We start from the raw sequence: 71,205 nt of genomic DNA on the forward strand, positions 1-71,205 counted from the left end.
GAAAGCATTTTTTACTATTCTATTCCTTCTCCTGTCTTATTTGAAAATTTCCAATCATCTAATGATATGAGCTATAATCATAGTTATCATCATGTCAATCTCAATTAATATCAAAATAATATCATCATAAATTAAAATTAAAATTAAATCATGTTAATATCCAAATCAAAATAAAACAAAGTCTGGATCAAGTTTTAATTCACTGGGTTAAAATATCGATTATGAATCTTATGATTAGTTTCACGGTCTAATAATTGATTTTTTTTAAATGACTTTAAATAATCTGTTGAGCATGGATTCAAATTAATCTAATCTGATTAATCTAGGTGCATTTTGCGTCGCATTCTGAGAGAGGGGGGATTGTGGGAAATTTTATATCCATGGCGATTAGTTTTCAAATACTTGATAAGTGCAGTCAATGGCGAAGGATGATCGGAGATGTAGAGCCACTCTTTGGAAGGAAGTCGGAAACTTAGAGGTGCAAACGGAAATCTGCGATGCCACGGTGTTCAATAATTCAAGAAACTTGGCATTTCAAACCTGATGTAACTTAGATTTCTAATGAACTGTACAAGATCTTGACTCGATAGAACGAGATCGCCAACACCGGATTATGGTGATTTCAATGACTGAGCACAGCTCGCGAGTCATAACTGCATGCAACAGCACATGCATTCATCTGAGAAACAGGGTCCATGGATGTACTTTGACAGGCTTTAAACATTTTCGCAGAAATGGCCTGAAAGCTTCAAGACGATTTGCGGGAAAGCTTGGGAAAGCCTTTGGATCGGTGACGTTACGAGATTAGAAAGAGAAAATAAAAGGCAGATCGGTTCAGAAAGGAACAAACAGATCACGTGCTCTCCCTCTCTCTGCCAATAAGTTTCAGTGGACTGATGGGAAGCAGGAGCACAGATGTTGGCGATGCCTTTTGTTGTCATGTTGTGCATTTTTAATTCAGGAATTCCTGTCAAGATTGAGCCATGGCCTGGAGGGTCTCTGACCTCTCTCTCCCAATATTTCAGCCATCTGCAGGTTCCGAGGAAGTCCTTCACTTTTTAAAGAAAAAAAAAGAAAAAAGAAAAGGAAAGTCGTCGTCGTCCGCTCCCAAGTCACATCATCTAATGTCACCTCGAATATTAATTTCCCACCGTGTAATTCTTCAGCTAATTAATATTTTTTTAAGCATGCGTGGGAGTCGCGGTGTAAGTTCTTTTTTAAAAAAAAAAATTATTATGTTTTAGATTATTTTAATGATATTACTGTTACAAATACTTTTTTTTTTTAAAAATAAAATATTTTATTTTAATATATTTTTAAATAAAAATTACTTTTAAGCCATAAATCCACGATTAATAGCTGATTTAACCACCCAACCGCTTCCATGCCTCCCCTGGAGTCCTGGACAGATTGTAAAGCCTGAATTAAAGCTTGGAAGGTACAGACGCGACGTTTTTCATTAGTATTGGAGAGGAGGTAAATGTAACCCGGTCTGGTTTTGCAGGTTAATTATGAGATTTGGTTTGGTTAAGATAAATTAAAAACAATGCCGTTCTATTTTATTTGTTTTTAACCTTGAGCAACATATAAAAAAAAAAGCTAAAATAATATTGTTTTATATATATTTTTTTAAAATAAAATATAAAGTAAATCCATTAACCCACAAATCCACTCGATCCAGTAACCAGATCGCGCTCGTGTCATGTCCTATAACAATGAAGAAAAAGGAGCCATGGTGACCTGGAAGATTGGGGGATCCCAACTAATTAAGTAGCATGCATTATGTTGGGTTTTAATTTATTTTGGTTTAATATTAACGCGATCAAATTTAGATTACTTAATAGATTGCCTCCTCCTGAGTTGATTGGCAACAAATTAAAGCCAGTAATTTAAAAAATATATATATATAATATCATTTTAATAAACAAAAATAATGGATTTGTGTTAACCTAGTTATTCATAAATTAACCTAATGACCCAAATCTCTTACCGAGTCCGACAGCTATGGTCTCCATCATCCCAGTGCCTCATCGATCTTTCCAATCTCCCCCCTTATCCATCCATGTTGATAAACATATACCATTAAGCTTTTCCAAGTCAGAACTGTTTTTACCACTATTTAGGGCCTGCAAGCAAGAAAAGGCCAACAGAATGGCCAACTCGGGTTCTTACAAGCCCAAACCTCGAATTGATTATAAAAGCCATTGCCGCCCCATGACCTCACCTCAAGGGCAACAACCTCGGTGAGGCCAACGGCGAAGTGGATGCCCATTTCACAACTGGGCTACTTCATGTCCAAAACCAAGCCACTGGATAATCTTCCCTTCCACCCAGATACAACTCCACGCCACGATACTGTTCAGCAACAACTTGGACAACCAACAGTTAGGAGTAATATTCTGTCCCCCTCTTTTCAACTGGGACTTTAATTTTTTCGAAGATTCAACTAAATTATAAAGCAAGAAGCTTCGAAGGTTGAAAGCAAGAAAGGCCGTGCTTTTTTAGGCCGAAGATATGCTTCGAGAATGTGGAGGGAAATCAAAGACAGAGAAGCGGGCAAAACCCGCCCCAATTCATTCAAGAACCGGGTCAGTTCCTCCAGGATCTCTAATCTTCAACTCTCCAATTACAAAGACGTTGTCTCCCCTCACAGAGGTTCCATCAACTCTCTTCAGGTACTTACCACACCCGAAATTTCTTTCTCTTTTTAAACCAATTAATTTCTATGATATAGTGTTATTCCTGGGGGAAGCTGCTGCAGCATGTTTTTGTTTTGATAAATGAAAAATCAGGTTGATTTGACAGAGGGGAGATACTTATTATCCGGGGCATCAGATGCATCAGCTTCTGTTTTTGATATTCAACATGCCACGGATTTTGAAGGGGGAGGAGAAGGAGCTCTTATTGCCAAGCACAAGTCTTTAATTACTATTGACAAGCAACATCAAAATGGTCATAAATTTGCCATATCTTCTGCTATTTGGTATCCAATTGACACGGGCCTATTCGTTACTGGTTCTTATGATCATTATATTAAAGTTTGGGATACAAATTCCACCCAGGTATATTGTGCTAGTGCCAAACGCTTGAGCTTGATTGTTTTTGTTATGATTATGAGGTTTTGAATTGTTGTATTTGATGTTGGTATAGATGGTTATCAATTTCAAAATGCCTGGAAAGGTGTATAGAACTGCAATGTCTCCGTTGGCAACTTCTCATATGTTAATAGCCGCTGGAACTGAAGATGTTCAAGTTCGACTCTGTGATATTGCTTCGGGGGCATTTGCGCATACGCTATCTGGTCATCGTGGTATGTTTATCAGTTTATGGTTTGTAATTTGTCTGTTTTTTTATGTGTCCATGCTGTATGAATTCAATTTATTTTGATTATGTCATGCATACTTTATGTGCTTCTTTGTTATTTTCCTTAATGGCAGATGGTGTTATGACAGTGGAATGGTCTACTTCAAGTGAATGGGTTCTGGTTACTGGGGGATGTGATGGTGCCATACGGTTTTGGGATATCAGGCGTGCTGGATGTTTTCTTGTTTTGGATCAGTCCCAGTCTCAGCTTGGCAGACGGCCACCTGTGCTTGCACGATCTGCCGTGAGTAAGGTTGTTTTCTTATGCTCTTCTTTAGATTCTCCAAAAACAAATCCTTAGTTGACAAAGCTTTTTCATGCTGCAAGCTATCGTCCACTCAACTTCATTAATATTTCTTTCCATATGTTCTGGACACTCATGTCGCGCTACCAAGAAAACTCAATACAGGGTTGCAATTCTTGCACGTGTTCTGATTGTTGATGAAGTGTTTTCTCGTCTTTTCTTCTCTTTTTCCCCACCTGTAAAGAATTGTTTGCAACAGGAAAACCCTTTGACTAATATGTCTCTGTCTGTTCTTCTATTAACAATAGCTGGGTGTTATCATTCAGGTTTCAACTTCAAAGGCACTATCTAAAGGCCAAAATCTCCTTGGAAAACCAAGGATGCCTCAAAAGAAATCTGGTGGTGGGAATGGAATAAAGCATTCACCTCTTGGTCAAGTTCCAGCCAAGGGATATCTCAAGCAACGATTACATCCAGGGATGTTGTCAAGTCAGGATCGTGCCACTGCACATTATGGTGCTGTTACTGGTTTAAAAATAACTGAAGATGGCATGTATCTTCTAAGTGCAGGTTGAGTTGTGTTATTTACCTAAAGTTAATAACAGATGATTTTGTGATATGGTTTTATTTTTTAAAAGTGAGAGCTTACATTAAATTTGAACTTGTACATGTTGAGTATAAGGTAGCTTGCAAACGTTGATATATTTGTGGGATTTGGTTATAACTTGTACTACTAACGGGCTGCTTGAAAATTAAGATCCGTGTAGAACTCATGCTTCACGAAATTTGAACCTGTACATGTTGAGTATAAGGTAGCTTGCATTCTTTGATATAATTGTGGGATTTGGTTATAATTTGTACTGCTAATTGGCTGCTTGAAATTTGAGAAAGATCCACGTAGAACTCATGCCTTGATTACGATGCTGCAGATAGGAGATAGAGACTCATGGGTCTAATAATTTGTCCAATAGAAGTTGTCCAAATCAGGGAATTGAGCAATATTGTTTGTTTCATAATGACTGCCCCTTCAAGATTTCCTCAAGTTGTGTAAAGTATTTTAACATATCTGTTTTGATGGGTGGCTGAAGAAGGTGTTTGTGTTGACTCAATGAGCTAAAATAGGATGCATCTTCTTGAAAGTCACTGAAGAAGTTTCTATGGAAAATGATCTTAGTATTTGCAAAATTATTAAACTAAAAATATTTCTGCGAACAAGTTATTAAGGATCAATTAAGGCTCCTTTACCCATGCTGGACATTTCATTAATACTGGTAACCAATCACTCTTATGAGTTTTTTTTTTTTTTTTTCTTATGTACATGTCAAGTTATCTTTTTTCTTTTAATTATTATCTGACTCCATCTTTCTCTCCATGATGCTTCTGGATTGCAGGATCAGATTCAAGAATAAGGTTGTGGGATGTCGAATCAGGCCGCAATACCCTTGTGAACTTTGAAACTGCACGCTTACAAACTAGCAAGCCAATTCAGTTGGCCACAGCTCAGGATTCAAATCTCGTTTTTGTTCCATGCATGACCTCTGTGAAAGTAAACATTCCTGATGTACCTTGTGTTCTCTATTTAATTGTGAATGTGAGTGTGACGCTGCCCTTTATTGAAACCTAATATATTCCGTTGAATTTTTTAGGCATTTGATGTTTGGTCGGGTAAGACGTATGTGACATTTCGTGGCCATTACGAGTATGTGAACTGTTGCTGGTTTAGTTCTCAAGATCAGGTTTCATCCTATTCTTGTACATTTTCCCAAGGTTTTTCTAGTTATCACTTTATCAGCTTAATTACCATGCTACCAGCTAGATTTTTCATGCAGTCATAGTCGTGAAACCTTCATCCCACTGCATTCATGAATATCAGATATCCAGAAGTCAAAATGAGTAGTTTAAGCATTACCTGTTCCAAGTATTCTGAGACTAGGGAGAGACTTGTGGGGTGCTCATATCAGGTTAGCAGGGTTTCTAATATTGGAGAACGACAAGGTAGTGATAGACTGCATAAGATTGTAGCACAGCTCTCTCTTAAAAAGTAGAAAAACAAAATTTCATCTGGAAACTTGGAATGTGTTCATAAATCGGGCTTGTCATACCTGATTTCTCACTTGCTATTAAAACTTCGAAAAAACTTCATGTGCCTTGCATTCGTAGTACAATACAATGCTGCAGGATCTTGTTGGATTTTACATGTAAGAAATGCACTTCACTGGCCATTTATTTATTACAACAGCACCTACTTGATTGGTGATTCATTGTTCCAGGAACTGTACACAGGTGGCAATGATAGACAAATTCTAGTTTGGTCCCCGGCCAGATTGATTTCCAACGAGGTTGCAGACCTTCTGAACTGATTTAGTTTGTATAGATTAAGTTGTCAACTATTGCTTCAGATAAAGGGTTATATTGATATTAAGCATTTGTTGCTGCTTTCTCACTGAGTTTTGACATGGACATGCAGGATGCTAGTCCAGCTGAGGATCAAGATAACTGGAGCGATTGACATCTGTTGCCGCATCGATTTGTACTGGATATCTGACCTTTATGTATTTTGCACGTGCCCTAGTTTATCTTCCTCCAGTGACTTTTCTTTTTGTTTCGTTAGTAAATTCTTTAGTGGCTTTGTATATCGACTCCCGAGTTAAAATTGTACATGAATTGAGGAACAGTTGAAACAATAGAAACTTATACCCTAGTTATGAGACTTGGCTGGCAGCTCTCGGCTCGGTCTTGGCTCTGGTTGTAGCGCATGGCCCATTGTCAAACTTATACCCGAGTGGCCGGTCCCCTTTTTAGGAGAGAAAAGGGAAGGTCATGAAGATTGGTGAAAGTGTCGAAGGAGTGTCCTCGTTAATATGGTCAATAGTAGGTGCTCTTCTTTATCTACAAATGCTCAATCTGTAAGCAAAGAGTGGACCGATTCTATCTGCAAATTTGAGAGCCAACTTGCCAGTAGAACACCCACTTTTTGGTTCAACCAATCCTTTACCACTGTGCTTCAAATTGATCAGAACAACGACTTTGAAGTATTAATCTTTATTAGTCAATGGGTTTTATCCCTGTCTGTTTTTAGTCTATGGCTTTTGCCCCTCTCTTTCTTGCCGGCCGATGCAGCCAAAGACACTAATTGAACACGCCACTCGCACATCTAGAAGACAGCTTTTATGAGCTTTTGGAAGTCCATATACTATTGGTTTTATCTCAATAAGGTCCTTCAGTTTTGAAATCTCTCAATCCAACCCTTATATTAATCGCTCGCCATCAATCAATGGTGTTATTTAATCATTTAGGTGCATTGTTTGATTTAGAATATAATTTTATATATTTGAAAAAAATTAAGAAATACGAAATAAACTAAGAATAAAAAAAAGCTTTAATCATCAATTAACGTTGTTAATAACAAAGACACTAACGATATGAACAAAGAAATAGTAAAAGGATTAGATTAAAAAGAAAGTTTAGATAAATGAGGGATCTCATTGACAGTACAGAGACCTCGGAGCACACTAACCTGCTTATGTACCTGTCTTTAGCCTACGTTTTAGTTCAGAAGGCCAAAACAGCTGGGATTAGGTTGCTAGCTACCTCTGGTAAAGATCTGACACCAGCCATGATGCCAAAGAGTCTACAGTCTCCATCAAGATCACCAGAGATGGATCCAGCAGTCTGGAGCCGTCTACCGGAGGAGCTACTGGAGCATGTTCTATCTTTCTTACCTTTAAAAACGTTCTTGAATTTGAGATCAACTAGTAAGCATTTCAAGTCTCTTCTGTTTTCTCCCTCTTTCATGTCCAAACACACAGCTTCTGGCTCTCCTTTCTCTTCTTTTCTCTTGCTTTCTCACCCTCAGTTTTTCCAGCAATTCCCTCTGTATGATTCTATTGTTGGCTCCTGGCGCAACTTAGCTTTATCACTCTCTCTTTTATTACCTGGTACTGGTTCTAATGTTTCACCATCTTGTACACTTCTTTCATCTTCTAACGGGCTCATTTGTTTCTCTCTTCCTAGTTCATGTTCTTTACTTGTGTGCAACTTCGTGGCTAAATCTTCAAGGATTGTGGAATTCCCAAGTCATCCTTTTGCTTTTGAGTCATTTGTTTTCGTGTCCATGTCATTTGGGTACAAGATTTTTGTGCTATGTTCGAAGTCGTTCTCTTCAAATTCTGTTTTTGTTTATGATTCAAAAGTCCACTCTTGGCAAAAGTTCGATGGCTTTGAGCCAATTTTAGGTGACAATTATCGTCAAGAAGGCGTGTTCTTTAACGGGTCGTTGTATTTTACCACCTCAGAGCCATTTTCTATAGTGTGCTTTGATTTGGAGAGTGGAAGGTGGGGGCGATTAGACAATGAATTGCCAGGGGACCTTACATTTGTTAGGTTGGTTAGTGATGGTGAGAAGAGGCTCTATTTGATTGGTGGAGTTGGGAGAAACGGGATTTCAAGAAGCATGAAATTGTGGGAATTGGATGGTGAAAGGAATTGGATCGAAGTAGAAAGTTTGCCTGAAATGATGTGTAAGAAGTTTTTATCAGTTAGTTACCACAACTACGACCGTGTTTACTGCTTTTTGCATGAGGGGATGATCTGTATTTGCTGCTATACATGGCCAGAGATATTGTATTACAAGGTGTCAAGGAGGACTTGGCATTGGCTCCCTAGATGCCCTTCATTGCCTGAGAAGTGGAGCTGTGGCTTCAGGTGGTTTTCTTTTGTTCCAGAGCTGTATGCTCCAGTTTGAGGCATTTGTCGGTGTTTCTTTGTCTCTGTGTGAGGCTCTCTCTCTCTTTTTTTATCTTTCTGGAATTGTATTTTCTTTTATTACTTGTCAGATCCTGCTTGTGTGTACTTAAAGTTTGTGCCAATGAGACTTGTTCTGTTGGGATCTTGTTCTTGTTTCTGCTCAGGAATCTGATTTTTGGATTGGATTGTTGTGAAATGGCTATTATTGATACTGGCTATTAAGTTCGTTAAAACCCGTGTGGGATAACACGATTATAATAAGTGGACATTTGAAGCACTGGGCTTTCCTTGCTACCTAATGCTCATTTGATAATGAGACCTAGTGCCCATATTTAGAAAAGGGTTTAGGTTATTGGTGATCACTGGATTACCTGTTCTTATTGAAATAATAATGTTTTGTTTGATAACTATGAGCCGAAGTAATACTCACTTGAAACAGCTAATTTAATTTGTCATCAAAATGGAGTTATTGTTTTAGTGTTTTGAGTTACTGTTTTGGTGTTTTGTTGATGATTTAAGGCATAGATTCAACCTTGAAATGTTGAGTTATTGTTTTAATGTTTTATGCATTTCGCGTTGGTGATCGTGCTACTCGTGCCTTGGAAAATTCAAAGAAAGATGTGTTTGGAAACATCATTAAAACCGTATTTCTATAAAATTTTAAAAAAACAAATTTGTTAAAATTTAATATGATTTATATGTTTTAGATGTTTTGATGTACTAATATCAAAAATAATTTTTAAAAAATAAAAAAAATATCATTAGCATATATTTCAACATAAAAAATTATTTAAAAAACAACCACTATAACACTATCAAACATACTTAAAAATATCTAGATATCATCAAAATATCTTTTATTTTTTTTTGTTGCATTTTCAATCATAGATTCACGAAGCCCCAACTGTGCATAGACGGCTGCAACTGTCTACATTTGAGGACCACTGAGGTTTTAAAACCTTAAAATAGTGTGAAACACTATTTTGTCAACGAGGTCTCTGTCAGGACCGAGTCTAATAAAACAAGAAACATAGTGCATTCTGTCATAGTCATTGGAATTATTCTTATATATGCGAAAATCACTGCCATCCATGGAGCCGATAATTGTATTTTGAAAGTACTTATTCTATTCCCTAATTTAATGCTAGATATCCCTCGAGACATTTACTCGGGCATTATTAGAAGCCAGTAAAGTACAGAACTTACTAGTCAAAGCAAGATATTATTTTGGTGTGCGTGCTTGTTCAACTCAGCAATAAATTCAAGACTTAATAGCTTATATAATTCTAGTTGAATTAAATTAAATATCAATTTAAAACAAGTAAAGGAGAGAACTCGAATTTAAAACAAGATATTATATTGGTGTGCGTTCTTGTTAAGCTCAGCAAGATACTCAAGACTTGAAGTTTGATATAATTCGAGTTGAACTAAATTAGACAATAATTTGATGATAGGTTGTCTCGGTGCAGATGAGATGACCAAAACATTGACCATAACGATATTACATCAGTATAACATCAGATGAAGCTGGCTCAGATTTTAAGGGAACGAACTGCTAAACCCGCTGCCGAAAGGGTCAATTTTGTGCGTTTTATAAATGCAGATTACCATAGTTTCCTCAACAATTTTCATTACGCGAACAGTTTAAACCACGGTTAACTGCTTTAAAATCAACACTTTGGTATAAAATTAGAGAGTTTTTGGAATACAGGGACGCATACAAAACATATGGCAACCTGTAATTGCTAACATGATACATGCATCTCTTGAAGGCAATCTGTCGCTGCTGGGGGCAGTTCTTGTCGCCATCTTTACCAAAAGTTGCATTTTTCAACAGATAGCACTAGGAAGATCAAGTTAGCCATAATCTACGGAAGAAAATAGCTCAGATGAGCTATCTACCTCTGGCCGTGATCATGTTGTGCAATGGCCATCCCTACCCATTTCTTCATAATCTATTCGTTTGACCCTTCGAGAGTTCAGGAAGAGTATAATCCATCAGTATATAACAGGAATGATTCAAACTATCCACAGCTTTCTATCATATTTTATACCTAGTCAACTTGATTAGGTGGAATATAGAAAGATGGAGCCAGCTCGTTACTTTATATAATGAGGGATTAATATACTTAAATCACTGCAAAATATTAAGTATTATTCTAAAATTTATTAGGTGAGAGTTCATATTAGGTGTTTTTTTACCTATAAAATTTATAAAAAAAACATATATGAGATCGAGTTAATTTTTTAATTCAGGTTAATTTTGGTTTGTTGAGGTTATAAATAGGTTTATTATGGTTTATATGATGTTTTATAGGTGTTTTGGGTCAAAAATAGATTGAGAAACAGATTTTTGGTTAAAAAAATTAAACCCTGATTCTAGACAAATCAAACGATGCGTTATTAATTTTTTTTTCAAATTTTTTTTTCCAATTGCATGGGCCTGCTAGGGCAAGGCAGCGCGCGGGCCCTAACAAAATAGACCAAGCGTGTTGGCCTTGTTTGTGAGGACCAGCATCACCTGACTTTTGCTTTTTTATTTCTATTTTTTTAAAATTAATGATTTTTTTTATGGTTTTTTCTCTATTTTTTAATTTATATTTAAATTAGTGTTTTATATCTTTTATTTTGTTTGTAAAGTCTTTTTTGAATGAAAATTACTTTTTAAGTTATATATTTAAATTTAAAGAGTTTTTCCTGATTCATCAATATTTTTTTTATCTTTAGTATGGATGAATTTTATTTTTGAAAAAAAAAAAAAATGTTCAGATAATATTTTTAATATGTGCAGCCCTGCATGATATTTTTTTCCCCTTTTATTTTATTCGATCAATTTAATTTGTCTCTATTTTTATTATTGTTTGTTTAAATAAAAAAATTATTTTAACAAAAAAATTTAGCAAATACAACCGAGTAAATATCTCATTTTTTAAAATTAAATATCTTAATCTACATCTTTCTTATAATTTTTCAAGTTTTATTTTTAAATATCATTGATGACTTTTATGTATTTATTCACATACATAATTCTCAATTTATTTGATTACATGTATGCATAAAAAAATTAATTTGAACTTAGATTTTTTTTAACCACATAAACACGTTGAAAAAACTTGCATATACAATTTTTTTATAGGAAATAAAAATATCTTACCTTCAACAAAGTACGAGTCACATAACTAGTATTCTAAAGATTACTTGAAACTTCAGGGACTCCTGAAATGGAGATACCTTGATTTAGTGGTTACACTATATTACTGTCTTGTGCTTCGCTACGGGTCGAATTAATTTTTTTAATATAAAAAATATTTATAGGCATTGCTCATATTTTTTTATTAGAAAAATTATTAAAAACCGTGTGAGAATTGACCCGATATGCCCTGGTCAATTTGATGGCTCCAAAGACAACTTAGATGACCAATAAAAAACATAATTTGACTGAAAATAAATATTCAAGACAAGATTTGTTTTATAAATATTGAGACAACAATATATTGGATCGATTCAGGTCAACCCGAGTTAACCTGTCAATTAACATGTCGAATCATGAGACCATAAAAACCGATAGAAAGTAAATCAAAAGAAATTATAAAACTCGATTTCTAATAAATTTAATGTTGAATGATGAAATTGAAAAAAAAAACAATTAAAAAAAAAATCTAAGTCAACTCGAATTAATGTACCAAACTTAAAAACTAGGTCATGAGATCAAAATAACCCAATTAAAATAAAATATAAAGTATAATTTCCAATCAATCTAATGTTGAAATATGAGTTTTAAAAAAAGATTTAATTAAAAAAATAAAAAATAATAACTTGTGTCAATTCAGGTTAACCCGCCAAACATATGACATGAGTCATGAAACGAGGATAACCTCATAAAAAATAAATAAAAACAAATCATGTAGTCTAATTCTCAATCAACTCGATATTAAATGATAAAATTAAAAGAAAAAAAAAACTAGAAAAAAGAAAGGAAAGTGTAAATCAATTGAGTTAACTTATCAAACCAGTATTTTGAATCATGAGATTCGGATAAACATCATAAAAAATTAAAAAACTTAATCTCAAATAAACTAATATTAAAAGAAGAAATTAAAAATAAAAATAAAAAAACAAAAGGAAGGAATCAAGATATTATTTCAATAAATAGTGTTTTGTTAGGGTAAAATCCCTTCTTTTTAAATTTTTTTTTTGTTAGTATTAAATAAAGAAATTAAAATTAAAAAAAAAGGAAGAAAAAATTATTATTATTTTTAATGTTAATGTTAATAATGCTAATGGCAAGCCAGGTTCAACCACCGCTTAAGGCAAAGGATGCATGAAATGAAAAAGGCTACAATAGATGTAAGTACGGACTCAACCAGTCACCTAAAAATACGTGCAACGCTCAGAGGAAAGCAGTCCGCAGCTATTTTTTTCTATAGCAAATATGCTATCCAAATGGTGTTTACAAAAACTGTAGTTTATTAGAATGCCAAAAGGTAGAAAAGCGAGGAGAGAAATTAAGAGTTCTACAAAAGAAATTGATTGTATCATGTCTACCATTAAACAAAAATGGCCGATCAAGGCTTAAGAGACAGTGCCAACCCAAACTTGGGAGTATTCTGCAAGGCTTTGGTGTCAAAGGCACCAGAAATTGTCAGGAAGGACTTGGGCATGAGCTCATGTTGTACAAGAGCCCCCAGATTGCCATGGTTGTTGAGCTTTGCCTTCAGCAGTGTCTGTGGATCAACTACATATGAAAATCCGACAGTTAATGTGTTCTCATTAGTAGAGAACCTACGACTAATCTCTCCCACCACAGCTCCTCCATTCAGCTGATTTAGGTTACATAAAGAGGAAAACCTTATTGAGTCTCCTTTGTCAGCCCTGTCAAAAGAAAAGAAAACACTTCACTGATGATGTTGCCTTGTTTCAAGCTTGAAAATATCCTTGCCATTGTTTCGTGGTGTTTCCCTTTTATACTCCAACAAACTATTGAGTACTGATGCATCTTGGTGTAACAAATCTAAATTCCAAGGTATAAGATGTACCATGTAAGAATAGTAAAAGATAGATAAGAAAGCGAAAGCCATTTCATAAGCATACAGAGAGCCGAGAAAATCATTTATCTTAATCTGTAAAATGTTGGGGAACAAGATTCCTTTATAGGAACAATTTTGATTTTTGTGATTTGCACATCTTCATTTTCTCTCCACACGAAGTGTATCTCAAAATGTTCTTATTTTCTGTTAATGAACATAAAAATTGAGACTTACAGAATCACTGAAGCATTGGAATCTGGCTTTGTCAAGCTCACACCGGTGTTGTACTTTGCAAATTCACCAGAAGCTGTTATATAGGTTGCCTCTGCACCAAAAGCAATGCTAGGAGTACCAATGGCTGCTGAAAAATCAACAGCGGGGGACTTGTTCAGACCCAAAGCTCCAGTGAAACTAGCATGTTGATGTAGATATTGCACCTCAAACTGTGATAGAAAAGAACAGACAGCTTAATAATAATAAGCAATTAACATTTACGAGATCATGTTTACGTCCAATATAAACCATGTGAACTTTAGTACCTTGCCAGAGTTGTAATCAGGCAGTTTAATTGAAGCAATAGCTTTTGTGGATGGCAGAAAATCTGTGACACTGAGAGTTGTTACAATCTGTTATGTGAAACAGAGTATTGTTAGAAAAACAATATTGTGAAACTTGGATTTTGGAAAGAAACAGTGCGGGGGTTACATTTGATTCTGTTTCCAGTTTAACATCAAATTCAGCATTCTCGTATTTGTAACGTGCTCCCACGTCTCCAGAAGACAGGCCTCCTTTATTGGCCACATTTGAAGTAAGAGCCTGAAGATAAAAGATATAATATCATTGCTCTTTTACTCACAGAGAAAGGAAAAGAAAAGCCCCAGTCAATTGTCATTTAACATTGGCAGCGCATGGTAACACCTTGGAGACACAAGTAAAACTATAAATTTGGGCGTGCACAAATATGTGATTTGGAAAGAAAGATCTTCAACCAAGCTTTAAACAATCACTAAGAAGAAGGAAAAAAGAGAAGCAAATGTTCCTAAATATATTGTTCCAGAGTTATTCCCAGGATGCTTTTCGAACCTGCCTAATGCTAATTTGAAAGAGCATTCTGTCTCCTACAATGGAGGAAAAGGGCAGATGACATAGAACCATCAGATGATCCTATACATCAACAAGAAAACACAAAGCAGTATACCGATTTGCAGAAAACCTAATCCATTTTATGCCCACAAACAACTACATTTTAGTGTCTGCCATCTTTATTTCACAGATATTTTCTGTTCATTATCATGCGAGATATTTCCAGTCACGCAATCCATTAGATACTAAATCCTACAGTTACTCCTCTATGAAAAATAAATTTGACACTTTCTTTTATTTTTTAAAAAATATCATGCAAAATCTCAATGTTGTTGATTTATCAAGCTAGTTGGCTATTCCAAACGTGTCATATCAAGCTACTTTACGAGTTTACAAACTACATCCTTAGTCATTTAGTTGCCATGCTAGAACAGCAGACAGTACATAGTCCCTGCAACTCATTTCACAACATTGACTCTCCTTGCTTGATTTAGCGAATCGTAAACATTTACTGCCTTGTGATGAGCAGCAAGCATAGCAGTACACAACAGCACTGACAAGCATATGACTACACATGTAACACTACAATGAGATTAATCTTTAAAAAAAGTGAATGTGATGAGATTAAACATCAATGAAAGCAGCACAATAATCGTGGGCCTAATCAAAGAAACAAATCCAAGAACATAGCGGAAACTAAATAAGTCGTGCAAGCATTCAACATACAGAGCTGGATCCAAGCAGCAAGAAAAAAAAAACAATAATAGACTGCTAATGCTCGTACAAGTTGAGAGATAAGAGAAGAGATTGCAGAGGGATGAGAAAACGAACCACCCCAGAGAAACTAGAAGAATGGATTGTTATCTTCTGGTCGGGGCTGTAGTCCTTGTTGAGCACATCTGCAAACCAATACAATATAAGAAGCTTAGTTTGAAAGAGAAAGAGGGGGGTGAGATCTACCTTTGGCTTTCTTGCCGAAATCAGAGAACAGTCCAGGTCCCTTGCTCATGATTGCTCTGAGAGGCAGACAGAGAGGAGCGAATTGGGGAGGAAGAACGGAAATGAGGGGGTTTTGAGGGGAGAAGACTGGGGTTTATAAGAGCCTACTACGCCCACCAGACTATATATTTTTGTTTGGATTGTGCAATAAGCCAGGAAAGGGCCTCTTCTTGCAAGCCTCCGATATTTTTGCTCTTGGGCCCCAAGAAAAGAAATAGAGAATGCAAATAAAACCAGTGGGAATAGTAGGAGTAGCGGCTCGCAGAGGTGAGTACTGAGTACGGGTCTCAACAGATTTGTTTAAATTAAAATATTTGATTAGATTGAATTTTTTTAAGAAAAATAATTGATGGTTTTTTTAGTATTTTTTTTAATTTTGATGTATTAATTTCGGGAATAAAAAAAAATAATGTATTTTCAAATAAAAAACACTTTTAAAATACACCTTACACCACAATATCAAATATACATTAATTTGATTGGTCTTCATTTTATTATGGATTATTTCCTTTGGTTTGATTTAGTTTTTAATTTTAATTTCTAAAATTAAAATTAAATTGCATTAAAAAAATATATTTAGAATTGTTTAATAAATTCAGAAAATCATTTGTTTCTAGTAACAATTATTTTCAATTATTTTGTTCGCCCCTGCAATTAGTTAAAGAAATTCTCTCTTTAATATTTGATATTTAGACCAGATTCCTTTACTTGACATTGGCTACCACCATGATGCCCTCTGAAAAAGCTTATTATACGCACCCATGACTATCATTGATTTTTCACTACTTTCACTACCTGGTGATGAGATTTCGTGCTTGTGAGTGTAATATAAGTTAAATTAGGTCATAGAGTGTGTTTTATTTAGAAATATATTAAAATAATATATTTTTTATTATTTAAAATTTATTTATGACATAACAAATTAAAACAATTTAAAGTTAAAAAAAATATTTTAAAGTTAAAAGAATTGATTTTTTTTTTAAAATCATGATTCCACCGTAATGTCACCTTCAATCAATTTAGACAATCAAGTCTGGATCACTACAATTGACAATGTTATTGAATTAATCATTATTAATATTTTTTAGGTGTCACGGTGGATCTAAATATAAATAATTCTAAAATTGCATATTATTTTAATGCTTTATTTTCAAAAACACCGTGGAGAATACATGAGTGTATTTTATAAAATACAATAAAAATTCAAAATTGCAAGAATCATCAAGCAATAAATTTTTGTTCTTTTTTTTTTAAATCAACCAACAAGTGAGGTCATAAAAGCATTTACAATCAAAAGAAAAGCAATAAAATCGGAAAAGGCTAAAAGAAAATAAAAAATCACAATGCGGTCAATGGGCCCATTTAGGCAAGCCAGGCCTCTGGTCTATTCTTTCAATAATTTTTTATAGTTTGAAGTGGGCCCATTAAGATTTTAGCAGAATCGAAACCAAAAGGCCCAAGCCCTCCTTGGAAAGATCAGGCGGTCACCTAGCAACAATCTCGGTTGCTCATGACCGGAGAGCTAATTGCATAAAATATTAATTCACCATTGACCTTAGGGAGACAAACAACGGGCACGAGCTCCATTTTTAAGACAAACCCAGCGGAGTTTATGGTTGACCTGGCATGGCCTTGCCTGTATCGATGCTCCATGATTGATGGAAAGCTCGAGCGGTTAACGGAAGAATTTTCCTGAAGTGCTTCTCTAAGTCGGCATCGCAACAAACAATCAACAGCACCCAAATACCTAGACGAGCCCTGTTAACAGTGCTCACTGCACCATAATAGTGACTAATAATTAATACTAACATTAATATTAAAGTTAATACTGCCCCTCATCGACCACTTTTCATTAAAAAAAAAAAAAAAATGAAGGTGGGACCTCCTGGGCACCAAGTCGTTGGGGGGTATAAAATCACTTCTTGAATAATTAAGATGAATTATTTTGTTTAAAATGATGTGATTATAATTTTAATTTTTTTAATTCTATAAAGGTCACCCAGTCATGCCAATTCTTTTTAATCATCTAAGTTTAATCATATTAATATATAAAATAGTTTACAATAAAATTTAATCAAAATTAAAATAACAACCACCGCATACAACTTCCACCTTCAACGAGCCCTCTTATTTTTTTCCTCGTCGCCGATAAGATTTTGTCCATCAGCCATTGTGAGGTCTAAATAACAACAACGACATCCACTGACCACGAAAGAAGTTAAAGAAGCTGTTCTAGCAGTTTGGTTTTTCAATTCAATTTCTTGAATTGTTGTTCAGATTATTTTGTTTGTAAATAAAGGTACTTGGACTTGTATTCTCAGACTGTTGTATATGCAAGTATTAATTAATTGTTGTAAATGGAATTCAGGAAGATTTTCCCTCTTTATTTCAGGATGAGTCAGAAGTTCGAGAAATTGATAAGGATGTCTAACTGGGTGATTATGTTAGTTTGTAAGATTAGGCACGTGACTCTAGTTATTGGGTGCATCAAACTCTTAAGTTACTCTTGGCACAATGCTTTAAGATGGATAGCTATGTTTGATGTTCTTAGTATAAACTTGTTTCATGTCTTTTTATCTCTTCGATAAATATTTATGTTTTTAATGAAAACTTGTTAACATAAATAAATCTGTTGTATTTTTAAACTAGGACGAATCTTTACTTAAACTATGTATTTTAATACATTTGAACTGTGTAATAAAAAATTATCTTTGATCTTATAATTTGTATTTTTAATATGAGATTATATTATATTTTATGTATCATGTGTCAAAAATATGTTATTGATAAATTTGCACTGGATCATAAAATTAAACCACCAAGCCATATTTAATTGTCAAGAAACATAGAACTATTTTACTTCATTTATTTATTGTAGAATAATATTTTTATTTTCTTTTCAATTTAGTTCTATATATAATCTTTTTGTATTCAAGTTAAACCTATTCTTTTATATTATTGTAATCATGCAGGATCAATAAAACCCTAGCATCTCTATCTTTTATTTTTGTAATTCCCTTTATTTTTTTGAATTGTTTCATGTGGTATCAAAATATGATTTTATAGAAGGAGGTTTTATCTCAAATACAACTTTCCAGATTCAGCTCTAGTATAACTTCAAGGAGATATTTATTAAGTTTATACAATTTGGTATCTTATTTTATTTTTTTTTGCATTATGAATTTTTTTGTTTATTAATAATAATTACTGAAAAAGATGATTCGTTTCTATTTATGAATACAAAGTTAGATTTAATTTTTATTTTAAAAATAAATAAATCAAATTTTTTTATTAAAAAACTAAAATTAGTTCAAACCAACCTATTCAGTTTAAATTTTTTAATAATTTTTTTAATTTAATTAATTTTTTAATTTTTTTTCTCACCCCCAACCAGTAAACCCCGCACTAGGTGCTAAAGAAGAACAACCAAACAAAACACTCAAAGTCAGCTCGACGTCCGAGAGCTTTATTATTCACCCAAAAAAACCGTCCGAAGAGCTTTATCGGAAAGCGAGCCTTCCATGCACGCGTTTAAAGAGTGATCTTTTGCACGTGCTCGGAGCTGACTAGGATTTGGTGTGGTCAAAAGTGTGCACGTGTCAGCCCACCTTCCAAGGACGCCCTCCCGTTTGTCCAGGTGTTAGCATCTCTTCCACGCTCACAAGTTATAACCTTCCCTCGTCTCTTGACCACCATAGCCCTCTCCACCGTCCCCAGACAAACCCCAGCCACCACTAACCCAACCCAACCCAAATATCCATTTCGGACCCATTCCCAATCCAACCCGAATTTATATACCAGAATTACAGCTATGGAGAAGGAGAATTCTGGGAGTTTCAAGTATACGGGGAAGAGCTTTAGTAAATTGAGTGTTAATGACGATTCCTCAGCTTTCAGTGACTGTAACAGCGACAGATCAGGGGAGTTCCAAACGGCGTCGTCTCAAAATCGACGGTTCTTACTAGCCTGTGCAGCGGAGAATCCCGATGATCTAATTCGCCAACTGGTATCGGATCTCGAGTCCTGTTCGATTGACGAGCAAAAACAAGCAGCCATGGAGATCAGACTCCTCTCCAAGAACAAACCAGAGGATCGCCTCAAAATCGCTAAAGCTGGTGCAATTAAGCCCTTAATTTCGCTAATTTCATCGTCTGATTCTCAGCTTCAAGAGTACGGTGTCACTGCGATTTTGAATCTATCACTCTGCGACGAGAATAAAGAATTGATAGCTTCATCAGGCGCGATAAAACCATTAGTTAGGGCTCTGAGAACCGGTACATCGACGGCGAAAGAAAACGCTGCTTGCGCTCTACTTCGTTTATCACAAATGGAAGAGAATAAAGTCGCAATCGGCCGGTCAGGAGCTATTCCATTGCTAGTAAACCTCCTCGAAACCGGTGCATTTCGAGGGAAAAAAGACGCAGCAACTGCTCTATATTCGTTATGTTCGGCCAAGGAAAATAAAATCAGGGCCGTCCAAGCTGGGATAATGAAACCACTAGTGGAATTAATGGCTGATTTCGGGTCTAACATGGTGGATAAGTCAGCGTTCGTTTTGAGCCTGTTGATTACGGTTCCTGAAGCTAAAACCGCTGTTGTTGAAGAAGCAGGGATTCCAGTTCTGTTAGAAATTATTGAAGTCGGGTCGCAGAGGCAAAAGGAGATCGCGGTGTCGATATTGTTGCAGATTTGTGAAGATAATCTAGTGTTTCGAGCTATGGTGGCTCGAGAAGGAGCGATTCCGGCTTTGGTGGCTTTGACACAATCCGGCACCAATCGCGCCAGGCAGAAGGTGAGCCTAATTCTAAATTTCCGGTTGTTCAAGACCTCATGTCTGCTGCAACTGACGTGGCATGCTTGTTTTAGGAATCAATGTCGTTTTGTTGGTTATGTTTCTGAAGGTGGTACATCATAAGTTTGCCACGTCAGTCACTTCTTTAATTTCACTCTCCTTTTTAGAAAATGAAATTGGTTTTTATTTTCTCCTCGCTTACTTTTTTTTTACATTTATCTTAAAATATTTAACTTTATTAGTTTGTTTATGTAGTTATTAGATCTGGTTTAGGTATTCGAATTAACTTTAAAACAATATTATATCAGATTTTTAATTAAAATAATATTATTTTGGATAAAAAATTAAAAAAATGGAAGTTAACCCCATAATTAATTTCATGTTGTTAATAGAGTAGTGAAATTCTATTAATTATTTTATTGAGTTTATTTAAAAAAACACAAAGAATAGAGAAAATATTAAATAATTAATTAATGTCTGTCATTGTCTTTATTTTTCTCTTTGCATTATTGTTGATGGGTTTTGGTGTCGGTTTGTGCTGGATGATTATGGACAGGCGGAGACATTGATCGATCTTCTACGGCAACCGAGATCCAGTAACGCCGCCGCTGCCAGAACGTCAGATGTGTGAGGATGAGGGTCGCAACCACACGCCCATGTGTAATCATACGATCAAAAAATGCATAGTTTAAAAAAAAAAAAAAAAAAAACTGTAAATATCTTTGTTACTCAGAGCTTGTAAAAAGTGTGATTAGTGGTCTGGGTCTGGTTACAGACCCGGGTTTTCCTTTGCGGATTTTAATATTGTTGTTTGATCTTCTGTGTCTCACCTAATTTATCATTGAATGGGTTGGATAATTTTTTTTTATAATATAATAAAATATATTTAGGTTGTGAAGAAATATTTGATAGTATTATTAAATTTGATGAAGTAGATTAATACTAAAATTTCTTGATTTGATTTTTTATTTAGCTTATATTCAAAATTAAATAATATAAGAATTAACTAGATATAATTTAATATGAATAGAGATAAAACTGAAATTTTTTATATTTATTTGATATTAAAATTAATTTATATGAAAGTTGTTCTAAGACGATTTAATTAACTAATAAAAAAATTAGAGAATTAAATTAAGAAAAAATATTATAAAATGAGCAATTATCAACTTAAATTTAAAATTAAACTCTGTGTAAGTTATTTGATTAGTTTAAAAGTAATTTTTTAAAAATAAAAGTTAAACATTAAGTTATCCCGAACTGAAAATAACCTAAAAATTTATTTTAAAAAAATCAAATAAAAATCAAATTGATGAGAAAAAAAAAATGAAATCATCGAAAGAAAAAGGGGGGGGGGTATGAACTGAACAAAATAAAATAACAATCCATAGTTGCATGTCGAGAGGGGAGAGTTACAGGAACTTTCGAAGAGTCGTTGGTGCTTCCTATTGAACCATTCCACGAGGAACTCGTGGACGAGAGTCGTAAAGAAGCTTATGTTCAAATAAAAGTTGATTTTGGATTATCAAATCATCATGCGTGTGAATCTTCTATATATTTCTAAGAGGATATAATCACTATATCTAATGAATTTAAATTAAATGATTATAATTTAATATATACGATGAAGATCGAATTAATGTAAATACTTGGATATTTTACCTTCATCTTCTAATTTAAATAATAAAATTTAAAGCGTAATTCATCCTATTTGTTTAAAGATATAAAAAATATTAAAATCCTTAAGACATCTTTTTGTTTGTTGAACGGCGAGCATCGAGTCTTTAGTTATGATCACGTTAGTCACGGTGTCTTTATCTGGGTCCCACATTCGATGCCTTGATGGCTACTACTCTAACATCTTGTTTTTTCTTTTCTGAATTTTCTAATAACCATCATTTCTTTCTTTAAATTCTTCCGAGTGAATGTTACTCTTTTGAACTGGACACTTTTCCGGTTCATCAAGCTTCCTGTTTATTGGTTGGTGCTAGGCGTAACCAGTGCCTCATTTAGAAAGTTTATTTTACCCTTGTGTCGCCCGATCTAGCTTGAAATTATGTTTTTTAAAAATATATTAAAATACTTTTTAATCTTAGCTTTAATTTCAAAAGCATAAAAATATTAATTTAATATTTGTTCAAACTAAATACAATTAAAAATATATTAAAATAATATTTTTTTCAATTCAAAATCAACAAATCAAGAACACTTTTAAAATAATTATTTTAACATTCTTTCCAAACAAAGAATAATTTGAAAAACATGAATTACCACAATGCAGGTGGACAATTAGTGGTGGTTCAAATAAAAAAAAAAAATTTTTTTTTTTGAAACACAGTTTCGTAGACAAACGGACGCGAGCTTGAGGTGAAGCTTGATTTGTTCAACAGATAAGAAAACTAGAGGTGCCTCGGGCTATATTCTCAACTGAGAGATTTGTCCAACTCGAGAGGTTCAATTTTCCTTGCTGATGTCGACGCTTGAACTGACGTAGACCGGGAAAATGGAGGGATTACCGGAGTCAACAATGGATGTTATCGTTTTCTTTTCTCGGCTGGTTTCATGGCAGCTTTCGCTATTTGTATAATATTGTTCCAGTAGATATTTAATGGGGTAGTGGAAAGCAACAGTGGCAGTCAAGTCACCCTAGTGGGTTCGTTGCATCAGCTGAACCAGTTTTAAAACTTTTAATTGCGTTAGCTCGGCTAACCAGTGCTCGGGCCATCACCAGACCCCAGTCAGAAATTCAATTTTTAATGTTAAGTGGAAGAGCATATTGTTCAGGTTTCATTTTTTTATTTGCAGTTCACTGTCGAAGGAACGATCTCTGCTGCTCGATTAGGGAGGTTCTCGACTCTATGTAATATATAAATTATGAACCAATGGGTGGAAGTAAGATACGTGTCTTGGTTGGTTGATAAGGACCTTGTCAAGGGAAATAAAACAAATTTATACCACTTTTTTCTGTTAATTTATTCAAAGAAGTTGATCTATATCAAGAAGCTGACCTATTGACATGACTAAACCATGGATAAAGTATATCATTAAAAGATTTCATATGTGGTAAACTCTACATCCTACAAGAGCAACTTGGTACCTAACCGCGTCCTGTGATACAAAGGACCACTTGGAAATTGATCAAGTCTAAATTTGAATCATGAAATTAAAGAATTTTTGGCTGAATATATTTGTGGTTTTTTTAAAAAAATATTTTTTATTTTAAAATATATTAAAATAATATATTTTTTATATTTTTAATATAATTTTTGAGATCATCCAATCAAAATAATCCAAAAAATATAAAAAATTTTATTTTAGCAAAAAAACAAAATTAATTTTTTTAAGAACACGGTTTGCATCTCATTCCCAAACGGCTTCATTCGAGTGAATCTAATTTTTTTAAAAATATAAATAATGTTATGAAATCCTAAGAAAATCTAAAGAATTCAAGAAAAAAAACTTATATATTAAATATTTGATTAATTTATTTGTTGTGACAATCTAATTTAATTTTTCTAGTGTAGTTACTTAATGGTTGATACATAATAAATACATAATATCAATGTTACGAGACCTATATATATTATAAATATCCATGACTTAATAGATAGGATGAATCAAAGGACCAGACCTACACATGTGTGTAGGCCTATATATATGTTTATATACAAGGTCTAGTAATTCATACGCTTGATTGAACTAAAGATGTTATGTTATCACTTGGTTTTTGATCCTTTTAAATAAGAATGCTGGTAAAAATAAAACATGTTAATCCATTATAATATTGTTTTAAGATTTTTAAAAACAAATAAAGCACTATAATTTAAACAAATCAAACATTCTAAACAAAAACAAAAATAGAGAGGAAGTAGGGAGTAATGATACATAATTAAGTGAAATAAAAAGATGGACAAAAAAAAAAGGGTGAGAGGAAGAAGAAAGAAAGAACGAGAATCAAACACATAAACGAGTAAATAAATAAATATATAAATATCCAGGATACTTGTATTTTTTCACGCTTTCTTTTTATTTTCTTTCATCAACCATGGCCTGATGCTCTATATCGATGGACAATATCCATGATCAACCCGGTTCAGGGCACTGAGTCCGGACTCATGGCGCCGAGAACATGCTCATAGCGTTAGGAACATGTCAATTGGTGAAGGGAACAGTTGCTATGTGACAAGACCTTGAGTGTCAATTGAAATGCTAAAAGGAGATTTATTTAAATCCCATACTCGTAGTTGACAATACTGAAATCATATTTTTAAAGCTCACTTGAATTAATTTATAGAATTTTTTTATATATTATTTTTAAATTAAGTCAATGATTGAGAATTAAATTTTAATCGATTCAAGTCTAAATTGCAAGTCAATCTTTTTTATTTTTTCAGATCAAATATATATTTATATATATTTTTTTTTAACTCGAACCAATTTATATTTTATATTAATAAATCATTGGCTAAAATGTTGAGGAGGAAGTGTATGCAATAAATACGACAACGTGCCAGAATGTTAAAGCATGCCATCAGTGATCAAAACAAGTCATGGATAGCAGGAGGCTGTAGGGCCACGATCAAAACTACATTTATTTTGTTACTCAGCTAATTTATCATCATTCAATGCACTACGATAAGACAAGTCATTAATGAAAGACAGAGAATAAGTTAATTCAGGCAAGAAAAAAAAATATTTATCTGTAATTAAAAATCTCCAAATCACCCTTTTCAAATGCACTTCTAGTTTTACAAATGGAGAGTATTTTAAAATAATAATTTAATTGTGATTAAAAAACTAATACGAACTCCAAACTACAATCAAATGCCAAAACACAAGAACTTAATATCAGGTTTTCAAAATAAAATATTAACTAATTATTTTGTTAAAAATAAAGGGATCAATTAACGATTCTCCAGGGGCGAAGGGAAGAGAGCAGATATGAACCTTTGGATTTCTTTTCCTTATAAAACGTGTTTTTTTTTTTTCCAGGTAAAGTTTCGGAAGACCAACGAAGATCATTTTGACCATCACGGGGTTCCAGTTTTTGAGCCACCCTAAGATTTGGTGTGGTTTTAGGGTCCATGAGAAGTTGAGAACCGGGCTGCCGATAATTTGAAACTTCCTCCTTCTTCGAGGCCATTGGATATCTTCTCATCAACACTACTTCCTTCCCTAATAAGCAAAAAGGCCCACTCATCCTGTTTCGTGTTTAAATTGGGCTACCCCGGCGGCATAATAACGGCCCCTCGTACTTGAAGACAGCTGGTTCAATTTTCATGTGTTTTAAAATAATATTTTTTTAAAAATTTATTTTTCATATTACCATATTAAAAAAACTAAAAATATTAATTTTAAACTATAAAATTAAAATTTTAATGAAAAACATATTAAAATCCACTCTCAAATACTTCCAAAAACTACGTTTTGGAAAGAGGTCAGAAAATGGAGAGAATAGTACTCAAGTAATCAAAAGGATGGAGACTGTTTTTTTTTTAAGAAAATATTTTTCAGAAGAGGGTTAAAAAATAATTTTAATTAAAAAGGAAAAGAATAGATAAGGCATATTAAATGTTAGGATGAACAAGGTGTAAGAAATGAGTTATAGTTCCGAGAAAGAAATAAAAAAATAAAAACCTTTATCCTTAAAAATCTCCCCCCCCTCGCGCTCAAGGTTAAAAAAATAATCTCCCTGGGTTTAGATCTTGATCCCTTTACTGTTTTTCTTTTTTCACCACACAAACTAAAATTGTTATTATTATTTTTTTAATTAAAACCCATTAATTCCATACCAAATATGTTCATGGTTGAGTTTGATTGGTATCCTCCAGAAGAGACAGAAGAGAAACATGCATTGGTTGATGGGATAAAGACAAATTAAATTGTAAAATTAAATCCAGAACAACAAGAAGATGTTATCTAAATCATAATCTCATGATGGGAAAGATATCACAGCCACTTGAAGTTAATATTCTATAAATTCTCGAATATGTTTCCATAACCTAAGGTTCATGAACGATGAGTGATTTTACATTTTGTCACAGAAAATAAGTGAAGTTGTATCGTAGTGATTAGAGGTGAGTTAAAAAAAAATTAAAAAATTGATTAAATTGAAAAAATCATAAAAAAATAACTGAAAAAACCGAGTTATAAAAAAAAATGATTGAACTAATTAGAATTTTTGAAAACATCGACTAGCTCGGTTTATAAGCTGAAACTGAAAAAACTAAACCGAATCGAACTCAAACCGAAAAAAAATCAAACCAAACCAAGTCAGAACAGAAAAAACTGGAAAAATTGAGCCAAAACTCTTTTTTTTTTTTAACTAAATTAAAATCAATTGGTTTGAATTGGTTTCAGTTTAATTTTGATATATTTTTTAAAAATTTTAATTAATTTTTTTTTTATATAAAAATTCAAATCAAATAAAATATAATCAGTTGCAAATATGAGTGGATTTCTATTTGTTCCAAATTCAGCAACGAAGTCGTGGTAGCTTCAAGTATACACAAGTGCACTAGAACCGTTAATGACTTAATTAGTTTTAGTTATTCGAATCCTCAAAAGCCGAAACATAGCAATAGTACTAATTAATTAGAGCCTGTTGGGCTCTCTTTTATTCAAAACAAATTAAATAATTAGTTAGAGGACGAGCAAGGAATCAATCCACGAGACAAAAGGAAGAGGTTGAGGGATTAGTAAAGCTGTCAGACATGACCGGAATACTAATTCAGAAAAGGATTCGGCTATTAGATAATGATGATGATACTAATCTCATATCAGAACAAAGGTCTTGTCGCTTATAAACATAAAAGACATCTCTTTTTTGAAGAAGGGTTTTTTAAAAGGATAAAATAATCTATATATTAATATATGTGGTTCCGTGATAATATATACTTTCGTCAATAAAAACGTCAATCATACACCATTATCCAAACTCTTAAAGATTCATGATGGTGTTACTTATCTTATATTCACCAAGAAAAAATCCTATAATTATTTATAAATATAAAAATCTTAATATTTACTAAAAAAAATTTACATAATAGTTAATTTCAGAACCCATAAAAATTAACTGAGATACACATAAATTGATTCAGATACTTCATCAATAATAAAAAAATCTCAACATTCAAGAAAATATCTTATTAAAACAATAAAAATTACTATATAATTCTAATAGAACGATATCTTTTAAGAGATCTACGTATAATGTAGGGCTTGAATGGACGTCATCATATTATATTTTTATTAAAATGATATTTTTTTTTTTATTAGCGAAATTTTATTTGATGAATGTCTTGTCCAATCAACTTTGTTAGTTACGTGTGCCGCATGACACACCCAGTTAATTACAAACGCTCATTAAAAATCCAATTAAAATTAAATTATGAGCTTTGAATTTTCCGAATCAGCATGTCGAGTTACTCCAACTTTAACAATTATGACTGCGAGACAGGAATAAGTTACCATCTGCTAAAGTTCAAGAAAGCAAAAAATGCTGGAATGCTTTTTCCACGCCTGGCGTACTATCGTTGTTTGCGTGCATGTTCCATGCTTTCCGTTTTTTTACTCTCGCTTTTCTTTTACTTGGAAAATTCTGTGTGAAAATCTATCAATTTTTTCTTTTAAATATTAAATTATATTTGTTATAGAAATAAAGTAATATACCTCAAGGACATAACAAACCCTTAAAACTTATAAAAACCATTTTTTATAAGTTTTTTAATAATTTCAGTTATTTTTTGACAAACATAAATAGACATATTAAAATATTTATAGAGAAAAATAATACTATTTCATATCAATATGTTTGTATAATTTAAAAGTCAACCCTTCAAATACATTTATATATACAAGCTATTTTATAAAAATTTCCTTTTCATTTGATATTTTTATAGTGTCTTATAATAAACTCTAGGAATTATTTTCGGATGTTGTCGAGATGGAATACGTAAGGGATTGCGAGGCTAATAAAGCTGGGAAAGCTTTTTAGGTTTCTTTTAACAGGGAAAGAAAGAGAGCACTCGCAAGCCATTCTTTTAACGTCCTGCAAAATTGATTTTTCATGGTTAGGTATTGAGATGCTTGTCCTTTAAAATCATTTTTTTCCTCTTTTTAACTCACTGATTGGAGCCTTCCGATCTCAAATAGACAGGTAGAGCTGTTATGGATCGAGGACGTGACCTTTGAATTAGCTCCTGCTCGAATGACACTCCTCGGGGAAAAAATTGCCAAAAAGGAAGGACAAATCCACACGTCAAGAACCCATAAAGAAATAAGATTTATAGCAACGGATTGCTCGGAAGATCATATAAATTAAATGCAAGTCATAGTTGTAAGATTTCGGTTTCAAAAACAGACACGGAGAAGAATTTGGATTCTTAGATCAACTCTCATGTCACAGGAAGGCTGGTTGTGTTTTTTTTTATTATTAAAATAACAGTGTTTTTTTTCTTGATATTTATTTAATAAGATTTGACGGGGTCAACAAAAACACTCGAATCGTAAATTAATAATTAATTAATTGGAGTTAAAATCTTGTTTATTCAACTCTATTTCAAATTTATCAAATGATCGACCAGCCAAATCAAATCAAAGAGCATAACAATTATACTTGCTAAGGACAAGTCAAGTGGCGGGTCATGCATAATTTGGATCTTGGCCATCAAACACTGAATTGATACCCTCAAAAAAGATGCACACACATATCAGCGGCGATTTTTCTTGCTCGAGGAGCGAAAAATCAAAACCTGGAAAATCTAGAGCACCCAAAGTAGAAGCATTAATTGCATCTCATTAATTTCTTTCCACTTGCTTGCGTCCGATTCAAAGATGAAAGGCAAGAGAAACAACAAGAAAAGAGGAAGAGAAAGAAGCATACATCATCACGTGACTATCACGTGGCTAATCTTATCCTTTTCTTAAGAATCTCAGGACTACTGTCCACAAATTATTCATCAGATGCCACCATTTTACCCCACTCTAGCTGCTGTGAGCCTAGATATCGCCCCCGACCCACGCACAAGAAAAAACCACTCATCGGGAAAGGGCTCGCTTGATGGCCGGTGCCAACATAGCCGGTGCACTTAGATGGGGCAAATGCCCTTCAGTACTTAACGTTACCACAGTATTTTCGCCACCCAAATGGTTCTTCAAGTACTCGGCCACTGATGCTGGGACAGATACATCCTTAGATGTCTGGATTATACAGCATGGTGCTTTGACTAGGCCTAGTATCCCTCTTAGATCACTGTTAAAAACGGTCCTTGACACAAATAGTGTTATATCTGGTCTCATATTGAAAAGGGTCCGAGTAAATTCTCTGACAGCAAGGGGTACATCAGCTCCAACTGCTAATGGTGCAAAACCATTGACCCAAGCCTCATAATTAGCCTCCATTGCTTGAAAAACAGACTCAATTTCCTCTTGCTCAAATCCTCCATGGTAATCTTCGTCATTCAGAAACCTGATTGCGTAAAATGTCAAGAAAAAACTTGGGTCAGTAAACCGATTTCTCAGCTAAATCTAAATAAACCACCGATTGATCGCACAGGCACACACAACAATACCAAGTCAATGTTTAAAGATTAAAAAAGAACACAGCTTTTTTGGGTAAATGCAAAATTGGGTGTATGAAGCTTTTACCTTGGTGATGCTCCGATGAGAATCAGCTTGATGAAGAGCTCCGGACGCCTAATGGATGCCAGTATACCGATCATAGCAGAAACAGAGTGTCCCACATAAAAGCAACGGTCAACGCCAAGAGCGTCAAGAATGTTGAGCAAGTCATCAACATAAGCTTCAAGATTGGTGCATCGTCTAAAATTGAAATGATCAGGATTGACACTACCAGCGCATACAAGATCAAAGAGGATTACACGATAGTATGGTGTGAAAAAGGGGAGAATGCGTTGCCAAGCGGATTGGTCAGTGCCAACCCCATGGGCAAACACCAGAACTTTGTCACCCTCGCCTTGAACACGGACATTGAGAGCGTCTAGGATGAGGCTACTCATTTATGAAAGAGCGAGGTGATAAAATGGGGTTTCGAGGAAGCGAGACTACGTCTCTGATAGAGTGAAAGATGCTATTGGAGATAGGGAGGGAGAGGCCACTCTCTTCTGTGGCGAGCACATGAATGAAGGTCAAGGAGTGGGGCTGCGCAGGCGTAGGTGTGCCGGGTGGTGTTGGTTTGCAAGCATGGATAAGTGCTATTTATATAGCTACGTGGACCGTACATGTTAGGACACAAAATATAGGATAGTGTTGCGAGTCATTTTATTTGGAACAGATCTTGAGCGATCCACCCATGGATTGGTACGGTTGTCACAAACTCTTAGCTACAATTTTGAGATTATCATTTGAAAGAAATTGTTTTTCTTAATTTATTATATTTATATAAAATATGTGCTTTTAAAACTACTTCAGAGCAAATCGGTCCCACGAATCATGAACTGGAGATTTGCTCTGAACTGAGTTTTAAAAAAAAATGACTAGGAGTTTTTTCGTTATCAATACGACCGATCAAAATTTAATTATTTTTTAAAATAAAATAGAAATGATATTATTTTAATTTAAAAAAATCTTAAAATAACGATTTTTTATTACTCTGTGCAAACTGTTGATTTTTAGAATGGATTATGAACAGAAGAATTTAATAAGTTTGGTTATAATTTTTTTTATTAAAATGAATGTTCGGATCAATATAAATTCTAAAGTTAATGATTATATAAATTTTTATTAAATATAAGTTTATGTAACTTCGAATAAGTGATTTTTAAAAAATAAATTCAAAGAGAATTGTTATATAAACACACAATGAAATATTATTAGGGAACACAACTGAGAATCATTACATATATGGGCTTGTGCCCCTGATTCGAGGTGTGCCTGTAATGTTACTGGGGCAAGCGCAAAGGGGGTGAACTCCCTGATGGCATTGTTGTCATCCTTGCACCATATCCTTTAAAGGAAGAATAATATATGCAGATTATATTACCCTCAAGGACCCCCCATTTTCAATCCATCTGCTTCTTTGATTTGACAATGGACAAAAACTGAAATGCCCATAGTGCTGTTGCCATTGTTCCCACTATATTATTGGCCGTCATATGGTGCGAGTTTTATTAATGTTTCTAGTCATTATAATGTTTTTTCTAATAAAATATAAAATTTAACTAGCATGATTTGATATTTTTGGTGAGTCTGGAAGCAATACGAATAATAACAATGAAAATATAGTTTGATATAAAATAAATATTAAGATAATTTTTTTATATAAATATTGATATGATAATTTATTAGATCAATTTAGATTAATTTTGGTTAACATGTTATTTTTAAAATAATAAAATTAAAAAATTAATTAAATAAAGGTAAAAAAACTCGAGTCAATCATGTTAACTTATTAAATTTTCAATTCGAGTCATAATCCTCAAATAATCTCATTAAAAAAATAAACTAAAAAAAAATATTATGAAAGTTCAATTTTTTAAATAAATATAAATATTAAAATATAAAATAAATAAAAAATACTATTTTAAATAAATTTTTTATTACAATTTCTTTTTTTTTTTTTTTTTTAAATTTGACATTTGTAATTTTTTTTTTTTTAAAATTGCTTTCCGGGTAAACATTTGCCTTATTTTTATAAAAGAAATTTTTCAGGCGAGATTTGTCACATCATTATTTTTTTGCTATTTGAACCAAAGATTGATTTAATGAGCTAAATTTTTTTTAATTTTTTTTTATTTTGGTCTCATTCAACCTTTTAACTTGTAAGATTTGTTTCTCATTATTTTAATAAGCTTGAGAAAAATAAAATATTAATATTATTATTTTCCCATAACATAACCAAACAAAATGTTTTCCAACTCATTTTTCATTACACTACCAAATATCGAAAAATACTTTCTCGGAATTCACTTTTCAAAAGAAAACTACTTTCCAGCAAACAAACAGAGCCTTAATTGTATCAAGATAGTTGTTTATTCAAAATAACAAGTTACTATATTATTTAATTGCGCTACAGTTGTGGATGAGATAAATCTTTTTTAACTTAAAAAGATATTTAAGTGCTGTTAATATTTTTGTAATAAAAAAATTATGTGAAGATTGATCTAATGTAATTCAGTATTTTTAGTAGATCTAAAGACAATCTAGATGGCCAGTGAAAATGTAGTCCGATTTAAAATAAATATTTAAGATGGGATTTTTTAAATAAACACTGAAATGAAAATGCATTTGATCAATTCGGGTCAATCCGAGTTAACTTTTCAATCTGCATGTTGAGTCATAAAAACATAATAACCCTATAAAAAATAAACAAAAACAAATTATGAAGCTGAATATCTTAGAAAACTAAATGTTGAAATTAAATTAAAAAATGACCTCAATAAATGACACGAGTCAACATGTCAAACTTGTTATTCAAGTCACAAGATCGAGATAACTTTGTAAGAATAAAATTGAAACAAATTATGAAACATAATTCTCAATCAGTTTAATATTAAAAGATAAAATTAAAAAAAAAAAACTCGAATAAACCAGAGTTAACTTGCCGAACTCGTGATCCATGTCATGAGATGTGGATAACCTTATAAAAAAAAAATCAAAACAAATTATTAAGCTTAATTTGTAATCAACTCAATATTGAATGATAAAATTAATAAAAAAAAATCAATTAAAAAAAAAAAAAAAAAATTAATTAAGTTAACTTGTTAAACTCACGGCCTGAGTTATTAACCTAAGATAAGATAATACTATTAAAAATAAATTTGTAAAAAGAGAAAGAGCTCGATCTCCAATAATTATAACGTAGAATGATATTAAAATAAAACAAAGAAATTAATTTACAAAATACTATTATAGGAAATAATTTTTTTAGAAGTGGCACAGTAACTTTTCCTTCTATTTTAGGTTTTTTTTTGTTGATATTTATTGTTACATGCTGGTATGTTAGCTTCGAGTTTTTAAATATATTGGGTGAGAGTTAATCAATTTGCTTACAAGTACCAACGTTTTATATTCTAAAAATCATGGAATATTTATGGAATTGAGATACCCTTTAAAATTGTAATTGTATATTATTTCTTGGTATTGACAAAACAAGATTTTATTAGTTTATTTTTTATTAAAAAATATTGGATTAAAATAAATTTATAGGTATAATTTTTTTAAAACACAAACTTTTTATAGTAAAGACTTGTCAAGTCTGACACTAGCTAGATCCAATTATGATTGGGATAATAATGTGTCATGCTTTGATCATGTTGGATGTGACCAATGTTAGACCCAATCATGGTTGACAAGCCCCATGTATGATAAGCTTTGTGCTAAGCAAACCCAAATACAAAAAGGCTTGACGGTGTATTAGCCCATATATATTGGATATGATACTATTTAAATCTAAGAAATGATTAAGTCTAATATTATAAATTCTATATATTTTTATAGAAAATCATGAAGAAATTATTTCTCATCGAATAGATTTAATTAAAAATATCTATATTTTACCAAGATCGTTAAATATACTAAAGTTTTTTAAAGGTAGCCTTGTCACTATACTATAGCTAAATATAATAAGTGAAATAAACCTCGCAATACGACTGTAAATATCAAATATCAAAAAAACCTCTCCTCCATAATTTTTTATTTTATATATATTAGGTACAAGTCATTTTAAAATATCAAATTCAAGATACCAACCATTTTGATTAAAAATAAATAAATAAAATTACTATAATCAATTTATCAATAGAGTATTCGACACGTAAACTTTAATTCTAGAATACTTGGATTTTTGCCATATAGCAGTAGAGCCTGCGCCAGCAATCAATATCATAGTCATCTGTATTATTCATTATCAATAATGCAAGTTGGAAGACGAGACGAGGGAAGGACCATAATAGTGCTGCTGATGTTAGTGGTGACGACAAAAGAAAGACAAAATTATATCAAACACAATCCTAAAGCAGGATGCTGCATAATTGCTTATCAGTTAAATGTACTCCATGCAGCCCAGGAGGTGAAGGCAGGAATCAGTCGTTTCTTCTAGATTTCTTTTTGTTGATCATGAGATTGTGCAAAGTGCCTCATAGTAAAGCTGGGCGTGAACGTTTCAAACAGGAGATCTCCTGTGAATTTGAAGGCAGCAGGGGCATGATCTACAAGAATCCGATTCAATGGGGTAGCCTTCATCCAGAAAATGCACTGCGTGGCCCCTCTTTTTCTTGTTTCCGCATCCAGCTCATCGGCCACAGAAGTAACTACCCCACACTTCTTTTGAAAACCTCCCCTTCCCTGACAGAGATTTGGCTATGTGAAGCACAGATATCATGAACATATAGCAGGTTTTCTTGACTGCGTAGCTTTCGTTTTTACCATGATTAGCCTGCCACAGCTCAAGAACCACACATGTGCCTTCGTCCCAGCACGTTTTCCGTTTCTAATGTTCTTGATAGCTACCTAGCATGAGGGGTTTCTGTACAGAAGAGACAAAGAGCATGCAACTATAAGTAATTGATGCGAGAAACAGTTCTGTCGACAGATTTGATCGTAACTATTGGCATACACGAGCACACCACGCGACCAGGAAAATCCCAAGGCATAATCCACTGAAATGCTTTATCAGATCATATAATCTTTTGTAGCTCTGCAATCTTATCTCCTCATAAAGTCAAATATAATGTAATTATTTAAGAAATAATGATAGGGATCTGCAAAGACATGTGTGCCATTGATTAGTGTCATTTCCAGATGCTTTTAATGCTCACATTTAATCTCTCTATGCACATTCCCCCTATTTTTGCCTTCATTTCTGGCTATATAGATCCTTGATTACATGGGAAGGGGACCATAGAAGTGAAGTGACCCGCGAGATGAAGGGATAAGGGTAACAATCAAAACAGCGTGAGCCCATCTTTTGTCATCGAGGCAGGCTAGGCTAGAACAGTAGGCTCAGGCTTCCAAGCTCCATGACATGGGATATAATCTGCGAGGACAGACCGACAGAGTGAGAAAGTTGCAGATAAACCTATGGAGCTAATTGGGTCCCCAAATCCCAGCAGAGGCATATTGGCCAACAATGACGTTGAGAGAGAGGGAGGGAGGGAGGGAGGGAGGGAGATAGAGCGAGAGTAGGTGCAGAATGAGTTATATGTTCATGGATCGTACAACACTGTGGAAGTCAGTTTCCATGAAGTCTGTAACGGGTTGGATGGGTCATTGTGCTTATCTTATCTAATACCTTTTCCATTCTTCCTCCTATTCTCATACCTTGTCTGTGTTATTATATAGAATTAGTCATTCCGCCGGCGCTTTGCTGTGTATTGGATTTTTTTTTTAGATTTTTAAAAAATATTGGTTATAAAATATTTGATTATTAATCAATTCAATCTAAAAATTTATCAATTTAACTTTTTGTTTGACTTAAATTTCAAATTAAACCATATAAAAACTAATCTAAATTGAATTATTCAATTAAATAAATCTAAAGACAATTTGGATGATCAATAATACAATTTTTTTAAAAAAATTTAAGATGATAATTTTTTTAATTTTAAGACAATGTCAGATTTGATCGATTTCAGCCACCCAACAACCTGGGTCATTAACTTTAATATGTTTAATAACTTTATTATTTTTATTTACTTTTATGATAATATTAAACACTTTCAAAATCAAGCATCAACCCTAAAAAAACTTTCATTTGAAATCGTGATAACCCTATAAAAAGTAAAAAAATTAAACTATGAATTCAATTTCTTGACAAATCTAATATGGGATAAGAATGAAATAAATAATATCATGTTTGACAAATAAACCCACTAAACCTGTGAATTAGCTAACCCAAATCAACATGTCAAACTTGTAAACCAGGTAATGGATTTCATTGGAATTAATAATTTTTTTTTCTAAACTATTATTTATTTAACTATATAATAACAAAAATAGACGATCATAAAAAATCGAGCGTTAAACCAATACTGTGATTTTTTTTTAAGACTATGATAACCTCATAAAAAATAAAATGAAATAAATAATAAAACTTAATTCTCAATCAGTCTAACATCAATCGATGAAAATGAAAAAAATAAATTTATAAAAAAAGTTAAACATGTCATACACGTCAATAGACCCATGAACTTTCTAAAACTTAATAACATGTTTTTTTTTAAAACTATTTTATTAACTATATGATAAAAAAATAAACAATCATATAATCGAGCTCAATTAGAAGAAAAAAAGGTACCTCGTTAAATCCGCAAATAAAGGCAATCAAGGTTATCTTGCTAAACTCGCAAACCGGGTTATTGACTCCTTCAAAGTTTAATAATCGAGTTTTTTTTAATATTTTTTTTTAATTAATTTTTTTTAAAAAATAGACCATATATTGATACTGAGATTTATTTTTTAATACCAACTTGATGTTGTGATATTTTTTTGATACTGTAGTAACCATATAAAGATAAATCAAAATAAATTATTTATTTTAAATCCCCATAAATATATTATATAAAAACTAAATTAAAAAAAATCAAAATGCAAAAAAAAAAAAAAAACTGTAGTAATGGACCTTTTGGCGGATGTGCAATTAATGTTCTGCATACGGCATGTAAAATCAATTAGATGTCGTGAAGAAACATGTTCTGGAATTGAGCCTGTGGCTTATGTGGTCGCGCTCAGTTCTTCTCTTGTTAAGGCACTGTTGTAATATCGGACTCCGGATTGACCAAGGACCCGGATCCAGGAACTAAACCGGTTTTGGCTAAAGAAATGACGGAGGAATGAAAACAATTGGCCGAGTAGGTCGAAAAATTGAATTAATCAGTTGATGTGGGCATGATTTTGTCAAAACCATGTTCTCAAACTATTAATTAATTTTTTTTTCTGATTTTTTTTGGTCTAGATAATGTTACTTTGATTATTTAAATAAAATATAATTTTTAGATTGAACCTTTCAATGACCAGTGATATAAATCTTATCTTGAATCTTTCTTTAATTGAGTTTTCCAACTTGTAGTTCAACGGGATGTAATTATTTAATGAATAACGACGTGGATATGAAAAAAAAAAAAGCAATCACTTTTGTTTTATTGTCAAATGAGCTATTTGTGTATTTCATAATTTTTTGAAAAAAAAATTAATTTGCTTGAAATAAATTTTTATATCGTTTTGATATGTTAATGTCAAGAATAATTTTTTAAAAAATAAAAAATATATTATTTTTATGCATTTTAAAGCAAAAAACATTTTTAAAAACAATTGCTACCATATTCTTAAACACACCCCAAAACTCATATATCTCTCGTGTTAATCAATGTCATTTTAAGATGTTTTATACTGTATTAAGTGACTGTTTTAAAATGCGGCAGATTTTATTTTTTAAAATATTTTTTACTTAAAAAATATTAAATTAGAATTTGAAGTTATTTTTGTCACAAAATTTAAATTTAAATCAAAGTTATTTATAACTAACCATATTTATAATTTTTAAAATTCAAAAGTTACAAACTAATTTTTGTTTGTTGTGTTGATTAGTGTGTTATGATATTCATACACAAATTAATTAGTATTAAATTTTAAAAAATTGTTAGCATATGCAAAACACATATCAGCGTGTAAGGGGTGTCCTCACATTTTAATCATTGTGCTGTTTGGTAATGGAACCTCCCTTTCCGCTATCTTTTTAGACATGTCACAGTGTTTTTTTTTTTTCTAGTACAGCACATGTCATTGAATAGTGGAAAGTTTGTCGGCTTTCCTTTCGTTTTTCCTTCTTTTCTACCTCCACCCATAAATTGCATATTGTTCTTCTTAGTTTTTTATATATTTACTTCAATCCCTTTTCTTTTAATTTTTAATTTTTATCCTTGATTGTTTTGTAAAAAAATTTATTTCTTTTCATTTTTAACCTTCAATTCAAATTCATATATATTATATTCGTAAATTTAGTCATTACCCCTTAACCCAAGTTTATATTGTGTTATTATTTTCAGTTTGATCCTTATTCTTTTATTTTTTTCTGTTAAAGTTGTTTTTATTTTAAATTCAACACTTCAATAAAAAAATCATGTTTCTTTTTATTTTTTTTAGTTTTGTACTTGACTTTGTAAAAAAAAAATATTTATTTTAAATTTATTCCACATCTTCCAATAGCTTGGATTGAATTTGTAGTAAGTACATTGGCATCTGGTTGATGGTACCTCTATATCCTATAATTTCACATTTGTTTTTTTAATCTTACTTTGATTAACTTTGCTTGACATATATTTAGAATATTTTATATTTTAATGAAAATTAGCCATGAAAAAAATGGCGTATAACTTTACGAGGATAGAGATCGACAAAGGGGATTGAAACCTCCCTCCCGTTGAAATGAAAACAGTATAATAGCGTTCAATGAAAAATACATCATCCGCTTCCATGAATCTCCATTATCATCTCCAACGAGCATGAGCAGAGGCTTGAACTCAAGCCACGCCCCTTTCCGAGCCAGGTCGTGCGCAGTTGCATGCGCCATCGTATTTCAAGAGAAGTGCTTTAGCCCATTGCCTCGGTGTTCCCAAACCGAACATCTAATCAACTTTACAACTGCCTAATGTACGGAAAGACTTTGAAAACCAGTTTTAGGTCGAAAGAGAGGTTTTGTTGGATTCCATGTCACTGGAAAAGGGAAGCAACTACTGTCCAAAGAGAGGTTTTTGTTGGATTCCTTACACATCGCTGGAATAGGGGAGCACCCAACGTCTCTCGTTGTGATTCGCTTGGGCCGGTTCGGGAACTTATGTCTTTTCAAGATGTTTTAAAATTGTGTTTTATTTTGAAAAAAAAAAGAAGAAGAAATTGATTTTTTTTTCTTACGTTTCTAATCTGTTTATGTTGAAATTTTAGTAAAAATATATATAAAAATTTATTTTAATAGAAAAATACTTTTAAAAAAACATCATATGTCACAATATCAAACGCTCCCTGTTTATATAATGTGGTGTGATGTAATCTATATTTTTATTTTAAATATATATTTAAAAATATTTAATTAATTAACACCTAATCTAGTTAAAAACTATTTCTTATAACCATGGTTTTTAAAAAAAAAACTATGAGTCATTTTCTTGAATCGATTTGTTGAATCTATCAAGACCTACCTCAATGCAAAATACACACTTGCATCATTACGCGGGAGATTATTACAATTTACAAGTGAATTTCGACATAATCATTTCAGGGCATGTACAGACTACACACACTATCTTCTATCATCCTCTTCTTTTGCAATATCTCTTCTTTTCCATTGCAGAGATATATATATTAAAATAAAGAGAGTCTAAATTTCTCTTTTCTAAGCACGCGTGTTGATTCTTTTATGCCACTCCAACTATGGGTTCCTACCATAGAAGGTGACTTTTAGTGTTTTACCTTCAACCTTCAATGATTTGATGTCCATGGATAAGTTGAATCTATACAATGTGTTTTCTGCCTCGTAGGAGATTTGGGTGCGGGTGCATTGATAGTGGGTCTTGTGTTGATCATGAGAAACAATAATTTGTGCTGATGGAGTACTTTCTTTGCAAGAGATTTGGAAATTTGTTTCGAGAAACACGAGAGTAGTTTTCCCTAAACCTTGGACGTCTTTACATGCTTACTATTGTTGTCACTTTGTGGTGGCCTGTCCCAGGGCAGAAGAGAACTGGCGTACGTGTACTGGAATCTAAGACATAAATAAATAAAAACACAATAAAACCATATTTTAATATTGTAGGTTTTCGGTGTGTACAAAATAGTAATGATCGATGGATCGAAAATTTTGTGGAGATATTGATTTTGTTTTGATGTGTGCTTAAACACCTGTAACGCAGACTCTTTTAATTTATGCAGATGGAAACAGTTGCTCGAGGAAGATGCATAACATAGCATGCATGTAATTGTAGGTGTATAAGTTGTTTAGCAAGAACAAAGTATAACAAGAATAATATAAAAATATGAAGAAAATATTGAACAAGAGATAAAGCACAAATATATAAAGTGCTTGCTTGTAGAGCTATATATAGAATTTTAAATAAAAAAACAAGACAAAAAATAATTTAATTTAAATTATTATTGACATTTATTAAATTAATTTGTTACAGGAAGCGATGTAGAATTAATCTAAAATCAATTAGAATTGAATATTGATCAGTTATTAAACTTGCATGATCAATAATATAAGAAATCTAATGAAACCAGATTAATTAATGGTTAATTAAAATTAATCCTTAAAATTCATAGAATAAATAAATCCCACGAGATACAAGAAAAAATTGACCAATCAAATTCACATTCACGATGGTAGAACACAGTATGCATGTAATTGTAGGGAAATTGCTTAGTAATAACAAACTGTAATCAAGAATAATATAAAAACATGAAGAAAATATTAAATAAAAGATAAGTATATATAAATATATAAAGTTCTTAGTTGTAGAATTATAGAATTTTAAATAATAAACAATGATAAGAAATAAAGTTGTTGAGAATTATACATTTGTCCTTAAAAGCTAAATTGCCTTTTAATAGGTGCAAACGGTTTTAGTACAATGTATATTTCGAGTTCTCAACAACAATATTTCTAAAGTATATACTTTCTATGAACAGAAGGTCTTGCCCTAATTTTATTTTCATAACATAACAACAAAACCTAAGACTAGAGAAATAAGAGCACAACATCAAGTAAGGCAAATAATTTTTTTTTTACATTTATTTGTATATTTTCTACTCCTATTTCTAAGAAGGAGCTCCCTCTACTCTTGTTTATACAGAAAGCTTGCAATGTAGAATTAATTTGAAATTAATTAGAATTGATTGTTCTTGCTTACACGGAAAGCTTGCAATGTAAAATTAATTATAATTGACTATTGATTATTTATTAAAATAAATGAACTCTTAGAATTTATAAAAATAAATAAATCCCACAGGATACAAGAAAAAAACTAAGAATTCACATTCACGATGTTAGGTAACATATAAACACCACATAAGAATTATTATTTTCCAACACCAATTCCAAGAGAGCTGTGTGTGATTAGATTGGCCTTCCACGCGTGCGTTCATCTTATATAAACTTTAATTCATGCATTTCCTTTGGTGGGGATTCCATTAATTATCATCTTCTTCCTGTTGGTAACTGTTCTGTCGGCTCTATTACATTATCATCTTGTTATCTTGTTTCTACACCTGTCAAAGTGCTGGAAAATCCTGTCTTAATTGCTTTTTCAACCAGTACAGGATCTTCATGGATCCTCCTGTAAGTAGTAGCTTGTGCGTGCACAGACAAGCTTCAGCTGGGTTGTGGTAAACTGTTCATCAAAAAGCTTGATTAGGTTGAGTGTAGAGATGGTAATCTAATACCAGCTTTGATGGATACTGTTCGAATAAACATTGATGGAATGAGGTTTTTTTAACAGTCATGTTACAAGTTAGAGGCGGAGCAAGGAAATCTCTTTAAGGGTAGCTAACATCACGAGGAAGAAAATTTCAAATGATTAAAACTTAAATTTTACTAGTTTTGATTTTAAAATTTAAAATTGTTCTTCTATATGGGGATAATATTCATATTGTTTTTTTTTCTTTTTTTAGGGGCTCGAGCCCTTGTTAACCCGTCTTCACCCCTGCTATTAGTTAATAAGTAATAAATAAGATATTAATATTGTTAAATTCGACTTATTTATATATGTCTTGTGTGTATATTATTATTTTATTTTATATTAAATAATAGATAATATCCAGATAATAAATATTTATATAAATAGATGGAATCTAACAAGTAAGATATATAAATATATAAAAAAAATTATCTCTAAATAATGTATAAAGTATAAATTTAATAAAAATTGAGCCCCCGGATTACCATGATCATCCCTTCACCAGAGGGACCCTTTTTAGAGATCGTTTGGTAGTGAGTTTAATTCTGTGTTTGCCAAAATTTTGAATTTTTTTTTTTGTTAAAATTGAGTTCGGTCTGTATTTTTTGGATCGTTTTAATGTGCTGATGTTAAAAATAATTTTTAAAAAATAAAAAAAACATTATTAGCATGTATTTCGACATGAAAAGCTATTTGAAAAGCAACCACTACTACACTGCCAAACGCACTTTTAATGTTCTTGCAAGGACTCTGAGATTGACAAAAAACAATGAGTGCTTTAATGGTGGGTTTGTGTTGACTGGAAGTTAGAACCTGGGCTCCTCGGAGTCGCGCATGAGAAAAGCCTTTTTAACTTTCCAGGGTGTGTCTGGTGTCATGGCTTCGGTCCAGATGATCACGACTGTAGACATGGGCTAGACTAGCTAGTTTTGAACTTAAACTTGGAGTCCCAAAGTTGGAGTCCCAAGTCCACAAAGGCCGAGTTCGTCAAGTTTCTTTGGGATAAGCTGTAGCCCAATCTTGGAATAGTGGGTGTTTATTATTGTATTGTAAATATAGTTATAAAACCCAGCCCAATCAAGATAATTCTGGTTAAACTATACTTTTGCATCTCCATATTTTAAATAAAAAAAAAGCAAAAAAACGTTTTCACTTGGCATTCTTAATTTAAAAGTTTTCTAATATTATCCCTGTCATTTTCAACGCTAAACATGACCATTTAATAGCTGATGAAAATCCAATGGCAGATTCATTTCTTGAAAGCGAAAGTCTAAATACATATGCTTTATTCCAAGGCGAAAGCTAACGTATTTATTACGTTAAGTGATAGAGGAGATAGTGGAATCCTGGAAAGAAAAAAAGTTGGATGGTCCGTAAAGAAATATTAAAACAAGTGAAAGCGTGGGTCCTTGCACAATGTTTCTACGAATTTAGAATATTTTATGATTTTTATGAAAAAAATAATAAAAACATCAAATCAAATTAACTTTGTGTTTGTTTCTTTATTATTTACCACGAAGGGGTGAAAATGAAACTTCCTGGATATTACAGGATTATTATTAGAAACATTCAAAATGTTTTTTATGAAAAAAATAATAAAAACATCAAGTCAAGTTAACTTTGTGTTTGTTTTTCTTTATTACTAGTTACATGACCCGCGCGATACCGCGGGTTAATTTATTTTTACTTAAAAAATATTAAAAAAAAATTAAGGTCGAAAAGTGTTACGTCTTTCTGTAAAGTTATACCCAGGAGTTTTGGGTTTGGCTGCAACACCTAACCTAAGAGTAATATTTATAATATTAATAATAACATTAAATTTGCATGACTCAAGTTTAAGTCGGTCTGACTGCAATACCGAACCCAATAGCCTTGGATGTGGGTCTGACTGCAAGATCATGTCATAAAAGTATAATAATCAAATAGATTAATTAAAAAGAAAAAAATAAAGAAAAAAAATAACATGAAGAAAAAAACTAACGAGGAAAAATATATATATTTTTTGAATTAACTAGGTTGACCCATCAAATCTTGGATTCGTGCCGCGAAAGTTTGATAACTAAATAGGAAAAAATAAATTGATGGGTTACCCAGAATTAATTAGGCTAACCTGTGAAACCAGGTTAATTCATCAAACCCGGGATCCGTGTCATAAAAGTTTGATAACTAAATATAAAAAAATTTAACATTAACAAACTAAATTAAAAGAAAAAAATTAACTAAAAAGAAAAGGAAAACAAAAATAAACAAAAGACATCAACTTTTTCACTATGGACTGCATTGTGCAGTTCACAGTCAAAGACATAAAAACGAAAAAAAAGCAAAAAGAAAAAAAAACTAAAGGCATCAAACGATAACTAAATAGCGAAAAATTTAATATTAATGAAATAAATTAAATAAAAAAATATTAATTAAAAAGAAAAAATAAAGAAAAAAACATATAAGAAGAAAAAAACTAATGAAGAAAGAGAAAAAAAATTTAATTAACTATGAATCAACTGGGTTAACCAATCAAATATGGGATTCGTGTTGTAAAAGTCCGATAATTAAATAGAAAAAAATTTAATATTAAAAAAATTAAAAAAATAAAAAAAAAACAAAGAAAAAAAACCAAATGCATCAGCTTTTTCATTATAGATTGCACTGTGTAGTCCACAATAAAAGACTGCGTCATAAAAGTATGATAATTAAATAGATTAACTAAAAAGAAAAAAAAACCCATGGGAAGAAAAAAACTAACGAAGAAAAGGAAAAAAAATCTGAATTAACTGGGTTAACCCTCAAACTAAGTTAACCGTCAAACATGAGATTCGCGTCATGAAAATTTGATAACTACATAGAAAAAAAAATTGACGGGTTAACCCATAAAACCAAGTTGATCCATGATTAATTTAACAAAATTAATTAAAAAGAAAAACCATCAAAAAAATATGGGTTAACCCGTTAAACCCGAAATGTGTGTTATAAAAGTTTGAGATAGAAAATAATTCAACATTAATATATATATATATATATATATATCCATTTTTTAAAAAAGAAAAAATGAAGAAAAAAACAACTTTAAAAAAAAAAAGCAAAAAGTGAAAAAAAAAAAAAAAAAAAAAAACAGCTCAGTTTTTACTGTGGACTGCACTGTGCAGTCCATAGTAAAAGACTAGGTCCTTTTAGTTATAGTTTAATTTACCACCAAGGGGTGAAATTGAAACTTCCTGGATATCACAGGATTATTATTAGAAACATTTAGATGTAGAGATAATACTGGTTTGTTTTTATATTTTAAAAATATTTTTTAAAATATTTTTTTTTCTTTACTTAAAATTAATATATTTTTTAGTGTTTTTAGTTTATTTTAATGTGTTGATATTAAAAATAATTTTTTAAAAATAAAAAAAAATATTATTTTAATATGTTTTTAAATAAAATTTTTTTTAAAAATAATTATAATCACAAATAATATTAAATAAAAAATATTTTAAAAAAACAACCAAAAGCTACAAAACGGTAACAAATTATAACACGGCCTCTTTCAGCAGCCTTTACATGTACGGTTTGGTCAAAGGTCATAAACGTGTTTCCTTGAAATAAACTTTTCTTTAATCTTTTCTAGAGAAGCTTCTGAATAGCCCAATTGCAATCCTGACGAGTAAAGCTGAGAAGGACAACAATTTGAAAGGATTAAAAAAAAAAGGAGAGAGAATTAAAAAGTGGACGAGTAGTGGGCATCTTCGGAGATTCTTGACGCGTGTCCCCCACATCACCCTATTACATTTTTAGGAATTTTAACAAATTCTCTTAGGTTTTGATATCAGGGATTAAATTTAAGAAGAAAAATAAAGAAAACATGCTTTCTTAACAAAGAAGACAACTTTTTTGGGTTTTTTTTTTATATAATAAAAGCATTCACAGATCAACTTATATGTTAATAAAAATTAAGATAGTATTTGGAAGTGTAATTATAATTGTTTTTTTTTTTAAAATTAAAAAATATATTAAATTAATATATTTTTTATTTTTAAAAAATTATTTTTGAAATTAATGCATCAAAATGATTTAAAATATAAATAAAAAATTTTAAATTTTTTTAAAAAATATTTTGAAATTTAAAATCAGAGTTTATCTTTATAATATGGAAAGCATATTCCTCACATCGATATTGGTGAACTAATGAATTCTTCTATGTGCTGACAATGTGCCAGCTTAAAAACTTGTGTTTAGTGGTGGGGCCTCCATTAAAATTTAAAAGTAAAAAAAAATGGGAGCGAGAAATCATATATTATTTTGCCCGTTGACGCTAAGTTCGAATATATATAGAGGGGGGGGGGGGTTGGTGAACTTGTAGAGTTATTCAAGGATATTTTATTTCTTTTTTAATCTATTTTTTTTTTAAGAAATAAGCAGGATGTACTGTTAAAAAAAAACCATTTATTCTTCTCTAAAAAATAATTGCAATTTCTTTTAAATGAACTAAATATATAAAAGATCTTTAATGAATATCAAGCATTATCTATATCGGTCACACTGATAAAAAAATATGGTCTAGATAATCAGAGCCAATAAATTACCCTATTATCTAATATACGAGCTTGCCCTAAACCTATTGGATTCATAGGAACAGAAAATATAAATATATTTTTAGTTAATTTATCTGATAATATAGTTTTGATTGCTTTTTAAATAATTTGTTATTTTAAAATATATGTTAATAATATTTTTTATTTTTTAAAAAATATTTTTAATACTAGCACATTAAAATAATTTGAAAACACTAAAAATATATTAATTTAAAATTAATAAAAAAATAAAAAAAATTAATTTTTTTTAAAAATACTTTTAAAACAAACAAATAAATATATCATTTTTTGAAATTAAATATTAGCATCCCACATTACTGTCGTTATTGAGGAGCCGAAAAACCAAGTGCTCTCGATGAAGTGAATTCTCAGTCAAATTCAGGATAATTTGGAAGAGTTGCGGAGCTAGATAAAACCTTGCCCGGGATATTTTCAATGGCTTTCGGCCGGCGTCACTGGTTTTACCGGGTCACGGGAAAGAAGCTGCGGATAGCCAATTTCCTGGCAACTACGATTCAAATTCTGGGTATGGTCCAGCAGCAAGCGGAGATCAGATCACTTTACCTGCTCCATAGGCCCCCATGTGATCCCTATCATGTCATCCGCTCAATTCTGACAAGGATAATATAAAATTTAAAAAAGCTCTGAAACAACTGCTCATGAAAAATAGCAGTGAGAAGAAACCATCTTAATTTAATACATTAAATTTTTAAATGAGATTTTATAATATAATTTATATTATTTTATAATATTTTTTTTTAAATAAAAGTTTTTTAAACTTAAAATTTACATAAATTTATATTATTTTATACTTAATTTTTATTAAATAAATAGAGATTATGAAATTCGAACTCGTGATCACTTAGTTATTAAAATTTTGATTTCATATTAAAAAATTATTTTAATTTAAAAACTTAAATTTATTAAGTGAAATTATAAAATATAATTTATATTATTTTTAATATTACAGTCTCATGCGAGCTTTAGGAGCTGGGCAATAGGCAATAGGCAACAGGCAACGCAGACAATCAATTAGGGCGACCGATGGTCAGCTACTTTCGTAAAACCGACACGCTGTTGAGGACGAAACAACCTAGAAACTATAATGAAAGTACAAGGAGAAGAGACCCACGCATCCTTCCAGGCACCGGACTTGGACTTGCATGGAAATTCAGCATAAGAAAAACTGCCTGAAAAGCCATCTGAAATTCCCGCTTGGGAAAGTTGTTACGTGACGACTGGTCGTCAAACCCCGTCCGAGAAAAGATTTGGAAAAAGAAAAGTATTTGTAAAATTATTTTTTAAAATATTTTTTATATAATATTTTTTTTTTAATTTTAAAAAATTATTTTTGATATCAGTGTATTGAAATTATTTAAAAATATATAAAAAATTAATTTAAAATAAAAAAATTCCTAATTTTTTTAAAAAACACTGTAAACATAAATTACAGTGACTTGAAAAAATATCAATAAAAAGAAGATCATTTCATCTGATAACATATTAGAGAGAAAACTGTTTTATTTCAATTTTCAAAAATAATTTTTTCAACTTAAAAAAACAAAATATCATGTTTTTTTAATGGATTATTCATCAGTTTTTTTAATACATTTTATTTTGAATATATTTTTTTTAATTTTATCATTTAAATTTAATTTTTATATTAAATATTTTTCTTAGTTATTTTAATTATTATTTATTTTTTCTTTTATTTTTTTAATCGTAAATCTTCATTCTTTTAATTGATATTTATTTAATTTAAAATAATTTATACAATTGATTTTTTCTCAATATCATTATCCTTCAATTTTTTTATCTATAGATCTTGTTATCATTTTTTTAATAAAAAAATTAAAATGTTATTTTATAATTTATTTTTCATAACATAACTAAAAAACTATAAATTGTTTTTCAATTTTTTTCCCAAAACATTGATAAACATTGATTCATTTTTTAAGAATCTATCTTCCAAAAAAACTATTTGTCAGCCAATAAAAAAGTGGTGTTGTTTTCATCACGTTTGGATCAATATGAAAAAAACAATTAAATTATTAAAAAAATCTATTTAGGTTAAGGGTTAAAGTGTAGTAAATATTACTTTTCAGAGTATTTTTAACTTGAAAATATATTAAAATAAAGTTATTGTGATAAAAAAAAATTATTTAAACATTTAAATATCAAAAAAATATAAAAAAATAAAAATTATTGATTTAAAATAATTTTTTTTAAATATAATTGGAATATAATTTCGAACAACCTAAATAAATTTATAAAATCAATATTTATTTTAATTTAATTTAATACTTGATTTGAATAAGGCTTAGAATTGTTGATTTTTTTAGCCAATCGGGTCTAACAAACAAGTTTCGAAACCAAGAAAAGCAAAGGAAAATATCTCGGTGGCATTCACGTCAACGTCACACTGTCAATATTCTTATGGCAACTACCAACCCCACATGAACAGTAACGCGGTGTCCCCAACAACAACGAATCAGATCGCCAAAAATAAAATAAATAGACGGGGAAAAATTACCATCTACTCTGCGAGTTCTTCCACTCAACAAGCCTGCTTGCATCAAATACTTTGACCTTCCTCCTTGGACAACAAGACTTTCACCTGCGAAGCCCGTCCCGTCCCGTCCCGTCCCGTCCCGTCCGTCGATTCCTTACAGAAGAGGCAGTTCGGTAGAACTAGAGGAATAGTCTAGATTTTAAACACTGTTAGTGTTGGTTTCGTGCTTTGAAGAAACTTAAACAAGGAGGAACCATCATCTGATGGAGAACTACTTGAATGAGAACTTCGGTGACGTGAAGGCTAAGAACTCATCGGATGAAGCGTTGCAGAGATGGAGGAAACTTTGTTGGTTAGTTAAGAATCGCAAAAGGAGGTTTCGTTTCACTGCTAATCTCTCTAAACGAGTTGAAGCTGAGGCTATTCGTCGATCCAATCAGGTCTTCTCATTTTCTTTTCAATCTGATTTTTTTCAATCTCTTTTTTGTATTTAGGATTCGTGTTTGACGAAAGTTGAGTTGGTGACCATCTCAGATTTCTGTGGATTTTGATTTTTTCTGTTAATATTTTTTTTCTAATTTATTGGATTTATTGGGTTAATTTATCGCTTAAAGATCATGGCAGATTGATTTTTGATCAGTTGCTGTTTATTTGAAGGTTTTTGCTATAGAACCAAAGTAAAAATTATGTGATCCTTCTTACACATTTTCATGATTGCAGGAGAAGCTTAGAGTTGCTGTCTTGGTTTCAAAAGCTGCTCTTCAGTTTATACATTGTGAGAATCCCTTACGCTACTAAAATTCAGGGGGGGGGGTGTTCTAGGGTTTAGATCTAGAGCTGACTCTTGTTCTTATTTTGGACAGGTTTAAATTTGTCCAGTGATTACGTTGTACCTAAGGAGGTCGAGGAAGCTGGTTTTCAAATTTGTGCGGATGAGCTGGGTTCCATTGTTGAAGGTCATGATGTTAAGAAACTGAAAATTCACGGTGAGGTGGAGGGTATTGCCGAGAAGCTCTCCACATCAATCAACGATGGGATTTCTACTTCTGAGGATTTAGTAAATGGAAGGAAGGAAATTTATGGGATTAATAAGTTTACTGAAAGCCCGCCTCGAGGTTTCTTGGTTTTTGTGTGGGAAGCCCTTCAAGATATGACCCTTATGATCCTCGGTGTTTGTGCTCTTGTCTCTCTTATTGTTGGCATAGCTATGGAAGGATGGCCAAAAGGTTCCCACGATGGACTTGGAATTGTTGCGAGCATTCTGCTTGTTGTGTTTGTCACTGCCACAAGTGATTATAAGCAATCTCTGCAGTTCAAAGATTTGAACAGGGAGAAAAAGAAGATTACAGTTCAGGTTACCAGAAATGCTGTGAGGCAGAAGATCTCAATATACGATCTACTTCCTGGTGATATTGTTCATCTTTTTATTGGAGATCAGGTTCCAGCTGATGGACTTTTTGTTTCAGGGTTTTCTGTGTTAATAAATGAATCAAGTTTAACAGGAGAGAGTGAACCAGTTAATGTGAATGCTGCGAATCCTTTTCTCCTTTCTGGAACCAAAGTTCAGGATGGGTCGTGTAAAATGCTTGTGACCACTGTTGGAATGAGAACACAATGGGGTAAGCTGATGGCTACTCTTAGTGAAGGAGGAGACGACGAGACCCCATTGCAGGTAAAACTGAATGGAGTAGCGACTATCATAGGAAAAATAGGCCTGTTTTTTGCTGTTGTAACATTTGCTGTCCTGGTACAAGGATTATGTAACCGTAAGCTTCGAGAAGGAACCCACTGGATCTGGTCTGGAGATGATGCCAGGGAAATGTTGGAGTTTTTTGCTGTTGCTGTTACAATTGTTGTAGTTGCAGTTCCTGAGGGGCTGCCATTGGCTGTGACTCTGAGTCTTGCTTTTGCCATGAAGAAAATGATGAATGATAAGGCACTTGTCCGCAATCTGGCTGCTTGTGAGACAATGGGATCTAGCACAACTATCTGTAGTGACAAAACTGGGACTCTAACAACTAACCACATGACTGTTGTAAAAGCATGTGTTTCTGGTGAAACTAGGGAAGTGGGCAGCTCTGAGAGCACTACTTCTTTTGGATCAGCAATTCCTGATTTAGCGAAGAGTGTTTTGCTTGAATCAATATTTAACAACACTGGGGGAGAAGTTGTTGTCAATGAGGAAAAGAAAGTTCAGATACTGGGAACTCCCACTGAAACTGCTCTTTTAGAGTTTGGACTGTTACTTGGTGGAGATTCCCGACAAAAACAAGAGAAATCAAAAATTGTGAAGGTTGAACCATTCAACTCTACAAAGAAGCGAATGGGGGTGGTTATAGAGCTACCTAATGGAGGTTTCAGGGCACACTGCAAGGGTGCTTCTGAAATAGTTTTAGCTGCATGTGATAAAGTTATTGACTCAAATGGTGTGGTTGTTCCCCTTGATGAAGCATCCATCAATCATTTAAACGATATAATTGAAAGGTTTGCTGGTGAATCCCTTCGAACTCTTTGCCTTGCGTACCTGGAAATAGGAAATGAATACTCCGATGAAAGCCCTATTCCTTCTGAGGGTTACACTTGCATAGGTATTGTGGGTATCAAAGACCCAGTACGCCCTGGTGTCAAGGAGTCTGTTGCTATCTGTAGGTCAGCTGGAATTGTTGTTCGGATGGTAACTGGAGACAACTTAACCACTGCAAAGGCTATTGCTAGAGAATGTGGGATTTTGACTGATGATGGCATAGCAATTGAAGGACCAGCATTTCGGGAAAAGAGTGAAGAGGAATTGCAAGAACTTATTCCAAAACTTCAGGTACATCTAATTTTTTCTCTTTCCATTAATTTAGGGAGGGTGTATTTAGTGGATGAAGTGTTTTTCAATTCTATGAGAGTTTAAGATGCAACCTCTTTTTCATGACATTATTTGTTGTCTCGAATGTTTTTTTCTTTGGCTTTATCCACGAAGTGATTTATGTTAAAGTGTGTCTCCTGCTCAATGTTTTATTCTTGATACTGTCTCTGATATGGTTTGCATTAGACAATTAGGCGCTTTGCTTCTGTTGCTTGTTTTTTTGAAGAATGATAAAATTTCTTCTGCTATTTAGTTGTGTTTTTACAGCGTGAAACATTTATCCTAGTACTGTCACTTGCATTATATCATTATATATTTTTGCTAAGTAATTATGATGGGAGTAATTGCAAGAATTGAAATCCAAGAATCATGCATAAACATACTAATTTATTTTTCTCATGGGGTAGTAGGAGTCTTTGATCAGTAACCGAAGTTTGTTTTCCATATGAATTTTTCTTCACATTTTTCTCATCACCTACTAATTGTCAGAAACTTGCATGCTCAACAATTCATTACAATTTGTAGGTAATGGCTCGATCATCTCCATTGGATAAGCACGCCCTTGTGAAGCACCTACGGACAACTTTTCAGGAAGTGGTTGCAGTGACTGGTGACGGTACAAATGATGCTCCAGCACTTCATGAAGCAGACATTGGACTTGCAATGGGCATTGCGGGGACTGAGGTTTGTTTTGCTAAATCTGTCAGCCATATAGGCTTCTGCTGGACACCCTCCCTCTTTATTTCTTTATAAAAGCTTTATTTATGCATAGAATCATTGAAGAAATTGCATGCAAAAAAAATAATATATTAGCCATCTTCACTTCAATTTTTTGTTGAATGACAAGTTTCTGCTAAAGCACAAAAGCTCAGTATGAAAAGAGTACATGTCACCTATTTTTGATGAATTACATAGAATTTTGTATACCAAGCATAGGCGCTCTTTGATCGTGTCTGCAAATTTTTCTACCACTTGAATGAACATAAACATTTTTAGCAGTTTCTGCCATCTTACCTTAAATTCTCGTAGTTATTTGCTTTCTTTGAACTTAAGCCAGAATGGGATATTGAGATCTTTGACTGACTTGCCTTTGATGGTTAAGACAAAAAAATAATGGTAGTAATTTTGTAATTGGAAATGCAATCTTCCCCTTAAAGATGAACAATTATGTAGTTGGTAATCTTTGTCTTGAGGAGGATCAATTGATTTCTTATTTGACTGTATGTTATAACATGCTCAATCTTAATTTGAACTAAATTTTGTTCTCTGAAACATTTGGTAAAGACAGAATAAGAGGTTCCCTAAATTAGCAGTACTTGATTCGTTATTATACTCACCTCTTAGTTGTCAAGTGCAGCAGTTATGATGCACACTGTTTTCAGGTATTTTGAACTGTTTGCATTCTTGTTGATCCTTGATGAGAAACTCTAATTCCTTGCCGTCAACTCTACCTTGTCATTTAAATCGTGAACCGCTTCCTGTGTTTCCAAAATTTTCCCAAACCTATTAAATATATTGAAAAGCATCCTCCTGTTCTGAAGGTGGCCAAAGAGAGTGCTGATGTCATAATTCTGGATGATAACTTCTCCACAATTGTGACGGTGGCAAAATGGGGACGTTCTGTTTATATAAACATTCAAAAATTTGTTCAGTTTCAACTGACAGTCAACGTGGTTGCCTTGATTGTCAACTTCTCCTCAGCCTGTTTGACAGGTATTTGGAGTATGATCTAATCATTTTCCCTTCAAATTCATCTCCCCGGAAAACTGCAGAGAGATGACCAAACTATTTATTTTTCCACTTATGCTTTGGGGTTTGGTGTTCTCACAGGAAATGCTCCCCTAACAGCCGTTCAGCTTCTCTGGGTCAATATGATCATGGATACTTTGGGAGCACTAGCATTAGCCACAGAACCTCCAAATGATGACTTGATGAAGAGATCACCCGTTGGAAGGAAAGGAAACTTTATCAGTAATGTAATGTGGAGGAATATTTTGGGGCAGTCCTTGTACCAATTTGTTGTTATATGGTACCTTCAGACGAGAGGAAAAGCAGTTTTTCAACTTGATGGGCCAGATTCTGATTTGATACTGAACACACTCATTTTTAACTCATTTGTCTTCTGTCAGGTAATGTTGACACATTTGAAACTAAATGAACATGCTTTAATTTTGTATCCAGAGAAAAAGGGCCATGTTTGTTAAAATTTTCACAGATGCTGCATGCATGTGTTTGTATAATGCAGGCAATTATTTCTGATATGTTAGGGCTGTCAATCAGACTTTCGCTCAATGTTATGCATTAATTGCATGTTTTCTATATTCTCTCCTTCATCGAAACATATTTCTTTTTTAGTAATGCTTCTTACGGAAAGTTTTTAATGATATTATGTCAAGCATTACACTTTCTTTTTCTAATTACTGCCTTCTCTCTTCCTTTAAAATCAACCGCAATGTGATAATGATAATGCTTTTGCTGGCTGATGGAGCAAAATGAGTTGCGTTACCTTTTTATTAGTCATCTAATTGTAGGCTTGTGCAGATTTTACTTGTGTTGCTGACAATGAACCTCTATCGATCCTCCAGGTTTTCAATGAGATCAGCTCCAGAGAAATGGAAAAGATAAACGTGTTCAAAGGCATACTGGAAAACTATGTGTTTGTGTCTGTGCTCGCCTGCACTGCCTTTTTCCAAATTATAATTGTTGAATTCCTGGGTACATTCGCGAACACAACTCCTCTCAGCTGGCAGCAGTGGTTTGTCAGCGTCTTCTTTGGATTCCTTGGCATGCCAATCGCAGCTGCTTTGAAGATGATTCCTGTGGTTTCAAACTGAAATCTAAGCTAGTAGACAAGGTACTTCATTGGTCATCAAATTTTCTTTCATGATATTTCCCCCCTTTTCGTTCTTTGGTTTTTTCTATTACCTCATCGTACAGCAGCAGATTTTTTTTTTTGTTTGCACAGTAATAGATTGAAAGGCTACTTGGGCCTTAGATGCCTTGCAATGGTCGTAGATGATTTGATTGGAAGCCTGAAATCATTACTACTTGACTAAAAACTTCTGAAACTCACCACTGACTAGTAAGCTTTGGTAGGAGAAGTATTGTACTGTGGATTTATAAATAAAACCTTAAGTTTGACCATTAGGGCTCTTTTAGTGCATGCTCTTTCAGATCAACATGGGAACTTGATGTTATAAATCGTCATCATCTAATGCCCTCTACCTCAATATCCTGCTTCAATCTGCCCAAAATACGATAATTGTTATTAAACTCTGCCTCTAATGGGCTGTCCTGATAATCTGATGATTCTGAGTCTGATCAGATCGGGTTTTATATCGAACCAGTTTCTGTGTAGAAGGCAGAGGCCAACTATGAATCTCCATACATGCAAGTATTAGAGCATTTTCAATGGCATTTGAAATGATCATTATAGGACTTTGACTAGTGTCATTTCGCTTTTTATCTCATGCTATCCTTCAATGGAAAAGGCCATTTTAACAAGCTATTTTTTATTTTACATAGATGAAAGAGGGGGGAAGTTTAAAAGGAAAAAAAAGTTAAAATGTTCCCTCCATTTTATGGTTTTCCTCCAAAAAAACATATAGGAATGAATTTTTATTTTCATAAAAAGGATTTTAGCATCCTATATAGCTATCTCCTTGGACATTTAAAATAAATTATTTATTCTGGCTCCTCACATAGCTCTCCCATTAAAGAATCTTCAATGTTGATGATAAACGAGAAGCCAGATTAAAAATATGCTATTTTTGGCTCATCATACCACATCAGGATAGCCATATAAAATGTTAAAATCTGATTTCTCCCGAAAAAAGCCATTCCTACAACGTGTGATTTTTCACTTTCTGGTACAATAAATATATTAAAATACATTTAGTGTTTTTATATAGTTTTTTTATCATTAAAGTGTATATTAACAAAAAAAAAATCATATATATACTACTCAAAAAATCATGTCATGATTTGTCTTTTAAATAGCTCTCCTCTTCCTCTTAGAGATGCCGTTACGAGTAAGATGCCAAAAAGTTTGACGATGGATAATATTGTTCCATGGACACCTTCAACGTATCTTAAAAGAATTATCTTATGGTCTATGCGAGCATACTGTAAGCATCCAATAATAATAATGGGCTCATTTTGCCTAATTTGGGGCTCTTTGCAACGCATCAAGTGGTCAAAATGGGTTGACCGGGCCTGGACAATTACTGCCTTGATTTTTAAGCTTTCACTTCTAGCTGATGTAAATAGATAGAAAGCACCCTTTCAAATCATGGAGATGAACATTCAAACGAAACTCTTCTTTTATAACATTCATCTTTTAAAGTATTTTTTATTTAAAAATATATTAAAATGATATAAAAATTAAAACAAAAATTAAAACAAAAAAAATAATTTTTTTTAAATACTTTTGAAAAACAAAATCAAACAATCCCTTTTTTAAAAAAAAGAGTCGTTTTTCACTCTAAAGGTGGAAACTTTCCTTGCCGTCACCAAAATGGTGTCTTGCATGTGTAAATATGCCTAAACAAATACATGCTCGATGCATTAAATATTAATGGTGAAACTGTACTCTAATTTCGACTATTGAGGATAAAGGTATGTTTTAGCAATGTGCTGCGGAGTGGTTGAAATTTTAACTTTTTTACAACTATTAATCAATATACGAGTTTTATTAAAATCTCTCTCTTTAAATCTTATTTATAAAAAAAATCTATAATATATAATTTTTTTAAATTTTATTTTTTAAAATCATAACTACAGTAAAAATTATCACAAATCTTCTTTACATGTACATATAGGAGAAGAAAGTAAGATTTGATGATGGTTCACACCTAGATACAATGAACCAGCAAAAATGGTAGCTGGTGCTAATGCCAGAGAGATTACCGAGTTGCTTATTTGCCAGTATTGACCGCAGAGTTGTGTCTCTTGGACTTCTGAGATAAGAAAACTCTTCACAATAAATGGTATCTCCGGAGACGTCAACCAAACCTGCACTTATCTCTGGTTTCAGTCAAGACCACACAGGAAAAACAATAAATGGCCTTTTCTTCTATATTTTTTTTTTTGAGAAAAATCGACGAATGATTAGTTGGTTTCTCGGTAGCACTATTCTCTTCATATTTCAAAGCCAAGCAAGACTATCTATTGGAGTCTACACAATCCTCCAAAGAACAACACAAAGTCAGGTTCATCTGCCAAATGGCCACAAAGTGCCTATTCTTTTTTCAGGGAAGGTTCAGTTTTCACCTGATATAACCTTACACAATGCCCTTTATGTACCATCTTTCCACATTAATCTTATTTCTGTTTCAAAACTAACTGCTGATAACACTGTTGGCTTGTTCTTTCTTCACACAAAATGCTTCCTGCAGGACCTCAACAAATGGAGGACGATTGGGCATGCTGAAGTTGAATCTGGCTTATACCATCTCCACAAACCTACTGATCAATCTACAGAATGTCCATCTTCCACAACATTAATTCAATCTTGTACTGCCACCACTGATCTTTGGCATTTTCGTTTAGGACACATTCCTACTTCCAAAATCAACATTCTTCACAAAATAGATCCTTCAATCAATTCCCCTGGAAACTCCATTTGTGACATTTGCCCCTTAGCCAAACAAAAACGGCTGCCCTTCCCATTATCCATGCATACATCTACACAGCCTTTTCAGTTGGTCCACATTGACATTTGGGGACCCTTTTCTGTTACTTCATACACTGGTCATCAATTTTTTCTTACTGTTGTAGATGATTACAGTAGATTCACTTGGCTGTTCTTAATGAAATCAAAATCTGATACTAGAGGTCTTCTAAGCAACTTTCTCACCTATGTTCATAATCAATTCACTACCAGCATTAAAACTATCAGGACAGACAATGGACAAGAGTTTAACATGCCAAATTTTTACCAAGACCATGGCATTATTCATCAAACAACATGCGTTGAGACACCTGAACAAAATGGCAAAGTTGAAAGGAAACATCAGCATCTACTCAATGTAGCAAGAGCTCTCATGTTTCAAACCAAACTCCCCTTAACTTACTGGACCGATTGCATCCTCACCTCCACCCACATTATTAATCGCACACCTTCCATCCTTCTTCAAAAACAAACACCATATCAGCTCCTATTCAACAAACCACCAACTTACAAACACCTCAAAGTTTTTGGTTGCTTATGCTTTGCCAGCACCCTCACCCACAACAGAGGCAAATTTCACCCACGGGCCACCAAATGCCTTTTTCTTGGCTATCCTCCACATATCAAAGGTTACAAAGTCCTTGACTTACACACATGCAGAACATTTGTATCTCGTAATGTCATCTTTCATGAATCCATATTCCCCTCCATACCACAAACAGTTCATACACCCCTAGTATTTCCAGATTTTCCCCAGGTCTTTGCCCCTTTCCCTAGCCAAACATCCCAACCTCCTCCAAACCATTCCACTTCCTCACCCACATTTCCTTTACAACCTCCTGTTCCCACCAATTCTACCTTACCTTCAAATGATATTTCTCATCTTAGAAGGTCTACACGTACTACACAACCCCCTCATTATTTACAACAGTACTATTGTGGCACCATGGCTCAGATTCCTTCAGCAGACCCTATCTCCATTTCTGGTAAGCCACACTCACTCTTCTCCTTCTTATCTACTTCTCAATTATCCTCACCACACCGTGCTTTCACTTCTTCTGTTTCCTTAATTTTTGAACCAAAAACTTACAAACAAGCCAGCACCATTCCACATTGGCAACAGGCTATGACTAATGAAATTTTAGCTCTCGAACACAACCAAACCTGGGATTTAGTTCCTCTGCCTCCCAACAAATCTGCAATTGGCTGCAAGTGGATTTACAAAGTCAAATTTCAAGCAGATGGCAAAGTCGAACGTTACAAAGCCAGGTTAGTAGCTAAGGGATACACTCAACAAGAAGGCATTGATTTCTTTGACACTTATTCCCCTGTAGCCAAAATGACAACAGTCAGAGTTTTTCTCACCATTGCGGCTGTTAACAACTGGCATCTACATCAACTGGATGTAGACAACGCCTTCTTGCATGGAGATTTACATGAGGAAGTCTATATGCAATTACCTCCTGGTTACTCCACTCCCCATGATCATCGAGTTTGTCAACTCAAAAAGAGCATATATGGCCTGAAACAAGCTTCCCGACAATGGTTTTCCAAACTGTCCACCTCTCTATTAAAATTTGGTTTCATCCAAGCCAAATCTGATTCAAGCCTCTTCATCAGAAAAACTACAGCCACATTCATCGCAGTTTTAATATATGTTGATGATGTTATCATCACCTCAAATACTCTCACTGCAATCCACCAAGTTAAACAGTTCCTTCGCACCACATTTCCTATCAAAGACTTAGGCCACCTTAAGTACTTTCTAGGCATTGAAGTTGCTAGATCTGCAACAGGGATTGTTCTTTGCCAGAGAAAGTATGCCTTAGATATCCTCACTGATACTGGTTTTTCTGGAGCTAAACCAGCTAAATTTCCTATGGAATCCTCACTAAAACTCAGTGCTAATGATGATAGCCCGTCTCTGTCAGACCCTGCTTCTTATCGTCGGTTAATTGGCAGACTTCTCTACCTTACCATCACACGCCCAGATTTGTCCTATGCAATCCAAACACTAAGCCAATTCATGTCCAACCCTCATACAATTCATCTGCAAGCTGCCGAAAGAGTCCTTCGATATCTCAAAGCCACACCGGGACAAGGAATATTTCTTAAAGCTGATTCTACCTTCCATTTGAAAGCTTATTCTGACAGTGACTGGGGAGGATGTATTGATACTAGACGTAGTGTCACCAGCTACCTGGTTTTTCTTGGCGATTCACTCATCTCATGGAAGTCCAAGAAACAACCCACTGTTAGTCGATCCTCAGCAGAAGCAGAATATCGTGCATTGGCCACTACCTCATGTGAACTGCAATGGCTGCTTTACTTGTTGAATGATTTTCATATATCTCACTCCAAACCAGCCCTGCTATATACCGACAGCAAACCTGCCTCAGAGATTGCTTCTAACCCAGTCCATCATGAACGAACCAAACATATACAGCTTGACTGTCACCTTGTCCGTGAGAAACTGCAAGATGGATTACTCACTATCATTCATATCCCTTCTAGATTTCAACTAGTCGATGCCCTCACCAAACCCCTTGGATATCTCACTCTTAATCCTATCCTTGCCAAGATGGGAATGATAAATATCCATTCTCATCTTGAGGGGGGATATTGGAGTCTACACAATCCTCCAAAGATCAACACAACGACAGAAACATCCCAGCACCATGCAGACGCAGAAGAAATCCCAGCAGATTAAATATATATGCATTACTGTTAAATCCTGACAGTTAAAACAGTTAGAAGTTAGTTATATTCTGTTAATTAGTTAAAGAAAGTTAGTTAGTTAGTTGGAATATATGTATATATATACTCATTCATGTACACAGAAAGAAGAACGATTGTATAAGAAATTCTGCAATATTATTTCTGAAGGCAGTTCTTGCTTTCCATTCAAATCTGCTCTCTGCTTCTATAGCATAAGATCTTCATATCTTAAAGATTCCTTGCGTAGGAATTTCACACTATCACAGATCACGACGGCTGCTCGTGCTTATCATACATTACACCACACTCGCTTTTTGCCATGAAAGGAAGAGAGGCTACCCGTTTAGGCTTTTGCTTGTCTAAGCGGTAATGACACGGTTGAAACTGTAATTGAAATAAATAAGAACTACTTTTTTTATGTTCTTTAAATCCATGGTGAATGCAGTTTCAGATTCAGGGAAGCATCAGAAGAACCGAAAGAGCATAAAAGAACCTTTTCCTTGCTGAGACGAGTATGTTTGGTTACAGAACCAAAGGAGCATCAAGTACCATCACTAGAAAAGCCATAACAATCACAGCAATAATATCAGTATGGGAACTTAAAATGACTCGGGAAAATGTAGTTTACAAGCGCGAAAACCTGTTCCATCAATGTATAATCACAAACATGGAAATTCCTTTTGGGTCTGATGACCCCTCTCAAACTTCAATAAAGCCAACGGGGCTTCAGAGAGAAATAAAGCAGGCCCCGCCATGAAAGGCAACCCCCAAACATTCAAGCAAATCCAATCACATCCACCTTTACACTGCTTTTCTGATGGCTAGCATGCGGCACTGTTTCATCAAACCACACAAACCAAACTACCTCCCCCCTCCCCCCTCCCCCCCAGCTCATATCGCAAGCCCTCAATCTGCTATCAGCCTTTTCAAAGACACAAGAAAGCATCCCAGCAAAAGGTAGGGTTGCGAGAGACATTATAAACCCAAACCCAGATAGAAAGTTAAAATGACTCGAAAATTATGCAAAAAAGAATAGAACATGTGAGTAAGCATATGAAGCAACTTTTTAACAAGCAGTCTTCTAGACCTTTCTCCTGCCCTCTAATCTCCTTTCCACCTTATGGCATTGGTCTACTAACGACACTATCAGCTTTTACTATATGCAACCCAGAGTGTTGCCTTTTTCTCCTTTTCCTTTCCCTGTGTCTCCTTTCTTTGGTTGCTCCTTGAGGAGACAGTTTCAATCAACTCCGAATTATATCCATAGGCAAAGAACAAAATCATTAAGAAAAATCATATCACAAACAATATTTTCCTCTATCTAAGTATCACAAACAATCTTTTCCTCTATCTAAGTGTTTCATGCAGTTACCCTTGATTTTTATGCAGGGCCATCATTATCAAATTGAAGTCTTCTTCTCTTGATGTCATTACTCCTACTAGCCGAATTTACATTTCTTGGTGTGTGAAGGTTTTCCACATCTAATTGCTGCAGCAGATTGTAACATCGAAACACCTCTTCCTGTGACACAAAAAGGCCAAGAAGAAGTCCAGGGTCAACAGATTCGTCTAATTATAGGAAGATAGGATATTTCTAAAGAAAGCCAACAAATTAATCACTCACAATATTAAGAAATCCTGGATAAGCAATTGAATTCATCTGGGTCTCCAATGTGGTTCTTGTTAAGCTGTTATTTAATGCCACTAATGTGGCAGCCGCTGCTATAACCGAAGGTCGATGGCTCATCAAATGTCTCTCTGCAAATAACATACTTTACATCAATGTATACCATAATCAATGCAAAGAAAGAAGTAATTAAAGGATGAATCTAGAGGCACATTACCTCTCATTAAAGCCAAAATGGATTGCACGGTCCTAGATACTGTTTCCCTTGGTGGAGAATCCTGCCTGGAGAATTTTATTATGAAATAGCGAAGAAAAGCGAAGGGAGTTGCATAGCTCATTCTCCATTGTAATGTACTCAGTATTCCAAGTTCTACTCTTTCAACATTTGTGCTTTCAAATGTAACTCCTTCTGTTTGAAGCTGTGGTAAAGAGGGTACTCGTACCTCCTCCATCTTTGCGGCCAAAGAAATACAGCCTACGGATATCAAGCTAACTACCCTAGTATAATTTCTCTGCGATACCAAGAAACAAGAAACAATAAACCACGAGTAGAAGAATGGATGTTCAATTGAAACTTTCCAATTCAGAAGACTTACATCAATGGAACGACTTGAAAGGAACCGATCAAAATATATCATTGACAAGTATGCGGTATGAAAATGAAAACCAAAGTTTTTTCTTGTCTGCATTAAAATCCAACAAAAGAAAACAGAAATGTCTTAATCTTCACAAAACTTAAAGATCAAGCATGAATAACAATTTGAAAGAAAAGAAATCAAGAGACACTAACTCTGAGAATCCATGTAATAGCTTCCAAGCGGGCAGTTCTAAACGAGGCATCAAGAACCAAGGTTTCATTAGCATTAAAACCTTGATGAGGCTCTCGATTAGCCAACAACGTCAGATACTCATCTTCCGTATCTGGGTCACCAACATAAGTCCTTGTAATATCAATGTATGTATCATCTTCATCTGCTACTGCCAATTCACCAAGAAAATCTTCATAACAAAAAAGATCACCGGGAGATAAAGATTCGTCTGCCATTTTCTTTATTTCATTGCATGCTGAGAGCATGCGTAAAATTAACTCCCAAACGCATGACTTGTGAAGTGAAGAAAATGAAGTTTGACCAAGGTTCTTGATAAAAGGAGATGGAGATGAGGTGCGAAAGTGTTGGCTACTGTTTTAACGGTTGTCTGTTGAAAGAGAGAAATTGTGAGTGTTTGTGTTTGTTTTGTGACATTGTATATATCTTCTAGATTTTATCCCATTAACGGATTGTGTTAATATTAATTATTGAGAGAATTTATTTTTTAAAAGATATTAAATTATGTTTTTATGATTATTATTTTCACATTAAAAATTTGTATGCTCTCAAGTCCCAAGATTTTTTTGTTAAAAAAAAGTGGTTTGTTTATATATATATATTAAATCACTCGGAATTGAGTTTAATCAAAACAGTTAAGTTAGTAATATTCTAGTTAAATTAATTAAATTTTATTGGGTCAATATCTTGTTTAATTTAATTAAAATTATAACTGGGTATGTATTTAGTAATGTAGTGTATGATGATTTTTAATTAATAATTTATTAAAATGATTTTTTTAAAAATAATAATTATATATTCATGTCAAAAATCAACTAAAAATATTTTTTTAAGAAAAAATGTTGCACCGTTTTGTTAATTTAGGATGTCGGGTCGGATTTAATAGCCGGGGAAGGATTTAGTTTTACTAAATAGATGAGCTAAAAATACATCTACTCTTGTGGGAAAAGGAGGGAGCAGTTTTTGGACTTTTGGAACAGAAGGGTGGTGGTGGTCTTTGTTGGGTGGTACGTGAATGTCGAGAGCGTGGGCTTCACGGCCAGATGGAGAGAAGATGGGGGGGGGTTGTCACTTGTCAGGCGGGTACCATACAGCGGGTATTGGTACCTGAAAATTGCACGTTGATCTTTAGTGATTGGTTGGGGTGTTGTTTCTCTTGTGTGATCGAGTTCATCATGGTGTGCTTTACAGAGTGAAAAATATCTACTGATCCTTGCAGAAGGATACAATTAGTCCTCGTGGCTCAGACGACTCGTCAAAAAGGGATTCGGATTGCATTAGTCTAACTAGAGTAGGAATCACATGTGGAAAAAATCACACCACACACTTTAATGGGCTCGGAGGATTAGAAATTTAGAGTTGAAAAGATAGAAATTTATGCGATGTGGATTTGTATTTTATTCCAATCACATGTTTGGAAAGCACTTTGGTTCGTCAATACGTCAATACCCACCGTGATTTTATATCAATCCCACTAAAAACTTTTTCTTTAAATATTGAATAAAAAAAGTTATATTTTGTAGTTTTTTTTCAAATTATATTTGTAAAAATTATTACTATATCAAACATGGATTAAGTTGGACGGTACCATGAAAGGAAATGTTTTCCTTATATTTAATAGGATTTAAAAAAAAAAATTAGATTGTGTTTGATTAGTATTCTAAGATAAAAATATAACAAAAAATACATCTTGGTTAAATGGAGGAATACAAAATAAAAGGATAAATTTACATCTTGAGACAATTTAAAGTTAATTTTTATATTTAAAAAAAAATGATAAAGAATATATATCTCCTCTCTCCTGATTGTCAACAATAGTTAAACGACTCCTTAAATATTAATTTATTTTTTAATGTTAATTTAATTCTTTTAACTTGAATGTCATTTTTTTTATGCTAATAATTATTAAATTGTTCAACATAATTTTACCATTAAATTAAAAGATATATATAACCGACTTTATGTGGGCTAATGATTATAAGACATCAAATATGCCAAGGTAATTTTGGAAAAGGATGTCGAGGGTATTTTTACATGAGTTGTAATTATAGAAATTAGAGACAAAGTAATAATCTAATATTTTTGAGTTCGGTTAAATATCGAGTCTGAATATATATGAGTTTGATAAAACTATTAAATTTAGTATTTTAAAGCTTAATCAAGCTTTGAGCAAAATACATGTGATTATAAAAATCTCATTACATTTCATGTTGATTCACAAGATTTTGATAAGTCAGGAAATTTTTTTTTTGACAAGCCATAAATATATTTTCTCTAATTATTTTAACTTGACCAACACCCACCATCCATTTCTTATTTAGATAGAATAAATTAAATTATTAAAATAAAATAATAATAATTAAATATCCAATATATAAGTCTTGTCTCTGATTATTTGAAATTTTTGGGACATGTAGTTAGAAGTCAAGTGTTAATGATTGGTTGGGAAGGTGATGATAATATTGCTTTAATCGACTTTGATTTTTTAGAATCAATTTTCACACACTCAAAAATAATTTTACATATTACTTCAAGTTGTTAAAGCTTCGTCGACCTAATGGGAAAGAGATTTGAGATTCTTTTCTCTCTATTTCTGTTCTTCAAGAAAGGAAAAAGAATTATAGTCTAGAAGCAGCGGAGTGGATGCATATTACTTGTATTTATATTTTAAAAGTGTTTTTAAAAAAATTAAAATTTTTATTTTTTTTTATATTTTAAATTAATAATTTTTTAGTATTTTTAGACCATTCTAGTATGTTGATGTCAAAAATAATTTTAAAAAAATAAAAAAATATATTATTTTGATATATTTCTGAATTAAAAATAACTGTTACTACACTTTCAAATAGGTCAGGTTAAGTGACTAAACCTTGGAATAAAAAAAAGAAAATGTAACGAGAAAAGATTTCAACTTCCTTTGTTTATGTTAACCAATAACTTTCAAGACTATGATTAAAATAAAACACAATTTCAGTTATTCCTCACCAAATTATTAGACAACTCTAAATTGTTAGAAATAATTATTTTATGTTAGAAGCCATGGAATCATGTGGAGCCTAGGGCAACATATATAGGCAAAATTGCCCTTCTTGACGGTGTAGTAAAATCAAAAGATGACACGGGATTCAAAGTCTAAATAGCCTAAAAAATTTTACTGGAACCTCACTTTATGACTTCATTATAATATATCATATGTTACCTCTTACAATATACTTTAATTGCTCCAACAAATTCTAATCTATTTCTTTGACTGTGCCCACATACCTCTTTTATTCTTCAGCTTCGATAATCGAGTAAAAAATATTAATCACTGTAAACCACAAGTGTTTAGTGTGATTTAAAAAATGTCACTGGGCTGGAATGGTATTGTACGCCTCTGTTCGTGTCTTCCCTTATGCATCCCCATGAAAGTCTCCATGGAATCTTGTTTTGTCTTTCTGGCCATTTTGTTTAGAGTTTAAACAATGGCTCCATGGGTTCATTTTTTAATACGTTGTCACTGGTTTTGCTTTGACTAGGAAGCTATCGGGTCGCAACCACACCTAATTATAGACCCAACTTGCCCTTTCCCTTCTTGATTTGTTCCTATTTTGAACTTGTGTTTGGTTACGGGACAGAGGGAATTTCAATCCAGAAAAATATTATAAGATTTAAATTTGTGATTAATTGGTTAATAAATATATAATATTATATCAATTACTCATCTCAATCTAGATATTTTGATTAAATTTCTAGAAATAATTTATATTATTATGTAATCTTGAAAAGAATAGGTGAAAAAACTAAAAGTGGGGTCGAATCGAGAATCACTTTCTTTTCCAGCTGCACTGCCTATCCACAACATTGAATGACAATACAAAGCTTGGTTTTTCGTCTCTAGGGTCCATGGCTTTTACATAGAACCCAGAGGGACATCATTGCTCGTTCTATTTGCCGGATCTCTACTCGGAAAGAAAAAGCTCAAAATCAGTCCCCAGTAGTTGGATCATGATAGGCTTCTTCTCGAAACAAAAAAAAGAAATCGAGTTTGAGTAAACAACAGCCTAGAAAATTCCACAAATTGCCAACTAAATTTGGTGTTAATTGTTCGTTTCACCATCCTTTACTTTCTTCAACGACGAAAAAATAACAATATGTGTGTGTGTGTGAGAGAGGGAGGGAGGGAGGGAGGGAGGGAGGGTTGAATCTTGATTAAATTTTACCATAATATTTTACAAATTTAATTCCATAATAAACTATCTTGCTTTAACTAGTTAAGATTGCAAAAAGGTTCTCTAATTAGGTTTAGAAGGCTATGCTTTTAGTTTTTCTTTATTTTCTAGTTATTTTCTATTTTTTTTTAATTAGACTTACAATCTTATTTCGTTTAAGTTTATTTAACAAAGTCGGCTCTAGCTACAATTTGTAACTACTTTTTCATGGGAAGTTATTAATTTTGAAATTATAAATTATCAAAACAAGATTTATCTATGATTTAAGATCATATCTATGATTTTATCCATTGTTTGAGAATTAGGAGTGGAGTCCACTCCTAATTATCGTCAAGGTTCAGAGATAGAAAATTAAACCATCTCCAATCTTAGATTACTATTCTAAATCATACAGAAAAATCTATACATGTGTGTGTATTTATGTTCTATATAAAGCTAAAATTATTTGTTTCCTAATTAACCACTTATTCCTTTTTCATATTTAATTAAGATTATCCATATTCTCCACTCAATTATTGTCAAAATCATAAGTTAACCTGTAAAATCACATGATATTTTACGTGTTAACAAACATATAACATGCAAAATCATATTAAAAATTTAAAAATTAAGAAAATTAAACTTGACTCATAAAAAATTAATAAAATCAAATCAAATTTACGAGTTTGTAAGAAGTATAAATACTCTTAAAAAAACCTATCCTACTAGCCGATCATTTAAAATCCTTCCCCTTCCTTGATTTTGTATGAATAACCAGTAAAGCAGTTCTGGGTTTCTCAAAAACCGTTTGACTAATTACACTAGTATTTTTAACTTTTTATTTTTTTATCCCCTTGTACTATAAAGTTTTGTTTTAAGATATTTTATTTCTCTATCTTATTAACTTTTTGATCCATACTATATATCTATTTTATTTTATTTAAAAAATTTTATTGTTTATTTCATTTTTATTTTAATTGTATTATATTATTATTTATTACTCGGTTAAAATTATCAATATATAATTAATTAAAAAAAATTACTCATGATTTTATGGTTCTATTTTACAATATGATTTCACAATTTAATTTTAATTATCCGGTCAAAAAAATATTTTTTGAGAATCTTGCTCCACTCCTAATTCAAAATGGAAGACAATTCTTAATTTTGAATAGGCAACACATTTTCAAAGGAGAGGAGAGAGAAAAACAAAGGGGTCAAAAACTCATCCACCATCTAATTATTAGTCCTGTGCCTTACACACACCACCCCCTTGAATGCACCTCTATGTACATTGTTGATTGAGACGGTGGTTGGCCATGAGAAGTGCTGTACATCTCAACAATTTTTATTTATTTTTATTTAATTTATAAAAAGACTTAAATGCTCCTTGCCTAAGTGATATTAATGAAAAAATCATAACAAAAAAAAATAAAAAAACCTTTTAATCTAAGTTATAGATTTTTTGCTTTTAAGAGTATCTTAGTAATTACAATATGCTAAGAAAAATAAAAATAAAAAAATATTTTTAGCCAAATATTTAAGAAAATTCAACTTTTAAAAGTATTTTAGATGTTATATTATGCAAAGAAAATGTTAAAAGATTGGTTTATTGTAATGAAAAATAAATCTTATAAAGAAATATGAATTTAATATAAATAAATTATGAGTGTACGTATAATGGACGTGTTTGTGCTTTGTATTTCATTATTACTTCTTTTATTTTATTTTTCACCTTTTCATTAATGAGATCTTCATATCGCTGAGTACTTGGCTGTCACTCTAGCTAGCAATAGATTGAAAAAGTAAATCAATGGACTCCCCTATGTCACTCCCAACCATTCCTTTTCTACTATCTCATCATCACTGTCATAGCACTAATTCCATAGCCGCGCCTCTTAATTTATTAATTTTTTTATTATTATAAATATATTTTATAAGGGCATTCTGTGACTGTAATTATTGTGTGTATTTAGTGGTATTATGTTGATTTTGGTTACAATTATAATATTGCTTATCACATTAGTTATTAAAAAATAGTAATTAGCAATAAAATTGATATAATTATTTTTATAATCAATTTTTTTATAATATTACTTATTCATGTGAGATAGATTAGACATGAAAGTCCTCATAATTACAAGGAGGACTTTATTATATTTATTTGATAAACATGGAAAGCAAGGAAGGCCTCTTTTATCTGCTGTCTCCTCCACTTTGAGGTTGCATCGGGACTGGGACCCAGTGAAGCCGGAAAGCGTAGGCATGGCCCCGTCCCGCACCTTTAGGCTTTAGCAGCATCGCTCTTCAAAGAGGCAACAATTTCCCCTCCAAAGCGAGCCTGCTGCATGTATTGCCACGGTACCTAACGAGACCTTTTAAGGGGCGTTTTATGCGGCTATGCACTTGAAAATTGGACCGAACAGAGAGGCTTTTCCCTTACTATTGCGAGCTCTCAACCCATATCACTATTTATTATGATGACAATAATCGACCCAGAAGAAATTAAAATATATAATCCATTTATATGATGTCAAAGGGATCGAGGGATTCAACACCAGTCCGAAAGTCAATTTTTTGGACTGGGTGCGAGGAGACCTGGCATGCATGACTCCCAGCAAAAACATGAATAAAAGATGTTTAATGGTGTACTCAACCTGGCATGAGGTCCATATGTGCCTGCTAATTTAAAGTGAAGGCGAAGGCAAACGCAAAGGCATTAAACTTTATCCATGATTTTTAATTTATGAGCTTTGTTTTTTTATAAAGAAAAGGGGTATAAATTCATCTTTATAATATTTTAAATTTTTTTATGAACTATATTTTATTTATTTTATACAGCTAAAAAATAAAGACTATAATAAACTTTAATTACCTAATGGTATTGATATAGTATAAACTTGTTTGATTAAATCTATTTGTTAAAAATTAAACCCTTTAAAATTTTAAATTAAAATAAAATTGATGAGTAAGAGTTTATGGCTTTTTTAATATTATTGTGGGGCTTAAGAATCCTCCACTAAAAGAACAATTATCATGATTTGTTTTTTTACTTGGTATAAAAACCTGACACTAAAAAATAATAATTAAATGATGTTACTATTTATAAAAAAAGACCAGGTCTATCTATTAAATTTAAATATAATTTTTTATGTAAAAAATAAAAACATCTACCTGGAGAGAGAAGGGGATCGCAAATAAGAAGCTGTGACGCAGAAACAAAGGGTGGTCAACAAATTATAGAATTTGGAGATGGGAAACTGAAAGTGCTGTCGCAGTAAATAACAACCAAGAAATAATGGTGCCCGGAAGAGAACAGAATGGTGATCAGCGTTGTGGCAGTTGTCTTGAAATTTCTGACACGCAAGGAAGGGAGCTGTGCCCCACGAACACCTAATCCTTGAGAACTCCCAGAGTCCCAGGCCATCTCTTTCAACAAAAACTTCTGCTGCTAATCTTTTACCTAGATAGACGCCACAGGCAGGCAAGGTCAGGGAATAGGAGTTTGATTCCCAATGTTTTGACTGCCTTGACCCGATCCCCTTTGAAACTTACTCCTCTGCTACGCAAAGCCCCCCTGGGGCAGCGTGCTCACATGGTGCTTTTATTTGGGATAAATCCGTCTATTACCCTCCCAAAATATAACCATAAACTGAAATAACACGATGATAAAAAAAAATATATGGTAAAATTATACGGTTTGTTGATATCACGGATTATAAATGTGATATTTTAATAATGTTATGTTTTAAAACGATAACATTTGATATATATTCCGATTCAAAATTGTAATAATGTCGTGTTTATAATAGCAACATCTGATTTAATATTGTATTTTTGAGCCATGACATTTTTAAAATAATCATTTTAAAAAATAACTGAATATTTAATAAAGTAATTGGATAATATTTAAAATAGTCATATCGTTTTGGCTATTATAAGGTTTTGGGTCATTTTCATGTTTTAACCCTGAAAAAGTTTGTAAAACTATAGTTTTTGTTAATCTTAAATTTTATTTACTTTATGATTTTAAAGAGTTAAAATATTTTTGATTTTATTAAAATTTGAATAGAATTTCCACCATGTAGAAAACAGTGCCTGAAATTTTACACCGCTTGAAAAACCTGCAAAATTTCATAAGAATCGCAATCGACAAGTTCTAACTAAACTCAACATATTCTTGTATTTCATAATATTAAGTAGCCGCGTAAATGTAAAAACAAACAAACAAATATACATGCAAAATGAATATAAAATAATTCAATAGCACAATATCAAAGTAATCCCAAAATATATAAACATAATTCATTTATCTTTCTATGCTTATGTAGTTTGCCAGATGATCTGGTCTTATCAGAAGCATTTGGATCCAACTCCTAGTCCTACCTTAATAGCTTTGTCCTCTGCCACGACACCATAACGAGCTAGCCTCTCTCCAGATATTTCAAGTCTAGTACGACAAATATTTAACCGCCGGGATGTTATGATGTGAACTTTCTTTTTTCATTGATATTATGGAGATAAGATGTGGTCTTTTGACCCTTTCGTGGTAAGAATCCACCCTAATATTAATAAAA

The 71,205-nt window shown here is 32.6% G+C and overlaps 7 protein-coding genes across 9 annotated transcripts; 4 read left to right on the plus strand and 3 right to left on the minus strand.

Annotated features, from left to right (window-relative positions):
* The first annotated feature begins 2,248 nt into the window (after positions 1-2,248).
* Positions 2,249-6,318, plus strand: LOC118036796 (WD repeat-containing protein ATCSA-1). 2 transcript variants are annotated; one of them, XM_035042640.2, is made up of 9 exons: positions 2,249-2,675; positions 2,793-3,062; positions 3,151-3,310; positions 3,453-3,616; positions 3,934-4,177; positions 4,999-5,153; positions 5,254-5,343; positions 5,878-5,946; positions 6,075-6,318. In XM_035042640.2, exons 1-9 carry the CDS (start codon positions 2,526-2,528, stop codon positions 6,114-6,116), a joined length of 1,344 nt encoding a protein of 447 aa, XP_034898531.1. In that variant the 5' UTR covers positions 2,249-2,525; the 3' UTR covers positions 6,117-6,318. The 2 variants fall into 2 exon arrangements, with proteins under 2 accessions (XP_034898531.1, XP_034898522.1); XM_035042631.2 differs by having other exon boundaries at positions 2,253-2,675; positions 3,438-3,616.
* A 152-nt stretch (positions 6,319-6,470) lies between these two features.
* Positions 6,471-8,549, plus strand: LOC118036807 (F-box/kelch-repeat protein At5g43190). The gene has a single exon (XM_035042646.2). The coding sequence runs from the start codon at positions 7,080-7,082 to the stop codon at positions 8,349-8,351; it is 1,272 nt and encodes a 423-aa protein (XP_034898537.1). The 5' UTR covers positions 6,471-7,079; the 3' UTR covers positions 8,352-8,549.
* A 4,194-nt stretch (positions 8,550-12,743) lies between these two features.
* On the minus strand, positions 12,744-15,584 carry LOC118036785 (mitochondrial outer membrane protein porin 2). The gene is made up of 6 exons (XM_035042619.2): positions 15,424-15,584; positions 15,295-15,362; positions 14,086-14,196; positions 13,920-14,006; positions 13,615-13,823; positions 12,744-13,225 (listed from the first exon to the last, which is right to left on the minus strand). The coding sequence occupies exons 1-6, from the start codon at positions 15,470-15,472 to the stop codon at positions 12,919-12,921; spliced, it is 831 nt and encodes a 276-aa protein (XP_034898510.1). The 5' UTR covers positions 15,473-15,584; the 3' UTR covers positions 12,744-12,918.
* Positions 15,585-19,132: 3,548 nt separating this feature from the next.
* On the plus strand, positions 19,133-21,069 carry LOC118035441 (U-box domain-containing protein 14). The gene is made up of 2 exons (XM_035041011.2): positions 19,133-20,254; positions 20,811-21,069. The coding sequence occupies exons 1-2, from the start codon at positions 19,274-19,276 to the stop codon at positions 20,883-20,885; spliced, it is 1,056 nt and encodes a 351-aa protein (XP_034896902.2). The 5' UTR covers positions 19,133-19,273; the 3' UTR covers positions 20,886-21,069.
* Positions 21,070-29,028: 7,959 nt separating this feature from the next.
* Positions 29,029-30,458, minus strand: LOC118036782 (probable strigolactone esterase DAD2). Its single transcript, XM_035042609.2, has 2 exons — positions 29,903-30,458; positions 29,029-29,723 (listed from the first exon to the last, which is right to left on the minus strand). The coding sequence occupies exons 1-2, from the start codon at positions 30,271-30,273 to the stop codon at positions 29,294-29,296; spliced, it is 801 nt and encodes a 266-aa protein (XP_034898500.1). The 5' UTR covers positions 30,274-30,458; the 3' UTR covers positions 29,029-29,293.
* Positions 30,459-48,737: 18,279 nt separating this feature from the next.
* On the plus strand, positions 48,738-54,739 carry LOC118036776 (calcium-transporting ATPase 1). Its single transcript, XM_035042598.2, has 7 exons — positions 48,738-49,181; positions 49,462-49,516; positions 49,605-51,556; positions 52,121-52,279; positions 53,137-53,308; positions 53,426-53,724; positions 54,181-54,739. Exons 1-7 carry the CDS (start codon positions 49,005-49,007, stop codon positions 54,427-54,429), a joined length of 3,063 nt encoding a protein of 1,020 aa, XP_034898489.1. The 5' UTR covers positions 48,738-49,004; the 3' UTR covers positions 54,430-54,739.
* A 6,141-nt stretch (positions 54,740-60,880) lies between these two features.
* Positions 60,881-62,819, minus strand: LOC118036770 (cyclin-D5-1). Of its 2 annotated transcripts, XM_073404190.1 has the most exons (5): positions 62,402-62,819; positions 62,208-62,294; positions 61,829-62,123; positions 61,609-61,742; positions 60,881-61,506 (listed from the first exon to the last, which is right to left on the minus strand). In XM_073404190.1, exons 1-5 carry the CDS (start codon positions 62,684-62,686, stop codon positions 61,366-61,368), a joined length of 942 nt encoding a protein of 313 aa, XP_073260291.1. In that variant the 5' UTR covers positions 62,687-62,819; the 3' UTR covers positions 60,881-61,365. The 2 variants fall into 2 exon arrangements, with proteins under 2 accessions (XP_073260291.1, XP_034898477.1); XM_035042586.2 differs by lacking the exon at positions 60,881-61,506 and having other exon boundaries at positions 61,597-61,742.
* Between the last annotated feature and the right edge of the window lie 8,386 nt (positions 62,820-71,205).

The sequence above is a fragment of the Populus alba genome, chromosome 14, assembly GCF_005239225.2.
Source record: "Populus alba chromosome 14, ASM523922v2, whole genome shotgun sequence".
In the NCBI taxonomy this organism is placed as follows: Eukaryota; Viridiplantae; Streptophyta; class Magnoliopsida; order Malpighiales; family Salicaceae; genus Populus; species Populus alba.

Excerpts from the sequence above, each read along its gene's own strand:
- LOC118036796 (XM_035042631.2), top strand. The coding sequence starts at position 2,526 with ATGTGGAGGGAAATCAAAGACAGAGAAGCGGGCAAAACCCGCCCCAAT. Across the intron at positions 5,344-5,877 it reads GGTTTAGTTCTCAAGATCAG|GAACTGTACACAGGTGGCAA; the intron begins GTTTCATCCTAT and ends TCATTGTTCCAG. Across the intron at positions 5,947-6,074 it reads CCAGATTGATTTCCAACGAG|GATGCTAGTCCAGCTGAGGA; the intron begins GTTGCAGACCTT and ends ATGGACATGCAG.
- LOC118035441 (XM_035041011.2), top strand. The coding sequence starts at position 19,274 with ATGGAGAAGGAGAATTCTGGGAGTTTCAAGTATACGGGGAAGAGCTTT. Across the intron at positions 20,255-20,810 it reads CCAATCGCGCCAGGCAGAAG|GCGGAGACATTGATCGATCT; the intron begins GTGAGCCTAATT and ends GATTATGGACAG.
- LOC118036782 (XM_035042609.2), bottom strand. The coding sequence starts at position 30,273 with ATGAGTAGCCTCATCCTAGACGCTCTCAATGTCCGTGTTCAAGGCGAG. Across the intron at positions 29,724-29,902 it reads CTCATCGGAGCATCACCAAG|GTTTCTGAATGACGAAGATT; the intron begins GTAAAAGCTTCA and ends TTACGCAATCAG.
- LOC118036770 (XM_073404190.1), bottom strand. The coding sequence starts at position 62,686 with ATGCTCTCAGCATGCAATGAAATAAAGAAAATGGCAGACGAATCTTTA. Across the intron at positions 62,295-62,401 it reads CTATTACATGGATTCTCAGA|ACAAGAAAAAACTTTGGTTT; the intron begins GTTAGTGTCTCT and ends ATTTTAATGCAG. Across the intron at positions 62,124-62,207 it reads TTTCAAGTCGTTCCATTGAT|AGAAATTATACTAGGGTAGT; the intron begins GTAAGTCTTCTG and ends TTGGTATCGCAG.
- LOC118036807 (XM_035042646.2), top strand. The coding sequence starts at position 7,080 with ATGAGGGATCTCATTGACAGTACAGAGACCTCGGAGCACACTAACCTG.
- LOC118036785 (XM_035042619.2), bottom strand. The coding sequence starts at position 15,472 with ATGAGCAAGGGACCTGGACTGTTCTCTGATTTCGGCAAGAAAGCCAAA. Across the intron at positions 15,363-15,423 it reads TTTCGGCAAGAAAGCCAAAG|ATGTGCTCAACAAGGACTAC; the intron begins GTAGATCTCACC and ends ATTGGTTTGCAG. Across the intron at positions 14,007-14,085 it reads AACTGGAAACAGAATCAAAT|ATTGTAACAACTCTCAGTGT; the intron begins GTAACCCCCGCA and ends TTCACATAACAG.
- LOC118036776 (XM_035042598.2), top strand. The coding sequence starts at position 49,005 with ATGGAGAACTACTTGAATGAGAACTTCGGTGACGTGAAGGCTAAGAAC. Across the intron at positions 51,557-52,120 it reads AACTTATTCCAAAACTTCAG|GTAATGGCTCGATCATCTCC; the intron begins GTACATCTAATT and ends TACAATTTGTAG. Across the intron at positions 53,725-54,180 it reads ACTCATTTGTCTTCTGTCAG|GTTTTCAATGAGATCAGCTC; the intron begins GTAATGTTGACA and ends TCGATCCTCCAG.